This window comes from Typha angustifolia, chromosome 8 (assembly GCF_048772165.1).
Source record: "Typha angustifolia cultivar Huaian chromosome 8, ASM4877216v1, whole genome shotgun sequence".
Lineage (NCBI taxonomy): Eukaryota > Viridiplantae > Streptophyta > Magnoliopsida > Poales > Typhaceae > Typha > Typha angustifolia.
Genome location: NC_133246.1, coordinates 10,349,441 through 10,421,529, shown reverse-complemented (window position 1 = coordinate 10,421,529; position 72,089 = coordinate 10,349,441). Strand labels below are relative to the sequence as shown.

General features: G+C 39.9%; 3 protein-coding genes across 5 annotated transcripts; 2 read left to right on the top strand and 1 right to left on the bottom strand.

The window, feature by feature from the left end:
- Nucleotides 1–18,008: 18,008 nt before the first annotated feature.
- Nucleotides 18,009–20,873, top strand: LOC140766144 (peptide methionine sulfoxide reductase B1, chloroplastic). The gene is made up of 5 exons (XM_073105592.1): nucleotides 18,009–18,274; nucleotides 19,905–20,016; nucleotides 20,151–20,216; nucleotides 20,340–20,537; nucleotides 20,627–20,873. The coding sequence occupies exons 1-5, from the start codon at nucleotides 18,064–18,066 to the stop codon at nucleotides 20,649–20,651; spliced, it is 612 nt and encodes a 203-aa protein (XP_072961693.1). The 5' UTR covers nucleotides 18,009–18,063; the 3' UTR covers nucleotides 20,652–20,873.
- A 25,479-nt stretch (nucleotides 20,874–46,352) lies between these two features.
- Nucleotides 46,353–47,451, top strand: LOC140765239 (chlorophyll a-b binding protein 7, chloroplastic-like). The gene has a single exon (XM_073104215.1). It carries the CDS (start codon nucleotides 46,511–46,513, stop codon nucleotides 47,309–47,311), a length of 801 nt encoding a protein of 266 aa, XP_072960316.1. The 5' UTR covers nucleotides 46,353–46,510; the 3' UTR covers nucleotides 47,312–47,451.
- A 1,224-nt stretch (nucleotides 47,452–48,675) lies between these two features.
- On the bottom strand, nucleotides 48,676–56,885 carry LOC140764181 (pterin-4-alpha-carbinolamine dehydratase 2, mitochondrial). 3 transcript variants are annotated; one of them, XM_073102603.1, is made up of 6 exons: nucleotides 56,506–56,712; nucleotides 55,859–56,393; nucleotides 55,620–55,705; nucleotides 55,426–55,549; nucleotides 49,469–49,537; nucleotides 48,676–48,985 (listed from the first exon to the last, which is right to left on the bottom strand). In XM_073102603.1, exons 2-6 carry the CDS (start codon nucleotides 55,980–55,982, stop codon nucleotides 48,897–48,899), a joined length of 492 nt encoding a protein of 163 aa, XP_072958704.1. In that variant the 5' UTR covers nucleotides 55,983–56,393; nucleotides 56,506–56,712; the 3' UTR covers nucleotides 48,676–48,896. The 3 variants fall into 3 exon arrangements, with proteins under 3 accessions (XP_072958704.1, XP_072958705.1, XP_072958703.1); XM_073102604.1 differs by lacking the exons at nucleotides 55,859–56,393; nucleotides 56,506–56,712 and adding an exon at nucleotides 56,732–56,885; XM_073102602.1 differs by having other exon boundaries at nucleotides 55,859–56,712.
- Nucleotides 56,886–72,089: the final 15,204 nt, after the last annotated feature.

The following is a 72,089-nucleotide window of genomic DNA, read 5'->3' as shown; positions in this document are numbered from 1 at the left end:
CCCTTCATTAGTTCAAGTTGAATAGTTAGGGTTCTAGCTCAACTTGATCCGACCATGGGCCTAAACCCCCTAGCAGCTCCTTGTTAGGGTTTGTCAGACAAATAACCTCAATTGCGAGGTGTTCGAGCGGAACCACCGCCACTAGCCTCTAACCGAAGGGGTGTGGCAGTATAAGTTCTTATTGGTAAAGGGGTTAGGCAAGTGGTAGGGTGACTATCGGTGTACAATTCCGTCGAGGGGTTAGCGGCGCGCGGCTCCATTTTGTAAGGCATCCTTAATAATTCTAGCCAATATTTCTATGGTTTCCCTCGTCGATCGCATCTCTTGCAACATGTCCATGTTAATCTGGTTGCTCAGGGCTAGCTATTTCGAGAGTGATCTGAACATGGCTTGTATGCTAGGGCCTTCCATGTTCGAATCTTGTTGGCTAGCTTTATAGGTGGAGGTTTTCGCTGTTGGTTCCTCCTTCGCAATTGGGATCTCCTCCACGGCTCATCGCGAGGCCATTGATCTGGTTATCATCATTGGAAGTTTGCATCCGAGGAACCTGGCTCTAATACTACTTTGATATGTTTTAGTTATAATCCTTGATGAAGGCCTCTTGCAGTATTAATTCGGAGTGGCTTGTTGGCAGGTAGGGCTTCTACGGATAGTTGGAGCTTGATCAGGTATCAACTCCTAGGCATCAAGTGGAAATGAAAGGTTCATAGTGATGAGGTTGCACTGATAGGGATTGTGTTGGTAGAATTTTGGGGAATGTGGAGATAGTTGAAGGCATCGACAGAGGGAAGAGAAGAAGGGAGACTAGAATGGATGGCTAGTCAACAAAGGTGTTATGATCTGACCATGAGGACGGAGTCAGTTAGGTCGAGTTGAGTCAATTCTAGTTAGGTGATTTTGATTATTGTTTTTAATTTGAAGTAAAGTTGATGTAAGCCCAAGGTCATAGGCTCTATGCCTAGAAGTGAAAGGAGGCAGAGCAACATATGGTCCTCGGGAAGTGATACCTCTGCCATCTGTGAGGAACTCTTATTGAATTTTGCTTTTCTATGACTCTTGCTATAAATATGAGAAGCCATGGGTCATTTTGATGGGTGGAATGAATATTGAGTTTAGCTATTTTTTATTTGGGCATTTACCATTTTATCATAGATGTTAGATTGTCTTTATCTTCATAGGAATAAAACTTAACTCTAGATCCCTTCCAAGCTTTCAAACCCTAGCTACCATCTTCCTCCACAACCTATCCTACGGTATGGCTGTCCACCACCACCTTTGGCTGTCTGCCACTCTCCAACGATTGCCACAACGTAGGATATCTACCAATATATCTAGTTTTGATTTTCCTCCACTATTTCGATTGTATCTTTTCACCTCAACCTTGGATTCACATGAAAATAAAGCCAATAGATCTCTAACTTGTGAGGCTACCACATTAAAATATCAATGTTTTCCTATGAACGACTCTATCCAGATCTGATTCATATTTGTGGTATTAGATCCAAGTTCCTCGGACAATTATGAATATGCGATCCAAAGCTAACCAAGAGGAGATCACGACCATGGAGGACCAAGAACTCATCTCTATCCCTATGGTCTTCGATGCCACCACCACCTTCAAGCACCAACAATGGTGAAACTATGAAGACCATTCAAACCGTGGCAATCACCCCTCTTCCAACCATGGTGGAGCACCCCTTGCAGATCTAGCTTGTCACTATAGCAATATAGGAGCAGCCCCTATTGGCGGCTCTAATGCCATCTTTCCCGTTCGTAGTGGAAGCTAGGGCACAAAACTCTAGTTTTTTGGTCCAAGCCACCACTGCTAGCATTTTCTTTGGACCTCCCATTGTAACGCCTCCGCTCGACACACGGGCACGTGCACGCCCACACGGCACGGGTGGCGCATGCGACAAGTCAGGCGGAATTCGTCATGCACAGATATACTCCTGTGCTCACATTATCGAATAAAACCTACTAACATATCCATACTCACATAAACCATCTATAAATAAATCATACTATTAATCAAATAAACCTATCAACATATGAATATCCAAGTCCACAATAACCATACTAGACAGCTACATAACCTAGTAGGGCCCACATAGGCCACAACAAATCATCAAGATACAACTAAAATCACTAATACATGAGTACACTATAATTCGACCTATATTATACAAATCATCGTCTATACAATAGAGTATAAATATCAAATAATGGTACAACTCAATATCTAGATAAACTATTTTCTATACCATCTCATACCATCTCACGTCTATAACTCACCTCATCTTTCCTCTAAAATATCTTCTCAGGATATCTCAAGTCGCTACCACATACTATAATATGATACACCTTGTTACAATCTTTTCTTATTTCATTAGCTATTTATTTTTATTAAAATAAATTTTCTGTAGGTCGCGTTCGAATGTGGAAGGGGATGCGTTCGAACATATTTGCGAATGCCTACATCAATTCGCAAAAACAAAGAACATGAAATGTGTGTTTGAACGCAGTTGGGCGCGTTCGATTGCCCGTGTGTGAACGCTTGCATCAGTTCGCATCCACAGAGAACATCTTTTGTGCGTTCAAATGCAATTGGGAGTGTTCGAACGCGATCGGCGAGAGTCCACTAGAATTAAGGTTAATAATTATTATTTTCGCTTGTTGGCTAGCCTCTATAAATGTGTGGATGACAGCCAAAATTATTATGCTTAATGAATATTGGTTTTTATTTTACTCTATCCTCTCTTTAGTCTCTCTACCCTAATCTCCCTCCTCCCTCTTCACCAACCAGCACCTCTACCGTTGGCAAGTTGGTAGGGTTCTACGGTACCAAAAGATAGGCTCTAATACCAATGATAGGGCTACGGAGCAATTCCTTTAAGATCTGAATTTATTGTAGAAAACAGTCCGCGCAACTAGGGTAAAATATTCATCAAATATTCTTCCATAGTTAGAAAATTACTAAACTAAGTGGAATCGATCCGTAGCTCCTAGATCTACATTTTTCATATTTATTCCCTTCAAAGATTAGAACTACAATAGGGATGAAATTACGATTTAGTGCGGATGATGGTGGTGGTGACGGGTGGAGTGGATGCTAGGGTTATGGATGATAATGGAGATGAGGATGGATGGGTGATGTTGTTTAAGTGATTAAGACAAAGGGAAAGAAGTGGTTGAGATCCCAAAGATATAGGGAGGACTCGATACACGAGGGAGATTAGAAGTTAGGAGAGACCTTGCCAACGGTAGAGGTGGTAGGTTGGTGAAGAGGGAGGAGGGAGATTTGGGTAGAGAGAATAAAAAGAAGATAGAAGGCAAGAAATCAATAATCCAATAGCATTATGATTTTGGCTGCCATCCACACTTTTATAGAGGCTAGCCAACACGCCCTAATAATAATAATCACACCCTAATCCTAGTGTAATCACACCGATCTGAGATATCCTCCTATAAGTCCTCAAAACACCCTCATGACTAGCCGCTAGAGTTTGGTGGAAGCAGTCCAACAATTTTTGCTGCAATCCATCATTTGTGGGCACCCGAATACATTCGCGGTCTAATAGCAAACCACCTCGACACTCCAACTCTGGATGGCGCTACGAATCATCCAACACCTCCTGTAACAATCTCAAAACATCTACGCCAGATGTACATTAATACCTCAGCTCATCAAGAAAAGGAAAAGTGGGAGAAGAATAGGCTGCAAGCTCGGCGATGTCGGGTTGGCGTGATAATGCATCCGTCGCTCTATTTCTCATTTATTTCTTGTATTAAATTTTATAATCATACCATATCAATTTTGTGACTTATCTCTGCTATGCCGGAGTGTGTATACGCTATCCCATAAAGTATGGAAGGCTCCTTTGATCGGTTCGGATAATGAATTGCCTACCGATCAAATAAGGCCTTCACTTAGTCATCGCATGTAGAATTTCTAACATCTTTCTCTCGTAAGTAGTCCTCCTTGCATTAGTACAGCTTCTATGCCAACACCCGACGCATCACATTCCACAATGAACTATTTGGTGAAGTCCGGTAGCGCTAAAACGGGCGCCGTCATCACTGCTGTTTTCAATTTTTCAAAGGCTGTAGTGGCTTCATCCGTCCATCTAAAAGGGTTCTTCTTCAACAAAGAAGTGAGAGGAGCAGCGATCTTTCCATACCCATCGGTGAAGCGACGATAATATCTGTTTAGCCCAAGAATCCTCGCAATCCTATGATAGTAGTAGGTATCGGCCAAGCGGTCATGCATGCTACCTTTTGAGGATCCGCCGCTACACCTTTCGCTGAGATAATGTGGCCTAAATACTCCACTTGTGATACTCTCCATAGGCACTTGTACTTTTTTAATTTTAAGCTGGTTTTGCTTCAACAAATTCAGCACATCCTCCAAATGCTGCCAATGTTCCAATTTAGTCCTACTATACACCAAAATATCGTCAAAGAATACCAAGACATACCTTCACAGTAAAGGCCAAAAAATATCATTCATGAGGCCTTGAAAAGTAACTGGAGCATTGGTGAGCCCAAAGGGCATCACCCGGAACTCGTAATGCCCATCTAGAGTCTGAAATATAGTTTTGTACACATCCGTTGAGTGAACTCTAATTTGATGATACTCTGCCCTCAAGTCAAGCTTGCTGGATATAGTCGCCCCTGCAAGATCATCCAGCAGCTCCTTTATAACCGGAATGGGATACTAGCCTTTGACGGTAATAACATTTAGTGCTCGATAGTCGACATAAAAATATCATGTCTCGTCCTTTTTTCACACCAATAGCACGGGCGATGAGTATGATCTATGACTTGGTTGAATGAGGCCTTGCTCCAATATCTCGGCTACCATCTTTGAGATAACTTCCGTTTGCACATGTTGATACCAATATAGCCTCACATTCACCGGTGCAGCCTTAGGCACGATCTCTATGTGATGGTCCGTCGTTCTCCTTGGCGGAAACTCCTTTGGTTCCTCAAACAGTTTAGCAAATTTGTTTAATAAATTAAGCAACTCGATGGTAGTGTATAGACTCATTTGAGGCTCATCTCCTGCTAGTTCTAAATGAAGAAGATAGGCCAAATCACTCGCACATGACAGCCCCACCATCGGTTGCATCGCAAGAATCGGTGGAGATCGAACGCCATCTAGTGGCACATCTTTGTTTCCTTGCTTAAATTTCATCCACATACTCCGAAAATTAAAAGTGATAGGTCCCAAGCTTTGTAATCACTGAGTACCAAGGACAATGTCCGCTCCTTGCACTCGTATACCGACCCAGCGACACAAGCTCTTAGCCTTAAGCTTTGTGCCGTCTCTAATATCAACATCACACCCCATGGTTGATTCAGCATCCAAACCCAATCTCCTCACTAACCTCTCATCTAGAAAGTTGTGTGTACTCTTGGAATCGATGAGGATGTGCACACAATGCTTTCTAACGAGTCCGTCTACCCGTAACGTCATCGGCGTGAAAGTACTCGAATATGCATGCATCGATATTTCAACTTAGATATCTTCTTCTACATTGTCCTCAACGGCCTCCTCATGGACCTCCTCTGAACACTCTCCATCACCAACAACATCATCATCCTCCTCGAGATTGTCGATGAGCATCACACTCCCGATCGGTTTGGAACACCGATGATCACGGGTGAAACGTTTATCGTATTGAAAGCAAAGGCCCTTTGCTCTTTGCTCCTCCACCTGGGCAAGTGTGCGAGTTTGAACGGGGGTCTTGTGCCTCGTCTAATATCGAAAGAAGGTCTCAAAGGTTGTCGTGGTCTAGTACTAGCAACCACTGTCTTTGAACCCATAGAATTTTTAGCCGGCGTTCTAGACGCAAACCGCACATCTCGGTTGCTCCAACTTGTTTTTGCTGCCATCTTGAGAGCCTTATATTTTTGCTCCATCCTTACGGCCTTTTCAAAGGCCTCTTCAAGAGTGGTAGAACAAAGAGCACGAACATCCGCTTGTATCTCATCCCGCAGCCCTAAAATGAATGTGCTTATCAATGTCGGTTAGGGCCAAGGTGGCTCACAATAACTACTAACTCTTTCCAATTCAGCTTGGTACTCTAATACAATTGTCCTCTGAACCATTTTGCTTAATGTGGCAGCAAAATCTTCATATGCCATTGTCCCAAATCTGCATGTAGTCCTCCTACAAAAGTTAGCACAACTAGTAAATCATCCACCATGAATAACTGATCTATACCAATGCAATGTCGTTCCTTGGAGGTGAAAGCTTGCCATCTGGACCTTTGCGTCCTCTGTTGTCCCTTAACAATCAAAGTATTGTTCAACTTAAAACACCTAATCTATTGGATCACTGCCTTGGAATTTTGGAAAGTCCAAGCGTGCGGTTTTTCCCTGAATAGCATTATCGGGTTCGCGAAAGATCCTTGGTTCAAGTCTAAACCTTTGTGCATGTTGATCTCTTTCTCTAAATCTTCGAGCATGTCCATCACCATCTCTGAAGGGATCAACCTCATCCTCAAAGTGCTAATCCTCCTCTTCGACGAAGCGCACAGGTGCCGTGCCGCTCGCCTCTCGAGTTCCACCACCGCCAGTCTTGGGTTTTGTAATGGAGGTGGGAGATGATTTGTAGGCATAGGTAAAAGAGGATCATTGACACTAACATGTCACACCTGGACCTATGGGGTATCAATTCGGTGTGGTCCTATTGCTGGTCCTTCTTGAGGTACAGATCGTCATCAAGGAGATGACAAAGCCGATTGGTTCATGACATGTTCCTTTAAAGCATTATGACCATTCTGCATTGCGTTAACTCTATGCCATTGTTTGAAACATGCCCCTAAGTTCATCTGCCAAGCCCATATTCACACCCCATGGATGTCGGTTGCCTTGGTCCTACCGTGGTCGCTCCAAAGGAATCGGCCTCACGGCTAGGGTTATCGTGGGTTGAGTTTTACCTTATCGATGTGCTCTCCATTTGTCTCCTTATTGGCGTCATCTTCTTTGTTTAAACTATTAATGGAGGTCTGAGGTTCACTTGGCTCTGATACCAATGGTAGGGTTCTATGGTACCAAAAAATAGGCTCTAATACCAATGATAGGGCTACAGAACGATTCCTTCAAGATCTGAATTTATTGTAGGAAGGCAGTCCGCGCAGTCGAGGAAAAATATGCACCAAATATTCTCCCGTGGTCAGAAAATTACGAAACTAAATGGAATCGATCCGTATCTCTCACATAGTCGAACTACAACAGGGATGAAATTACGATTTAGTGCGTATGATGGTGGTGGTGACAGGTGGAGTGGATGTTAGGGTTATGGATGATAATGGAGATGAGGGTGGATGGGTGATGTTGTTTAATTGATTAAGACGAAGGGGAAGAAGTGGCCAAGATCCCAAAGAAAGAGGGAGAACTCGATAGACGAGGGATCTTAGAAGTTAGGAGAGACCATGCCAATGGTAGAGGTGGTAGGTTGGTGAAGGAGGAGGGAGATTAGGGTAGAGAGAATAGAGAGAAGATAGGAGGCAAGAAATCAATAATCTAATAGCATTATAATTTTGGCTGCATCCACAAGAGGCTAGCCAATAAGCCCTAATAACAATAATTAATCCTAATCCTAGTGGAATCTCGTTGATCACGTTCGAACGTGCCCGATCGCATTCGAACGCACAAAAGGCATTTTCTGTATGTGCGAATGTGATACAGGCATTCGAACACGCCCAGCCGTGTTCAAACACATATTTTGTGTTCTCTATTTTTGCGAACCTGTTGTAGGCGTTTACAAGGGCGTTTGAACGCGACGACCCATTCCGTGTTCGAACACGACCTACAGAAATTTTATTTTAATAAAAATAAACAACTAATGCAATAAAAACCCTGACTAAATGTATCACAAGGTCTCGTCTAACTTCTAATCTCTCTCGTTTATCTAATCCTCCCTCCTCCTTGGGATCTTGACCACTTCTTCCCCTTCGCCCTTATCCTTTAAACTATATCAATCCATAACCCTAACATCCACTCCACCGGTCACCACCACCATCATCCCCACTTTATCGTATTTTTGTCCCAGTTGCAGTTCAAATCTGCAAAGGACGTAAATAGAAAAAATATAGATCAGAAAGTTCTGACTATGAAAGAATATTTGGTGAATATTTTTTCTCAGTTGCGCGGACTGCTTCCTATAATCAATCCAGATCTTGAAGGGATCGTTTCGTAACCTTTCATTGGTATTAGAGCCCGGTGAACCTCGGACCTCCATTAATAGCGGAGACAAGGAAGACGGCATCAACAAGGAGATCAATGGAGAGCACACCAACAAGGGAAGACTCAATCCACAAAAACCTTAATCGAGAGGCCGATTCCCTTGGGGCGGCCACGGTAGGACCGAGTCAACCAACATCCATGGGTGTGAACATGGGCTTGGCAAATGAACTTAGAGGCATATTCCAAAGGTGGTCGTAGTCTAGTAGTCGCAGCCGCTGTTTTTGAAACCGCAGAATTTTCAGCCGGCGTTCTAGGTGCAAACCGCCCATCTCGGTTGCCCCAATTGGTTTTTGCTACCATCTTTAGAGTCCTATGCTTTTGTTTCATCCTCACGGTCTTCTCAAAGGCCTCCGCAAGTGTAATAGGACATAGAGCACAAACATCCGCTTGTATCTCCTCTCGCAGCCTTGAAATAAATGTACTCATCAATGTTCGTTCGGGTCACGGTGGCTCACAACGACTACTAACTCTTTCAAACTCAGCTTGGTACTCCAATACGGTAGTCCTTTGAACCAACTTGCTTAATGTGGCAGTAAAATCTTCATATGCCACTGTCCCAAATCTGCATGTAATCCTCCTATAAAAATCAGTCCATTCGATAAATCCACCATCGTGAATAACCGATCTAAACCAATGTAATTCCATTCCTTGGAGGTGAAAGCTTGCCATTTGGACTTTTGCAACTTCCATTGTACCTGTCTCTGATTCCAAATTAATAGGCCTTGATACCAAATTGATAGGATCTGGAACCAAAAGATCAGCTACGGAATAATTTCTTAAGATCTGAATTTATTGTAGGAAGCAGTGCGCGCAATTGTGGAAAAATATTGTTTAGATATGCTAACTTCCTAATCTACAACTTTTGTATTTACGCTCTTCACAGATTCGAACTGTAGTAGGGACGAAAATATAGAATAACATGGGTGATGGTGATGGTGATGGTGATGGTGACAGGTGGAGTGGATGTTAGGGTTATGGATGAGTATGCAGATAAGGTAGATTGTGGAAGTGATTAAGGGAAGTAGACGAAGGGAATGAAGTGGTTGAGATCCCAAAGAAGTGGGGTGACTCGATAGACGAGGAAGATTGGAAGTGAGGAGAAACCTTGCTAACTGTAGATGTGGAAGGATGATGAAGAGGGAGGAGGGAGGAGTCTAGAGAGAAGATAGGAGGCAAGAAATCAATAATCCAATTGCATTATGAAGTTGGTTGCCATCCACATATTTATAGAGGCTAGCCAACAAGTCCTAAAATAATATGAAATCCTAATTCTAGAGGATTCCCGTCGATGGCGTTCAAACGTGCTTAATCGCATTCAAACGCACTCAAAAAGCCCTTTCTCTGGATTTGCGAACGTGACACAAGCATTCACAAGGCATTCAAACACGAGTGTTCACAAGGCGTTCACAAACGCGGGCGTTCACAAGGGCGTTCAAATGTGACTCCACCTGCGTTCGAACGCGACCTACAGAAATTTTATTTTAATGAAAATAAATACCTAATGCAATAAGAAAAGATCCTAACTTAGTGTATCAAGCATGTGGATGAAATTTAAGCAAAGAAACAAAGAGGTGAGGCTTGATGGTGTTCGGTCCCCGCCGATTCTAGCGATGCAGACGATGGTGGGGCTACCTTGTGTGAGTGATTTGGCATATCTTCTTTAGTTAGGACCAGCAAGATATGAGTTTGATAGGATTTGGAACCAAAGATAGGCTATGCTAAGATTCTGTCAAAATTCGAATTTATTGCAGGAATTAGTCTGCGCAACTGTGGAAAAATATCCGTTAGATATTCCCTAGTAGTCATAAATTATGAAACTAATTGGGTTGGATCCGTAACTTCCTGATCTACAAATTTTGTATTTACTCCCTTCATAGATTCGAACTGTAGAAGGGACAAAAATACGGAATAACATGGGTGATGGTGGTGGTGATGGGTGAAGTGGATGTTAGGGTTATGAAAGGGTAAATAGATGAGGGTGGATTGTGAAAGTGATTAAGGGAAGTAGACGAAGGGAACGGAGTGGTCAAGATCCCAAAGAAGAGGGGTGACTCGACAGACGAGGGAGATTAGAAGCGAGGAGAAATCTTATCAATGGTAGATGTGGAAGGATGGTGAAGAGGGAGGAGGGAGAAGTCTAGAGAGAAGATAGGAGGCAAGAAATTAATAATCCAATAGCATAATGAAGTTGGCTGCCTTTCACATATTTATAGAGACTAGCCAACAAGTCCTAAAACAATATGAAACCCTAATTCTAGAGGATTTCTGTCGATCGCGTTTGAACGTACCTGATCGCGTTTGAACGCACTCAAAAAGCCCCATCTCTAGATGTGCGAACACGATACAGGTGTTCAAACTCGCCCGACCGTATTCAAACGCACAATATGCATTCTCTGTATTTGTGAACCTAATGTAGGCGTTCATAAGGGCGTTCGAACGCGACCCCACCTGTGTTCAAACACGACTTATAGGAATTTTATTTTAATGAAAATAAACACCTAATGCAATAAGAAAAGATCCTAACTAAGTGTATCTGCCGACCACGCTTCCCTCACCTTGCCCTCAAGGTGAAAAGTCAGTAAAACGCTCCAAGATATCAGTCTCCAACTCCCATATCGCCTCATAAGATGGCTCGCCAAGCCACTCAACTAGAATCTCCATCTCTAATCCGGTACTATATCATCGTCGGTATCTAGCAAGTACTCGAACTAGCTCTACGATCTCTATCTCTAATGGATCCGATAGAACTGATTCAACAATCTCATGATCTCCAATGCTCTCTCTCAACAATAAAACATGGAAGACAGGATGCACTCTCAACCCCTCCGGCAGCTCCAAACGATATGCAACCGGACCAATACGCTCCAACACCTGAAACGGGCCAAAGTAGCGATGTGCTAACTTTTGGTTTCCCATCGGACGTATGGTCACCTATCGATATGGCTGCACCCTCATAAACACCCAACTGCCGATGTCAAACTCCCGCTCCCTATGACTACGATCATAAACTTGCTTCATGCTATTTTGAGCAAGTCTAAGATGAGCACGCAACCTCCTCAATGTGGCGTTTCTATCTATCAGTGCTAAGTCCACCTCCGTCCGATCTGCAGATACCACTAGATCATAAGCGCATAACGTCGGAGCCGTGTGTCTATACACCACCTCAAATGGAGTCATGCCAATGCTGCTATGATAGGCGGTGTTATAAGACCACTTCGCCCACGGTAAGAACTCTAACCATCGTCTCGACATCTCTCCAACAAAGCACCTCAAATATTGCTCAATGCCTCGATTAACCACCTCGGTTTGGTCGTCCGTCTGTGGATGGTAGGCCAAACTGAAGTTTAATCGAGTACCCTGCAATCTGAAAAACTCAGTCCAAAAATTGCTCATAAATACACGATCACAATCCGAGACAATCGTGCATGGTATGCCATGTAACTGAGCAATATCTCTAACAAAAATTTCAGGCACCAACTTGGTTGAAAACGGATGTGACAATGCTGAAAAATGTGCATACTTGCACAATCTATCAACCACCACAAAGATAACAGAATAACCACATACCAGCGAAAGATCCTCTATGAAATCTATAGAAATGTGCTCCCAAACACGGTTTGGTATAAGTAAAGGCTGTAATAATCTAGCTGGTTTCAATATGGTTGCTTTAGCCCTTTCATAGACTTCACAAACACAGACAAAACTTCTCACATCCCGTCTCAATCTTGGCCACGTGTAACTCTGAGATATCCTTCCATAAGTCCTCAAGACACCCTCATGACCAGCCTCTGGAGTTTGGTGGAAGTGCTCCAACAATATCTGCCACAATCCTTCATTTGCGGGCACTCGAATGCATCCGCGGTCTAGCAGCAAATCGCCTCGATTCTCCAACTCGGGATGGCGCTCCGAATCATCCATCACCTCCTACAACAATCTCAAAATATCTGGGTTAGATGTACATGCATACCTCAGCTCGTCAAGGAAGGGAAAGGCAGGAGATGAATAGGTTGCAAGCTCGACGGTATCAGGTTGGCACGATAGTGCATCTGCCGCTCTATTTTCCGTTCCCTTCTTGTGTTGAATTTCATAATTATACCCCAGCAATTTTGTGACCCATCGCTGCTGTGTCGGAGTGTGTATGCGCTGTCTCCCATAAAGTATGGAAGGCTCTTTTGATCAGTTCGGATAATGAATCGCCTACCGTAAGACCTCCACTTTGTCACCGCATGCAGAATTGCCAACATCTCTCTCTCTCATAAGTCAATAATTGTTGAGATTTTTATGATAAAGCCTTGCTAAGATAGGCAATAGGACATCCTTCTTGCATTAGTACAGGTCCTATGCCAACACCCGACGCATCACATTCCACAATGAACTCTTTGGTGAAGTTCGGTAGCGCTAAAACGGATCCCGTCATCATTGCTGTTTTCAATTTTTAAACGACTGAAGTATCTTTATCTGTCTATCTAAAAGAGTCCTTATTTAATAAAGAAGTGAGAGGAGCAGCTATCTTGCCATATTCGGCGATAAAGCGTCGATAATATCCGATCAGCTCCAAAAATCCTCTCAATCCGATGGTAGTAGTAGGAATAGGCCAAGCGGTCATACATGCAACCTTTTGAGGATCCGCCGCTACACCATCTACTGAAATGATGTCGCCTAAATACTCCACCTTTGGTACTACCCATAGGCACTTGGACTTCTTGATTTTTTATTGGTTTTGCTCCAACAAATTCAGCACATCCTCCAAATACCGCCAATGCTCCAATTCAGTCCTACTATACACCAAAATATCGTCAAAAAATACCAAAACATACTTTCACAATAGAGGCCGAAATATATCATTCATGAGGTCTTGAAAGGTAACTGGAGCATTGGTGAGACCAAAAGGCATCACTCGGAACTCGTAATGCCCGCCCGGAGTTCAAAATGCCTGTCCGGAGTTTGAAATGCAGTTTTGTACACATCCATCGGGTGAACTCTAATTTGATGATAGCCGGCCCTCAAGTCAAGCTTACCAAATACAGTCGCCCCTACAAGCTTGTCCAGCAACTCCTCGATAACCGGAATGGGATACCGGTCCATGACGGTAATAGCGTTTAGTGCTCGATAGTCGACACAAAAACACCATATCTCATCCTTTTTGCACATGTGGATACCGATATCACGTTCGCCGCTCTCCTCGGTGGCAACTCCTGTGGCTCCTCAAATAGTCTAGAAAAGTTATCTAGTAAATTAGGCAATTCAATGGTAATACCTGAACTCGTTTGAGGCTCATCTTTTGCTGGTCCTAACTGAAGAAGATAAGCCAAATCATATTTATAAGGCAGCCCCACCATAGGATGCATCGCAGGAATCGACGAAGACCGAACACTATCAAGCCGCACATCTTTGTTTCCTTGTATATATTTCATCCACATGCCCCGGAAATTAAATGTGACGGGTCCCAAACTCTGTAACCATTGAGCACTAAGGACAATGTCCGCTCCTTGCAGCGCCAACGGATATAAGTCCACAATAATGTCGTGCCCTAAGCTTCATGCCGTTTCTAATAGCAACGTCAAACTCCGTAGTCAGTTTGGTATCCAAACCCAATCTCCTCACTAACCTTTTGTCTAGAAAGTTGTGTGTACTCCCCGAATCGATGAGGATGTGCACATAATACTTTCTAACGAGTCCGTCCACTCGTAACGTCCTCGGCACGGAAGTACCCGAATATGCATGCATCGATATTTCAGCTTGGATATCTTCCTCCATGCCCTCCTCAATAGTCTCCTCATGGGTCTCCTCTGGACACTCTCCATCATCATCAACCTCATCATCCTCCTTAGGACCATCGATAAGCATCACACTCCCGATCGGTTTAGAACACCGATGATCGGGGTGAAACGCTTATCGCATCGAAAGCAAAGGCCCTTCGCCCTTCGCTCCTCCACCTGAGCAGGTGTGAGAGTTCGAACGGGGCGGGGGGGGGGGGGGTCTTGTACCTTCTCTAACATTAGAAGAAGGTCTCAAAGGTGGTCGTGGTCTAATACTTGCAGCTACTATTTTTGAAACCGTAGAATTTCCAGCCGACGTTCTAGGTGCATACTGCCTATCTCGATTGCCTCAATTGTTTTTCGCTGCCATCCTTAAAGCCCTATGTTTTTGTTCCATCCTCACGGCCTTCTCAAAGGCCTCCTCAAGAGTAGTAGGACATAGAGCATGAACATCCGCTTGTATTTCCTCTCGCAGCCCTAAAATAAATGTACTCATCAATATACGTTCGAGCCATAGTGGCTCACAACGACTATTAACTCTTTCAAACTCAGCTTGGTACTCTAATATGGTAGTCCTCTGAACCATCTTGCTTAATATGGCAGCAAAATCTTCATATGTCGCTGTCCTAAATTTGTGTGTAATCCTCCTACAAAAATCAGCCCATCCGGTAAATCTACCACCATGAATAACCGATCTATACCAATGCAATGCAGTTCCTTGGATGTGAAAGCTTGCCATTTAGACTTTTTCATCTCCTGCTATACCTTGATAATCAAAATATTGTTCAACTTGAAACACCCAATCCGTTGGATCACCACCTTGAAATTTTGGAAAGTCCAAACATGCGGTTCTCCCCCGAATAGTGTTGTCGGGTTCGCAAAAGATCCTTGGTTCAGGTCTAAACTTTTGTGCATGTTGATCACCTTCTCTAAATCCTCGAGCATGTCCATGACCATCTCCATATGGATCAACATCATCCTCATCGACGAAGCGCACCGGTGCCGCATGCCTCTTAGGTTCCACCACCGTCGGTCTTGAATTTTGTAATGGAGGTAGTGGATGATGTGAAGGCATAGGTAGGAGGGGATCATTGACACTCATATGACGCACCTGGACCTTTGGGGTATCAGTTCGATGAGGTCCCACCACTGGTCCTTCTTGAAACTTCGTTCATCATCGAGGAAATGACAAACCCAATCAATTTACGACATATTCCTTGAATTCATTGTGATCCTTTTGCATGTTGTCAACTCTATACAATAATGTTTGGAACATGCCCCTATATTTGCACCCATGGACGTTCGTTGACTCGGTCCTACCGTGATCGCTCCAAAGGAATTGATCTCATGGTTAGGGTCATTGTGGATTGAGTCTTCTCTTGTCAGTGTACTCTCCATAGGTGTCTTTGTTGATGTCATATTCCTTGTTTCAACCATTAATGGAGGTCTAAGGTTCGCCTGCTCTGATATTAATTTGATAGGATCTGGAACCAAAGATAGACTACGCTAAGATTCCTTCAAGATCTGAATTTATTGTAGGAATCAGTCTACGCAATTATGAAAAAATATTCGTCAGATATTCTCTGGTAGTTATAAAATTATAAAACCAATTGGGTTGGATCTGTAACTTCCTGATCTACAACTTTTGTCTTTACTCCCTTTGCAGATTCGAACTGTACTAGGGACTAAAACATGGAATAACGTGGGTAATGGTGGTGGTGAAGGGTGAAGTAGATGTTAGGGTTATGGATGAGTATGGAGATGAGGGTGGATTGTGAAAGTGATTAAGGAAAGTAGACGAAGGGAACGAAGTGGTCGAGATCCCAAAGAAGAGGGGTGACTCGATAGACGAGGAAGATTAGAAGTGAGGAGAAACCTTGCCAACGGTAGATGTGGAAGGATGGTGAAGAGAGAGGAGGGAGAAGTCTAGAGAGAAGATAGGAGGCAAGAAATCAATAATCCATTAGCATAATGAAGTTGGCTGCCTTCCACATATTTATAGAGGCTAGCCAACAAGTCCTAAAACAATATGAAACCCTAATTCTAGAGGATTTCCGTCGATCACGTTCGAATGTGCCCAATCGCATTTGAATGCACTCAAAAAGCCCCATGTCTGGATGTGAGAATGCGATACATGCATTCAAACACGGGCGTTCGAACTCGCCCGACCGCGTTCGAACGTATAATATACATTTTGTGTATTTGCGAACCTGATACAAGCGTTCACAAGGGCGTTCGAACGCGACCCCACCTACGTTCGAACGCGACCTACAGAAATTTTATTTTAATAAAAATAAACACCTAATACAATAAGAAAAGATCATAACTAAGTGTATCAGAGCCTCTAATGAGTCCAGGTATTACAATTGATTTGTCTAATCTATTAGATAAATTTGTTGGACTATTTGAGGAACCAAAGGAGTTGTCGCTAAAGCGAACGGCGGACCATTGCATAGAGGTTGTGCCTAGGGCGAATGTCAAACCATATCGGTATCCACATGTGCGAAAGGAAGTTATTTCCTGATACGATTCGGGCTTCACTAATATCGTCTCAAGCATGGATACACTTTAGGAGTATCTTTGTTTCTTACTTTAATATTTAATTTCTAAGAAAATAAGTTTTCTGTAAGTCGCATTCGAACGCAGTTGTCAACGCGGTTGTGAACGTGGTTGTGAGAGTGTGCATTGTGCGTTCGAACATCGCGTTCGAACGCACTGTGAACGCCTACATTGCGTTCGCAAATCCAGAGAAGTGGAAAACATGTATATTCAATTATAGATCAGAACGTCATCGATCTTATTTAATTGATTTCGTAATTTTTAGATCACAGATGAATATTATCCCAAAACTACACAGATATGAATTCAGCTAACTAAGCAATTTCTAACTTATAAGGACTCTTAGTAAACTATAAAAATAGATGAGATAAATAGATTCAACCCACTGTGCTTAATGGTCCTAAGATGTGATACGATCTAACCTAGTTTTTATCACTCGGGTTTGGACATTCCAATGTCGTGGGCCAAATGTTCAAACGTCATTAGCTAAGCGTTTGAACGCCTCGACGAAGGCTGCCTTTGGAATCGAAAGTTCAAACATCTCAATGAGAGCTGCTCTCATATTTGATCATTTGAAAGTCATAGCTAGTTTTCAGATTCTGTTAGCGAGGCATTCAATTACTTGAGCCCGAAACCCAAAGTCCTCCAAAAATTAAAATGACTAAATCTGGATAAGTGATTCCATCTAGCAAACCCAATGTCTCTTGTGAGGTGATCAAATTAGGCATGAATCATATTATAACCTTCTATAAAAATGAGTCAAAATGAGTACATAATTGGCATTTACGAAACAAACTCTCCAAGAAATTTTAGGTTTTCTGGTCTTATGTATGACAATATTTTTGATTTGTTCATTTGATATAAGAAAAATGGTATCATTCGTCAGCGCCAAAATGTTGTTCTCCTCTGCTTTTAAGTGCAACAAACGGAATTTGCCAACCTGTTTTAGATAGCTTGACAAGAAAAAAGTGACAAGATTTATAGATATTTATCGTACAATAAAATAAAAGGAAAATTTGTAATTAACAATCTATCTCTTTTGCGTTACATCCTACACTATTAATGTTAATAAATTACACTATGCGTTTTTACTAAGTATTTGCAAAAGTTATCTATTTAACTATAATTATTTAGATACATATTTTGGTGTGTATACCTAGATTGGCCCAAAACTTTTTGAACCCTCCAATAATCTATTGTTCAGCTAATAATCTCGCTCAGATGAATGATTTCTTTTTTGGGTTTTCGATCAATGAAATATAATAATTCCTACGGGGTATTCTCTTTAAAAAAGAAAAAGAAAAGAGAGGAGCATTTGGTAAGCGTACATTCGAGATGAATTATGTACATGACTTAAAAGCGGCCACGCGGAGCGATTCGCGACCATCAGACGTTCCTTCGAAAGGGCAACACTTTTGTCCTTCTTTATCTCGACGGAGTCCCCCCACACGCGTCTTTAGCTCTCCAAGAACAATTAAACCAAGACATCGTTATGGCCACGCGAACAAGTCTATTTTCCTCCCCAGCAGCGTATTCCAACCTTTGTTATTCCACTGCCGCCTCTCTGCGTTCCAATTCCACATCCCTTTCCTTCGTCTACCGATCTCTTCCTAATAGGCATCTCCGAGAACGTTGCTTCAACCGGCTCCCTCTCCGCGCGATGGGCTCATCTGCCTCTTCCCACAGACCGAACAAAGTTCCAGGTTCCCCTTTGCCTTTTCTGAATTTCCCAACTGGGTGGTTGTGAAATTTCTATAAGATTGAAGGTGCTATGATTTTTCTTCTTCTTCTTCTTTCGATTAACTAAGATGACCTCAGGAGTATTGCGATAGGGTCATGGCCTTTTGCGTTCAGGTGCTATTTATTGTGTCTATAAAACACACTTTATTTGTAAATTTTATTGCGTAGCTTTATAGGTTGCCGTGAAAATCTTTGCATCGTTCTGTGTGTTTGTGATGTAGTTCTTATTTTAATTTACGTCAAGGCCAAGTTTTGTTATAGGTCGCCTGCCAGCACTCATACGCTTATTGGGTCCTGTTTTATGCATATAGTAGTCAGAACAAATTTAAGTACAACAATAAAGAAAAATACTATCTCCAAGAATATGTTAGAAAGAACGCCTAATAGGTTGTTCTGTTAACAAATTTTAACTGCTTTTATTAATGTGCATTTATCAAGTTAATGGGTCTGTTTTGTTGTTGAAACTTCTAAGCTTTAATAGTTTTATTTTATGTCTGGAAAAAAAACATGATTGATTTTTTTCTGCATATGCACCCACAACATGACCTCAGGTTAATGAAATAACGACGCTTGATAGGGCTTAATGTTTGAGTGTTTGACAATGGTTGGGAGGGAAAATGTGGTCGATTTTACCTGCTTTTCTGAAGAAATGTTCTCTGGCTTGCACCATAACCTCTTGGATGCGAAGGGCAAGGTTTACTGTTACATTAAGTAACTGCCTCTTAATCCAACATCAGATTTAAGCAATTCAAATATGATAAACTGTACCAAATATTATAGTACCATAACCCAAAAGTACCTAATGTTCAACGTCTTTGTCCCAAAAGTTCTTTGCTTGAATGATGGAGCGATCTAAATTAAAATTAGCAATTAAATATAGAATAGAAACTTACAATGTTTCAGAAAGGTTTGTTTTAATTTATTTTACTTCTAATGTTGTTACAGTAATATTTTAGTTATTAAATGTTGAGTTGCATAGAATTAGTGATAACGAAACTAATACAAAAAAAAAGTTGTTGAAAGGCTGACATTAAAATTGTTTGGTCCTGGGTTAAGAACTATAATATTTGACATATATCGAAGGATTATAATTATTGCCGAAATTTTAAGCAAATAAGTAGTATTTCATTAATCATAAATAGATATATGACTTCACTAATTTTAATAGTATTTTTAACATACTAAATACTTTAAATATAGATCATAATTATTTTGCCCTCTCTAAATAGAATCCTGACTCTGCCACTGCATTTAGGTTTATTTCAACATTCCTCGAGTTTCTTGTATAAGTGTAACATTATAAATCTATCTTCATTGGTAAATTTCTGCATGTGCTTACACAACTACATAAGTACATCTACATGTATGGCCTTAACATATGCTGTAATAGTTCCATCTTTGTTGCCCAAGCCTCACTTGATTGGCCATGACAGGCTCCACATATCTCAAAAAGATAGTTTTTATGTTTTGGAATGAATGTTGTGGTTTTAAAACATTGTAACCAAATAAATAATAGCCAGCTTTTTAGTCCTGAGTACTCTCTTCTTTGTGCCTCCATAGTTAAACCAATTTTTCAAGATATATTGTGTGCAGAGACAGGAAAGGTTGATTATTCTTCCATGAGCGAAGAAGAGTGGAAGGAGCTCCTTACAAAAGAACAGTATTATATCACTAGGCAGAAGGGTACTGAAAGGGCTTTCACTGGGTAGGAATTCTGAATTGTTAGTTTTGTCCATTGTTTCTTAAACCTCCTTTTTAGGTGACACAGCATATAAAGTGTTCCCATAGTACACTGAACCATCTTCTAACATACTATTCTCTGTCATGGATCCTACTCAGGGAATACTGGAATACGAAAACCTCAGGCACTTACCACTGTATCTGTTGTGACACTCCCTTGTTTGAGTAAGTGTTGTATTGCTACATCTTGACACACAGCACCGTTCTTTTACTTCCACTCTGTGAATCCGTTGCTACTTGATTTTATGAATATTCTGTAAGAATTCTTCTCCTTTTTTCTCCTTCCAGATCAACTACAAAATTTGACAGCGGAACTGGTTGGCCTTCCTACTATCAATCAATAGGTAATAATGTAAAATCCAAGCTAGATATGTCCATCATTTTCATGCCTCGGACAGAGGTTCTTTGTGCTATTTGTGATGCTCACCTTGGCCATGTCTTCGATGATGGGCCACCACCTACTGGAAAGCGATATTGCATTAATAGGTACAGCTTGCTTTCCATCTTGTGATGTTACGTGGAGTCTTATATTGATCGAGTTATTGTAATCACATGATCCTTTATTTTCCCTGCAGTGCATCTCTAAAGCTAAAGTCATAGTAGCCGACAAGTTGGATATGTATGTATTTTCTTTTCCACTGACAACCTGCAGCTATCTTGGGTCTGTTCCAAAATTGTTTTGCTAGTTGTCTTTCAACTTTTGTAGAATATTAAAAAGAAAATTGTGGATTCAGCCTGCCAATAGTAGAAGAGTTTGATGTACATTTTTACATGTTAAATATTGTATATGCCTTCTATCTTGATGTAGCAATGTGACCTTGATTTGTGTGCTTTGTTCTTGCCATCTCTATGATAGACCATACACTGAAGGACCAGTTTAACTTTTACCTAACCCTGCAAAAGGTCTTTTACAGAGATGAGTTTAGCCTTTGCATTACTAAAATAGTTCAACAAATGAATAATTATTGTTCATAGATCAGAAATAGTTCTAAACAGTATTCACAGCATTCCTGTACTGGATTATTATTATCTTACAATATAATGGATAGGTTATTTGTAATTAATACAAAATTAATTGAAGGTATTCTCAAATGACACGTAACTAACTAGGTTATTTTAGATCCTAAAAGAATAAAGAATCTGCATTCATGATTCTACTTTTTTATATTAAAATATCCAATTGTCATAATTGTCTAAAAGCTAATGAATTTTGTTTGTCAAATAAAATGACATACCAATGTCAACTTTGACTCTCCATGTAGACTCTGTAGGCATCATTGCTGAAGGCTCTTGTGGCCCAGTTGATGGTTTCATGTTCTCCATGGACTTCGGCCATGGAATGGGTGTCCACTTGCTATCACCACACTAGCCAACCTTCTCGCTTCATGCAATCTTCCTAGTCCCTTTGTAAGTTTGTTAGCATATTTGGCCTCGACCGCTAGCGGCATTGATCGTCAACAACCACCTCCATCTTTTACCCTATTGTGTCCGCTTATGGTAGGGCGGTTTATGAATGTTTACGGGCAAGTACCAAGTACCAGGTTAACTTGGGGAGGTGCCCCAATTGAATTATTTGGTCCTACTCATTATTAGTGGGTCCACTTTTCAGTCTCATTGCTATCTTTTTGACTAGTATAAAATTCTGAGGTAAAGAGAAATGAAGGAGGGTAGGTTGGCTTGCATGGGCCTTAAGCGGGTTGCAGCTTAGGCTAGGCTAGGGTTAGGTGGTGGCCAAACCCAAATTGTTTATGGATGGGCTGTTGGCGGCCGATAGACTGGTGTTTGTGGGATTTGGATTGGAAAGGACCTAGCTCATTATTTTGAGCCATGGACAGGACCAAGTGGGTTTGTTTGATAGTATTTCATCTGTAATCACTTTGTATAGATGTGACCATATTAGTTTGTGCCATTAAATATTAATCATAATTTTTTTTATTTATAATAATTAAAAGTCAACATTATGGTTAAGGAAGGAAGAACTAGTTTTCAGCCTAGGGCACCAATGTCTAACTAGAGAGACTAGATCTAGACAATTAGGGCTTTCGAGTGTCACATGCCTTTTTTGTGGAAATCTAGGCCTACCACTTGACTAGATAATGGATCTAGATCTTATTGAGAGATGGTTACTGAGAGAGATCAAGGATTGAGCTAGGAACTAGGTCAAGTGGGTGATAACCCTTAATTCAATGGGTTGATGCGAGTCTATCGATACACCTTAGGCTTTGGGCTAGTTCATTCATTTAGAAGTAGAATTTGAGCTTAAAATTTGTTACGAAAGTGGGCTTGAGTCATAAGTAGATTTGTGCTAGGTTTGGACAGGATTTGGGTAATGGAAAAAAGCTTAATGGTCGAAGGCCCTAGATGGTAGCCCATAGTGGCTTGCATAGGTTGGCCTTGAGTGTGCTAGGGTTTCAATACCCCTCAAGTGTGAGGAGAGACACCTATAGGGTGAAAGTTTGTCATAGAGGGGGATTGATAGTGGTGGCAAGGTGGATACCAAATGGAGATGGAGGTGAACTCGGTAGGGTTGATGATGGTGGCGGCGTTCACGAGTGATAGGCTGGTGATGTTGACAGGAAAGAGAAAAGTCATAGGGAAGATAGGGATGGCTAAAAATATCAAGAAGGGAGAAGCTAGAGATGAAAAAGAAGAGAAACAAGATAAATTCAATAACACATGAGAGGGATTATGCAAATATTTCCTCAATACTAACACATGGAAAACATTGTGGATTTGAGACAACTTTGAAGTCAGATCCACACGATATGCAATTGATGCTATCCACTCTAGTATCTCATAAGGACCAACGTACCGAGGGCTCAATTTGCCCTTTCTCCCGTATTGGGCTACTACTTTCCAGAGTGAGATCTTGAGGAAAACTCTATCCCGAACCTAAAATTCTAGGTCTTGATGTCGACGATCAACATAGCTTTTTTGTCGACTCTGGATAGCCAGCAAATGCTCATAAACTTTTTGGACCTGATCAATAGTCTCTTGGATAAACTCTAAGCTCTCTATCTTCTGCTCTTCCACTTCATCCCAATTGATAGGTGTCCGGCATCTCCAACCATATAAAGCCTCATAAAGGGGCATTCCAATGTTGGAGTGATGAATGTTATTATAAGCAAATTTAATCAAACTGAAGCACGCAGCATGTCCTCCAATGTCTAAATTGTCCGCTCTAACTGACTCTTGGTATGAGGATGATAAATAGTGCTGAACTGTAATTTGATACCTAGAGATCTAAGGGTCCCTATAGGCCTTTGGTGCTCAATCTTTGCCTACTGACAAGTCAGGCATCGGGATACAAACTCAGCAATGCTCCTCTTCAATACTGGCCACCAAAAAGACCTCCAAATATTACGATACATCTTTGTCTCCCCAAGGTGAATGCTGTAAGAGGTTTGATGGGCTTTCTCCAAAATTTTCTTTTAGAGTTCGCCCACATCGAGTACACAAAATCTATCTCCAAACCTCAAGGTTCCTATATCATCAATACAAAAACCCTCTTTACCCGAACTTTGGACTTGCTGTAATATCGGCAGGAAGTGCAGATCCTCCGCCTGTGCAATTCTGATCCTCTCAGCTAGAGTCAGCTCACAACCAAATGAGCAAAAAGCTTTGAGCTCACACTACTAATAATAGGAATATCAATCCTCTCTAGATCTTTTAAGATGCCCTCCTACTGGGTGATCAAACAAGCCAAATTGCCCATAGACTTCTAACTCAAGGCGTCAGCTACCACATTTGCCTTTCCTAGATGATAGCTAATAATGCAGTTATAGTAATTTACCAGCTCAAGCCATTTGCATTGCCTCAAGTTTAGCTCTTTTTAGGTGAAAAGGTATTTCAAGCTTTTGTGATCAGTAAAAATCTCGTTCGAACGCGACCCCTTCCGCGTTCGAACGTGACCTATAGGAATTTTATTTTAATGAAAATAAACAACTATACAATAAGAAAAGACTCTAATAAGGTATATCAGCCCACCACGCTACCCTCACCTTGCCCTCAAGGTGTAAAGTCGGGGAAATGCTCCAAGATGTCCGTCTCCAACTCTCATGTCGCCTTATCGGATGGCTTGCTAAGCCACTCGACTAGAATCTCCATCTCTAATTTGGTACCATGTCGTTGTCGGCCCCTAGCAAGTACTTGAACTGGCTATACGATCTCTGTTTCCTCCAATGGCTCTAGTAGAGTTGATCCAACGACCTCATGATTACCAATGTGCTCTCTCAATAATGAAACATGGAAGACAGGATGCACTCTCGATCCCTTAGGCAGCTCCAAACGATATACAATCGAACCGATACGCTCTAACATCTGAAACGGGCCAAAATAGCGATGAGCTAACTTTTGGTTACGAATCGGACGCAAGGTCACCTGTCGATACGGCTGTACCCTCAACAACACCCAACTACCGATATTAGACTCTTGCTCTTTATGACTACGATCATAAACTTGCTACATGCAGTTTTAAGCAAGTTTAAGATGGGCATGCAACCTCCTCAATATGGCGTCTCTATCTATCAAAGCTAAGTCTACCTTGTCCAATCTACAGATGCCACTGGATCATAAGCGTGTAATGTCGGAGTCGTACGTCCATACACCACCTCAAATGAAGTCATGCCAATGCTGCAGTGGTAGGCGGTGTTGTAAGAGCACTCCGCCCACGGTAAGAACTCCACTCATTGTCTTAGCATCTCTCCAATAAAGCACCTCAAGTACTGCTCAATACCTCGATTTGGCCATCCGTTTGTGGATGGTAGGCCGAACTGAAGTTCAATCGAGTCACTTGCAATCTGAAAAACTTCGTTCAAAAGTCGCTCATAAATATGCGATCATGATCCGAGACAATCGTGCGTGGCATGCCATGTAACCGAACAACATCTCTTACAAAATTTTCAACCACTAACTTGGTTGAAATTGGGTGTGATAATGCCGAAAAGTGCCCATACTTATTTAATCTGTCAACCACCACAAAAATAATAAAATAACTACATACTAGCGGAAGACCCTCTATAAAATTCATAGAAATGTCTTCCCAAACATGGTCCGATATAGGTAAAGGCTATAGTAATCCTATCGGATTCAATATGGTTGTCTTAGCCCTTTGACAGACTTTGCAAGCATGAACACAATCCTAGCTACGTGCAACTCTGAGATATCCTATTATAAGTCTTCATGACTATCCTCTGGAGTTTGGTGGAAGTGCACCGATAATTTTTACCGCAACCCATCATTTGTGGGCACCCGAATGCATCCGCGGTCCAGCAGTAAACCGCCTCGATTCTCCAACTTTGGATGGCGCTTTGGATCATCCATCACCTCCTGTAACAATCTCAAAACATCTGAGTTAGATGTACATGCATACCTCAGCTAAGAATAGGCTGCAAGCTCGGCGGTATCGGGTTGGTGTGATAACGCATCCGTTGCTCTATTTTCTGTTCCTTTCTTGTATTGAATTTCATAATCATAACCCAGCAATTTTGTGATCCATTTCTGCTGTGCTGGACTGTGAATATGTTGTCCCATAAAGTATGGAAGGCTTCTTTGATCGGTTTAGATAATGAATCGTCTACCAATCAAATAAGGCCTCTACTTTGTCATCGCATGCAGAATTGCCAACATCTCTCTCTTGTAAGTCGATAATTGTTGAGATTTGTGTGATAAAGCTTTGCTAAGAAAGGCAATGGGACGTCCTCCTTGCATTAGTATAGCTCCTATGCCAACTCCCGACGAATCACATTCCACATTGAACCTTTGGTGAAGTCCAGTAGCGCTAAAACGGGCGATGTCGTCATTACTATTTTCAGTTTTTCAAATGCTATAGTGGCTTCATCCGTCTATCTAAAAGAGTCATTTTTCAACAAAGAAGTGAGAGGAGCAGCGATCTTGTCATACCCAGCGATGAAGCGGCAATAATATTCGGTCAACCCTAAAAATTCTCGCAATCCTGTGATGGTGGTAGGAATAGGCCAAGCGGTCATGCATGCTACCTTTTGAGGATCCGCCGCTACACTTTCCGCTGAGATGATGTGGCCTAAATACTCCACTTGTGGTACTCCCCATAGGCACTTGGATTTCTTGATCTTCAACTGGTTTTGCTTCAACAAATTCAGCATATCCTCCAAATGCCGCCAATGCTCCAATTCAGTCCTATTATATACCAATATATTGTCAAAGAATACCAAAACATACCTTCGCAATAGAAGCCGAAATATATCATTCATGAGGCCTTGAAAAGTAGCTAGAGCATTGGTGAGACCAAAAGGCACCACTTGGAACTTGTAATGCCCATCTAGAATTCGAAATGCAATCTTGTGTACATCTGCCGAGTGAACTCTAATTTGGTGATACCCGACTCTCAAGTCAAGCTTACTGAATATAGTCGCCCCTACAACCTCGTCCAGCAACTCCTCTATAATCGGAATGGGATACCAGTCATTGACGGTAATAGTGTTTAGTGCCCAATAGTCGACACAAAAATACTATGTCCCGTCCTTCTGTCGCACAAAAAGCACAGGTGATGAGTATGAGCTATGACTTGGTTGAATGAGGCATTGTTCCAACATCTCAGCTACCATCTTGGAATAACTTCCGTTTGCACATGTGGATATCGATATGGCCTCACATTCGCCGGTGCAGCCCTGGTCACAATCTCTATGCGGTGGTCCGCCATTCTTCATGGTGGCAACTATTTTGGTTTCTCAAACAGTCCCACAAGTTTGTCTAATAAAATAGATAACTTTATGGTAGTATCTAGACTCATTTGGGGCTCGTCTCCTGCTAGTCCTAACTGAAGAAGATAAGCCAAATCACTCGCACTGATATACTTAGTTAAGATATTTTCTTATTATATTAGTTGTTTATTTTTATTAAAATAAAATTTCTGTAGGTTGCGTTCGAACGTAGGAGGAGTCGCGTTCGAATGCCCTTGCGAACGCTTTCATCAAGTTTGCAAATACAAAGAACGCATATTGTGCATTCGAACGCGGTCGGGCGAGTTTGAATGCCCGCGTTCAAACACCTACATCGCATTCACACATACAGAGATGGATCTTTTGGTGCGTTCGAATGCGATCGGGCATGTTCGAACGCGATCGGTGGGAATCCTCTAGAATTAGGGCTACATATTGTTTTAGGACTTGTTGACTAGCCTCTATAAATATGTGGATGGCAGCCAACTTTATTATGCTATTGGATAATTAATTTTTTGCCTCCTATCTTTTCTAAACTCTCTCCCTCCTCCCTCTTCACCATCCTTTTACTTCTACTATTGGCAAAGTTTCTTCTAACTTCTAATCTCCCTCGACTATCGAGTCATCCCTCTTCTTTGGGATTTTGACCACTTCGTTCCCTTCGTCTATATCCTTTAATCACATCCACCATCCACCTTCACCTCCATACCCATCCATAACCCTAACATCCACTCCACCCGTCACCACTACTATCACCCACGTTATTCTGTGTTTTTGTCCCTACTATAGTTCAAATATATGAAGGGCGTAAATAGAAAAGCTATAGATCAAGAAGTTACGGATCGAACCCAATTGATTTCGTAATTTTTTGACTACCGAAGAATATCTAACGAATATTTTTTTACAGTTGCGCGGACTGATTCTTGTAATACATTCAGATCTTGAAGGAATCGTTGCGTAGCCTATCTTTGGTACAAGAACTCATCAAAGTAGTATCAGAGCTTATCACGTACATGACAGCCCCACCATCGGCTGCATTGCAGGAATCGGCTGAGATCGAATGCCATCAAGCCGCACATCTTTGTTTCTTTGCTTCAATTTTATTCACATGCTCCGGAAATCAAAAGTGATGGGTCCCAAGCTTTGTAACCACTGAATGCTAAAGACATTGTCTGCTCCTCGCAGCACCAACTGATATAAGTCCACAATGATGTCATGTCCTTGCACTCGTATACCGACCTGGTGACATAAGTTCTCAACCTTAAGTTTTGTACCTTTCCAATAGTAATGTCAAACCCCATAGTCGGTTCAGCATCTAAACCCAATCTTCTTACTAACCTCTCATCTAGAAAGTTGTGTGTTCTCTCGGAATCGATGAGGATGTGCACACAATGCTTTCTAACGAGTTCGACTACCCGTAACGTCCTCAGCACGGAAGTACTCGAATATGCATGCATCGATATTTCAGCTTGGATATCTTCCTTTGCACCCTCCCCAACGGCCTTTCCATGGACCTCCTCTAAACACTCCATCACTAACAACCTCATCATCCTCCTCGAGATCATTGATGAGCATCACACTCCCGATCGGTTTGGAACAATGATGACTAGGGGTGAAACGTTCATCGCATTGAAAGCGAAGGCCCTTCGCTCTTTGCTCCTCCACCTGGGCAGGTGTGAGAGTTCGAACGGGGGGTCTTGTGCCTCCTCTAACATTGAAAGAAGGTCCTAAAGGTTGTTGTGGTTTAGTACTAGCAGCCATTGTCTTTGAACTCATAGAATTTTCAGCCGGCGTTCTAGGCGCAAACCGCTCATCTCGGTTGCTCCAACTTATGTTTGCTGCCATCTTGAGAGCCTTATATTTTTGCTCCATTCTCATGGCCTTCTCAAAGGCCTCTTCAAGAGTGGTAGGACAAAGAACATGAACATCCGCCTGTATCTCATCCCGCAGCCCTGAAATGAATGTGCTCATCAATGTCGGTTCAAATTCAACTTGGTACTCTAATTCGGTCGTCCGCTGAACCATCTTGCTTAATGTGGCAGCAAAATTTTCATATACCGTTGTCCTAAATCTGCATGTAATCCTCCTACAAAAGTTAGCCCAACTAGTAAATCTTTCACTATGAATAATCGATCTATACCAATGCAATACCGTTCCTTAGAGGTAAAAGCTTGCCATCTGGACCTTTGCATTCTCTACTATCTCTTAACAATCAAAGTATTGTTCAACTTGAAACACCCAATCCGTTGGATCACCGCTTTGGAATTTTAGAAAGTCCAAGCGTGCGGTTCTCCCCCGAATAGCATTGTCGGGTTCGCGAAAGATCCTTGGTTCAGGTCTGAACCTTTGTGCATATTGATCTCCTTCTCTAAATCCTCGAGCACGTCCATCACTATCTCCGAAGAGATCAACCTCATCCTCAAAGTGTCAATCCTCCTCTTCGACGAAGCGCACAGGTGCCGCTCGCCTCTTAGGTTCCATCACTGCTAGTCTTGGGTTTTGTAATGGAGGTGGGGGATGATGTGTAGGCATAGGTAAAAGAGGATCATTGACACTAACATATTGCACCTAGACCTGTGGAGTATCAGTTCGGTGTGGTCCCACCGCTGGTCCTTCTTGAGGCACCGATCATCGTCAAAGAGATGACGAAGTCAATCGGTTCATGACATATTTCTTTAAAATATTATGATCGTTCTATATTATGTCAACTCTATGCAACAATATTTGAAACATGCCCCTAAGTTCATTTGCCAAGCCCAAATTCACACCCATGGACGTCGGTTGACTCGGTCCTACTGTGGTCGCTCCAAAGGAATTGGCCTCACGGTTAGGGTTATTGTGGGTTGAGTCTTACCTTATCGGTGTGCTCTTCATTTGTCTCTTTGTTGGCGTCATCTTCTTTGTTTTATCCATTAATGGAGGTTTGAGGTTCGCCTAGCTCTGATACCAATGGTAGGGTTCTATGGTACCAAAAGATAGGTTCTGATACCAATGATAGCGCTATGGAACGATTCTCTCAAGATCTGGATTTATTGTAGTAAACAGTCCACGCAATCGAGGGAAAATATTCACCAAATATTCTCCCATAGTCAGAAAATTATGAAACTAAGTGGAATCGATCTGTAACTCCTTGATCTACGTTTTGTGTATTTACGTCCTTCATAGATTCGAACTACAACGGGAAAAAAATTATAATTTAGTGCGGATGATGGTGATAATGACAGGTGGAGTGGATGTTAGGGTTATGGATGATAATGGAGATGAGGGTGGATGGGTGATATTGTTTAAGTAATTAAGATGAAGGGAAAGAAGTGGTTGAGATTTCAAAGAAGAGGGAGGACTCGACAGACGAGGGAGATTAGAAGTTAGGAGAGACCTTGCCAATGGTAGAGGTGGTAGGTTAGTGAAGAGGGAGGAAGGAGATTAGGGTAGAGAGAATAGAGAGAAGATAGGAGGCAAGAAATTAATAATCCAATAACATTTTGATTTTGGCTGCCATCTGTACTGTTATAGAGGCTAGCCAACAAGCCCTAATAACAATAACTAACCCTAATCCTAGTGCAATCACGCTGATCGCTTCGAATGCGCCCGATCGCGTTCGAATGCAGAAAAGACATTTTCTGTATGTGGGAACACGATACAAATGTTCGAATGTGCCCCACTACGTTTGAACACGTATTTCACGTTCTTTATATTTGCAAACTTGATGCAGGCATTTGCAAGGGCGTTCGAACGTGACCCCTTCCACGTTCAAACGCGACCTACAACAATTTTATTTTAATGAAAATAAACAACTAATGCAATAAGAAAAGACTCTAACAAGGTGGATCAAAAAATCAAACAAAAAAATGGTAATCTTAGTTGGAATAGATAACTAAAGAAAAATATGCCAGAAAAAATATTTCTGTAAAGTTATCTTCTATAATCTCTTAGTCTCTCTCTCTCTAGCTTCTTCCTATCATCTAGTAAATCTTGTTCTCTATCACTATCCTCTCATCTTACTGGCTTTCACGTTCATCCCGATGATACTCTTTCTCACCATACGCAAACCTTCGTTTTTGATTTCTTCCCCTTTGTCTCTTTTTGTCTTAATTGTATCTAACTTCCCATACAGCTTTTGTCTTTCCCTGCTGCCACAGTTGTTGGCCAATCATAGCCTTAAACTATCTATCGTATCCTCATCCGCATCTACAAGCCACCGCCACCGTCTTTTTTGGTGCCACCTCATCACTACCTGCCTATCACCTCCATCCCATACCTAGGTGTCCATGCCACCATCCAGGGAATCCCTACAAGGCATCTTGAGATCACCCTCGCATTAGTCTATCACTTTCGACCCATGGTTGTTGTTTGATTGATATATTATGATCTACCTAACTGATTCTCGAGATATTAAACTTGTTGAAAAGCTCTTTTTTAGAGCGATAATATATCCAAATTCTAGATCCGTACAATGGTTAGATCATCCAAAATCACTCTCACAGAGTCCATCCTAAAATCTGTCCAAAGACCATTATTGAAAGGAGCGATCCAATTTGATCTATGTATACTACGAATCTAATGAGGAGCTCAATACCAAAGTTGTAGATCAAGAAGTGTAAAGCTATTCTAGCCATTTTGTAATATTTTAGCATTTGTAGAATATTTAGCGAACATTCTTCTTGGACTGCCTATAATTTGGACTGACCCCAAATCGGTTCATATCGCTGGACCTTCTAGTTCATGCTGTGCTAGTGGGTTCATGATTCTAGCTCATGTCATGCTTAAGCTGCATACAAGTCATCATCGAGCTTGTACTCAAGTACCAAGTCATGCTCATGAGTTCAGCACTGAATTGCACGAGGTAGTTGAGCTAGTTCACAAAAAAATTAGCCTATCTCAGGGATTCGTCCACTTTATCTCCTCCATTGTATTTTCATAACTCTAATCCTAAGGCTGAAAAAGTGTTCCAGCCTAGGGGCACTAGCATAGGACATTGTACCCTTGGTGGCACCTGGGCAAGATTATTAGCCAGTGGTAATCATCGTCCGATCGATCCTCGCAATAGTGTAACAATAGTGGAGGAATAAAATAGAGCTTAGGCTCGATCTACTAGAGCGCCAGCCCTAGTGCATCACTAGTGGGTCCATCGGCTCTGGTGGCTATGGATGGTGCCCAGGGCCCTACTACAGCTAAGCCGTGGTGGCGGAGAGGCTTGAGGAAGCCACCTCAATGTGGTTTGGCTCGAGCAGAATCACAACAAGTGTGGCTGTCAGGTTCGACTACGCAACAATCGTCGATGGATGTGGTAGCAACCCTTGGATGACAATCGGGCTCGGAAGGCTAGTTGTGGCCATTGGTCGCCGCAGAAGTGTCGGACCTAAGGCCACTAGTCGCAGGTTAGTTGTAGCATATAAGGCCATCAACGGCAGTCTTCCAGCTAGTGCTGGTGTGATTGGTGGCCTATTGGGTGTAGGTGGTCTAAGGAAGGGACTGGTGGGGGTAGTTTGGACCGAGAGGGCTTGGATTGCCGTCTGTGGGAAACTACGATTTCGACGTAGCTTTTCACCACGGATGGGGAAGACTACATTGGGCCATCACTGGGGCCTTCTTTGGCATTGCTATTGTAGAAGAATGGTTCTACAGCTTTGGTCGTAGTTTAGGCCGTTTCTTCACCTCCTTCATGAGTTGAGGATAATGGTCGTGATGGTCGTACTTCTTCGGTGACTGGCAGTGGTAGGCGATGCTGCTAGGTCAAGAGAGCCTCTATCAAGGCTTGGATCACCTTTTCAAGACTCTCGGTGTTCTCTTTGGTGGATCTTGTGGATTCCTCCATGGATTTGTATATCACCATCTCTCACATAGGTAGTTCGTTGATGGCGATGGCTGGTGGTGGTGGCAATGGAGAAACTTCGACAGAAATGGAGGTGAGTTCATGGTCTTCCATGGTGGTGATCTCCCTTGCATTTGCCTTAGAGTGTACGTTTACAATCAGCCGATAAACAATGGCTATGATACCACTATTACAGATCATATCTAGAATGATCCTTTCATAGGAAAATTATAAGTCTCTTAATGATGGTAGCCTTGGAAGTCAAGGGTCTAATGGTTTTAGAATGAATTGATTCCAAGGTCGAGAAAAAGGATATGGCTGAAAAAGTGAAGGACGGTTGAAACTAGAGAGAATTAGAAATATCAACAATGTGGTGGTCGTCGAAGGCTGGCAGACAGTTGTGGGATGGTGGGGTAGAGACGTAGCAGTTTAGATCTAACTCGACCTACAAGGCATACATACATCGATTATCTAATTTAATTTAAATTTAAAATTAATAAGTAAAATCAACTAAGTAGACTCGACTCGACTCGACTCAACTCAACTCAACTCAACTCAACTCAACTCAACCAAACCGATGACTCTCATTGTCAGATCATAACACAAAAACTTCTTAGTGCACCAAGAGAAAAAAAAACCATGAATATAACCTCTTGGATCATTTTATTCACATTTAAATGTAGATATAAGATTCACTTATAACCATTATCACCATGCTGCGGACAATCTCACGGATTAAAGTCCTCTTGCTCAAGCTTCCCGTGTCAATGAACTACTTGGTGAAATAAATCACTACTCATTGATTATTTGCAACTCATCATAGATCAAACTCTTGAAACTCTCATGATGGTGTAGACGTGTTCACAATCCCCTAAGCTTCTCCGTTGCTTTAAAACATAGTTGCCGAACTCCAAGAAAAGAACATATGAAAGCCTTTATAAATTAGATAGAAAATAGCTTCTCAAGGATAGTAGAACTCTAAATCACTTAAAATTTGATCTCCCATAAGTTTGCTGGCTTAATCTAACCTCTAGCATCCTTTTATAAATGTATTAGAATATCCTTGATTTGTTCTACGAGAATCTTAAAAAGTGATATGACTAGGATTGGACCTAGTTATCTCGAGCCGAGTCTCTTTAGTTTTCTTTAAAGAATAAAAAAATTTCTGACTGTCGCATTCAAACGCCCTATTTGAACTCTTGCATACATTCACAAATACAAAGAACGCATTTAGTGCGTTCGATGTCGCGTTCGAACACCCACGTTCGGATGCCTGCATATGTTCGCAATACAGAGAATGTATTTAGCGTGCTCGATCGCGTTCAAACACGATTGGCAAAACTACACTATTTCTAGGGCTTTCTTTTGACTGTTTTGCTTATTAGGTTAGCTTCTAAATATGTGGAAGGCAACCTTATGATCATTATTGAATGAATTGAGTTTCTTCGCCAAATCTTCTTCTCTCCTTCTCTCTCGTTCTCTTCTACCACGGCTACGCCGTCTCTAACCTTCTTGACTAGCTTACCACCCTAGACTCTTAGGGAAGGCCCACTTCTTCCTCTTCTTCTATTCTCCCTTACATCCAAATAGTTCCCATTAAAACCAAGATCACAATAAAAAGAAATACCAAATTTGAAATAGATTTTGAACTTTTCTTAAGCTTATTAGTCTGTTGGGTGCGCACCTGACTTATCAGGTGCGCACCTGACTTATCAGGTGCGCATTTGAGTTAGAGCGTGCATCGAACTTAAGCTCCAAAATGGTTTTTGTACAAACTATGCTACAGTGTTCACCCAAACTAGCTCAATGTGCAACCACTTAATACTGTAGCAATGCCTGATTTTACTATAGCAAAGACTACAATTGAGTTTTTTTTTTTTTTTTAACTCTAATTGATTCAATTTTCAATTCTCTTCGCATGTACACTTCATTCACAAGTAGGGTGACTTGATCATATATTATTTGTATATATTACATCATTTTTATATTTTTCTTTGTGTCCACGAACTTGCTATTACATAAAATCACACAAACACACTATATACCTGTCCCCTCTCTCTATTCACTGATGAGATGTCACCGATGAAATATTCCTTATCCACTCATTGCAACGTGTGCAAGATGTGGGAATGGTTCTAGGTTGCGCAAGCTCAGCTCAAGTGGGCTAGGTTGGGTGGGCTAGGTTGGGTTCTGTTGGCCTAGCCAAGCCAAGCTACGCCCAAGCTTAGGCTAATGGGTTATGTTACCAAAAGATTGGCTACGGAACAATTCCTTCAAGATTTGGATTTATTACAAGAATCAATCTGCGCAACTATGGAAAAATATTCACCAAATATTCTCCTATAGTCAAAAAATTACAAAACCAAGTGGATTAGATCCGTAGCCGATCTTTTGATACCGTAACACATCATAGGCCCAAGCTCGGTCCCTTGTAGACCTTCTCCTATTCTATTTTTTTTTATTTCAAATATTGCGATAATGGTTTTTGACTTATTATGTTATCACATACTACTACACTTAGTTAGGATCTTTTCCTATTACATTAGTTATTTATTTTCATTAAAATAAAATTCTTGTAGGTCGCGTTCGAACGCTCTTGCGAACGCCTGCATTAGGTTTGCAAATACAGAGAATGCATATTGTGCGTTTGAACGCGGTCAGGCGAGTTCGAACGCTTGCATCGCGTTCGCACATACAAAGATAGAGCTTTTGGTGCGTTCGAATGTGATCGGGCGCGTTTGAACGCAATCAGTGGGAATCCTCTAGAATTAGGATTACATATTGTTTTACGATTTGTTGGCTAGCCTCTATATATGTGGATGGTAGCCAACTTTATTATGCTATTGGATTATTGATTTCTTGCCTCTTATCTTCTTTCTAAACTCTCTCCCTCCTCCCTCTTCACTATCCTTCCACCTCTACTGTTGGCAAAGTTTTTCCTAATTTCTAATCTCCTTTAACTGTCAAGCCACCCTTATTTTTTAAGATCTCAATTACTTTGTTCCTTTCTTCTATATCCCTTAATCACATCCACTATCCACCTTCACCTCCATACCCATCCATAACCCTAACATCCATTCTGCCCATCATCACCACCATCACCCACGTTACTCCGTGTTTTTGTCCCTGCTACAATTCGAATCTGTAAAGGGCATAAATACAAAAGTTGTAGATCAGGAAGTTAAGGATCTAACCTAATTAGTTTCGTAATGTTCTAACTACCAAAGAATATCTGACGAATACTTTCTCATAATTGCACGGACTGATTCCTGTAATACATTCAGATCTTGAAGGAATCGTTGTGTAGCCTATCTTTGGTACAAGAACCCATCAAATTGGTATCAGAGCAGGCAAACCTTAGACCTCTATTAATAGTTGAAACAAGGAAGATGACATCAATAAGGAGACCTATGAAGAGCACACCAACAGGGAAGACTCAATCCACGATAACCCTAACTATGAGGCTGATTCCTTTGGAGCGTCAATGGTAGGACCGAGTCAACCAACATCCATAGATGCAAATATGGATGAACATAAGGGCATGTTCCAAACATTGCTGCATAGAGTTGACACAATTCAAAAGGATCACAATGAAATTTAAGGAATATGTTGTGAGCTGATTGGATTTATCATCTCCTCAACGACGATTGGAGTTTCAAGAAGGACCAGCAGTGGGACCTCATCGAACCGATACCCCACAGGTTCAAGTGCGTTATGTGAGTGTCAATGATCCCCTCTTACCTATGCCTACACATCATACCCCATCTCCATTACAAAACCCAAGATAAGCGGTGGTGGAACACGAGAGGCGTGCAGCACTGGTGCACTTCATCGATGAGGAGGATTGGTACTTTGAGGATGAGGTTGATCCCTTTAGAGGGTCTTCCGCTGGTGCGTGATTATTCTGTTATCTTTGTGGTTGTTGACAAATAGAGCAAGTATGCACACTTTTCAGCATTATCACATCCGTTTTCAATCAAGTCGGTGGGTGAAATTTTTGTTAGAGATGTTGCTCGGTTACATGGCATGCCACGCACGATTGTCTTGGATCGTGATTGTGTATTTATGAGCGACTTTTAGATTGAGTTTTTCAGATTGCAAGGTACTCAATTAAATTTTAATTCAGCCTACCATTCACAGACGGACAGCCAAACCGAGGTGGTTAATCGAGACATTGAGCAGTATTTGAGGTGCTTTGTTGGAGAGATACCGAGATGATGGTTGATGTTTTTACCGTAGGCGGAGTGGTCTTATAACACCGCTTACCATAGCAGCATTGGCATGACTCCATTTGAGGTGGTGTCTGGAAGCACGGCTCCGACGTTACGCGCTTATGATCCAGTGGCATCAGCAGATAGGACGGATGTGGACTTAGCATTGATGGATAGAGACACCATATTGAGGAGGTTGCGTGCTCATCTTAAACTTGCTCAAAACTGCATGAAGCAAGTTTATGATCGTAGCCATAGGGAGCAGGAGTTCAACATCGACAGTTGGTGATTGTGAGGGTGCAACCATTTCAATAGGTGACCTTGCGTTCGATGCGAAACTAAAAGTTAGCACATCGCTACTTTGGTCCATTTTGGGTGTTGGAGCATATTGGTCCGGTTGCATGTCATTTGGAGCTGCTGGAGGGGTTGAGAGGCACCCTGTCTTTCATGTTTCATTATTGAGAGAGCGCATTGGAGATCATGAGATTGTTCGATTGGTTCTACCAAAGCCATTAGAGGAGATAGAGATTGTAGAGCCAGTTCGAGTACTTGCTAGACACCGATGATGACATGGTACCAGATTAGAGATGGAAATTCTAGTTGAGTGGTTTGGCAAGCCATCTGATAAGGTGACATGGGAGTTGAAGACTCATATCTTGGAGTGTTTTTCCGACTTTTTACCTTGAGGGCAAGGTAGGGGAAGCGTGGTGGGCTGATACACTTAGTTATGATTTTTTTTATTGCATTAGGTGTTTATTTTTATTCAAATAAAATTTATGTAGGTCGCGTTCGAACACAAGTGAGGTCGCGTTAGAACGCTCTTGTGAACGCCTGCATCAGGTTCGTAAATATAAAGAACGCATATTGTGCATTCGAACACGGTCGAGCGAGTTTGAACGCCTGTATCGCGTTCGCACATCTAGAGATGGGGCTTTTTGAGTGCGTTTGAATGCGATTGGGCATGTTCGAACGCGATTGACGAGAATCCTCTAGAATTAGGGTTTTATATTATTTTAGAACTTGTTGGCTAGCCTCTATAAATATATGGAAGGCAGCCAACTTCATTATGTTATTGGATTTTTTATTTTTTAGCTCTTATCTTCTCTCTAGACTTCTCGCTCCTCCCTCTTCACCATTCTTCCATATCTATCATTGGAAAGGTTTCTCCTCGCTTCTAATCTCCCTCGTCTATCGAGTCACCACTCTTTTTTGGGATCTCGACCACTTCGTTCCCTTTGTCTACTTTCCTTAATCACTTCCACAATCCACCCTCATCTCTATACCCATCCATAAACCTAATATCCACTTCACCCGTCACCACCACCATCACCCACGTTATTCTGTGTTTTTGTCCCTGCTACAGTTTGAATCTACGAAGTGCATAAATATGAAAGTTGTATATCAGGAAGTTATAGATCCAATCCAATTAGTTTCGTAATTTTCTGACTATCGGAGAATATCTGATGAATATTTTTTCATAATTGCGCGGATTACTTTCTTTAATAAATTCAGATCTTAAGAAATTATTCCGTAACCGATCTTTTGGAACAAGAACCTATCAAATTGGTATTAGAGCCTATCAATTTAGTATCAAAGCCCATCAGAAGTAAGTTTATGATCGTAGCCATAGGGAGCAGGAGTTTGACATCGGCAATTGGGTGTTCGTGAGGGTGCAATCGTATCAATAGCTGACTTTACGTCCGATGCGAAACCAAAAGTTAGCACATCGCTACTTTGGTCCATTTTGGATGTTAGAGCATATTGGTTTAGTTGCATATCGTTTGGAGCTACCGAAGAGGTCGAGAGTGCATCCTGTCTTCCATGTTTCAGTGCTAAGTGAGTGGATTGGAGATCACAAGGTCGTTGGATCGGTTCTACCGGAGCCATTGGAGGAGATAGAGATCGTAGAGCCAGTTCATGTACTTGCTAGGTGTCGACAATGACATGGTACTAGATTAGAGATGGAGATTCTAGTCGAGTGGTTTGGCAAGCCACTAATAAGGCGACATAGGAGTTGAAGACTGATATTTTGGAGCATTTCCTCGACTTTTCATCTTGAGGGCAAGGTGGGAGAAGTGTGGTGGGCTAATACACTTAGTTAGGATTTTTTCTTATTGTATTAATTATTTATTTTTATTAAAATAAAATTCATGTAGGTTGCGTTCGGATGTAGGAGAGGTCACGTTCGAACGCCCTTGCGAACACCTACATCAGGTTCGCAAATGCAAATAACACATATTGTGCGGTCGGGCGAGTTCGAACGCTTGTGTTCGAACGTCTACATCACGTTCGCACATACAGAGATGGAGCGTTTGGTGCGTTCGAATACGATTGAGTGCATTTCAACGCGATCGGTAGGAATCCTCTAGAATTAGGGTTACGTATTGTTTTAGGACTTGTTGGCTAGCTTCTATAAATATGTGGATGGCAGCCAACTTCATTATGCTATTAGATTATTAATTTCTTGCTTCCTATCTTCTCTCTAGAATCTCTCCCTCCTCCCTCTTCACCATCCTTCCACCTTTACCGTTGGCAAGGTTTCTCCTAACTTCTAATCTCCTTCGACTATCGAGCTACCCCTCTTCTTTGGGATCTCGACCACTTTGTACCCTTCGTCTATATCCCTTAATCACATCCACCATCCACCTTCACCTCCATACTCATCCATAACCCTAACATCCATTCCACCCATCACCACCACCATCACCCATGTTATTTCGTATTTATTTTTGTCCTAGTTTCAATTCAAATCTGCGAAGGGCGTAAATACAAAAGTTGTAGATCAGAAAATTATGGATCTAACCCAATTGGTCTCATAATTTTCTGACTACTGAAGAATATCTGAAGAATATTTTCCCATTGTTGTGCGAACTGATTCCTGTAATATATTCAGATCTTGAAGGAATCATTGCATAGTTTATTTTTGGTCCGAGGCCCATCAAATTGGTAACAGAGCTCATCACATACCTCCATAGAACCAACACAAACCGTAGAGCTAACCCAGTTTATATCGAGGCCTTCATACCATGAGAGAATTTTGTGTAATCAAGCAAGTGGACAATCTTCTCTTGCTATTCTTGACAGTTATAAGTGCTAGATTATACACTAGAATTATTCACGTATGACATGGTAGCTTTAGCATTTTTAGTTACACATTGATTTAGCATGATGGTTGATATGACTCCCTTTACCATGATTTCTATGTATCAATTTTAGCATCCTCATGTATAATAGCACATGTATTTACAATATGCTTATTGTGCTATATAATATCATGTCACCAGCATATGTTCATAACCATGAAGTGTGTGGCCCTTATATCTCGATAGTACTTCACACTTCCTAAAGAAGAATAAGGGGTGGGGAAATTATATTATATTATATTAGTTATCATAGAATACGGATGGTTAGATCTCAAGATATTGACCAAACAGTAGTCGAAGGTCAATTAGATCCTAGCTTGATAGCCCTCCAATAGCTAGATGGATGCTAAGTTTAGTTCTTGGCGTGAAGGAGGAAAAGTTGTTATAGAAGAGGGTGGTTAGAAGCTAGAAGAGGCTGACCAAAAACTTGGGTGGTGGAAGAAGGGAGGTGGGAGAGGGCGCCAATAGCTAGAGACAAGTAGAGGAGGAGATAAAGGCCAAAGTCAATTCCACTATCATCATCATCATACTCCAATTAGGATTTCCTCCACATATATATAGAGGCTCACCCTAAGGACTCATCAACTAAATTAAATAACTCTAACAAATCCTAACAAATCAACAACTAAGTTAAAACCCTAACAAACCAACTAAACCAGTCTTTCTTATCTTCTCAGATTAACTCTTTTATTAAGCTTTCGTTTTGTCACAGATAGATTTCTAATCTAGAGAAGTCATGAATATAAAAGTTGTAGATATGGAGGTTGGCGACCTTATTCAACTGGTTTGATATTATTTTGATATCTGTAGGATATTCTAATAATATTTTTTAAAACTACGCAGAGCTTAATTTAGCTAATTATAAAAAATTCTAACCTACTAAGGCTCTAACTAAACCAAATAACATTGAGCCTAATCTCCCTTTGATGTGATCTGATCTGACCCAATTCACATTAGGCTTATAATTTCCACATTATAAGATATCCCATAGCGATAATGAAGATAGAATTGGAGATATGAGCCGAGGGCTTAGGTCCTTAGTCTACGAAGGTGAGGGTGTCCTTTCAATTAGCAAGAGTTAAACTCTTTATGGTATTTAAATTAGATTTTAAGGTAGGATAATATAGGCCTAGCGGTATGTGATGATGTAGGGTGAGAGTGTACTTTAGCAATGGTTTGGAATTTCGCATTATAGGATGATCTTGCAGTGATAATGATGATAGAATTGGAGATATGAGCCGACAACTTAGATTCTTAATCTATAGAGGTGGGTGATCAATTAGTCATTTACTGAGTGATGGGCAAACATTTCACTGTTAGGGTCTACCCTCCTTAGGAGTATTTATGTCGGGCGATTATGGATGATGGCCAATGGGCCTTATGTTAGGTATGATAGATAATCGTGTTAGAGGTAGACAGAGTTAGCATGCGTTAGGTCTTGCTAACAAATACATTTGTTTTCGTGACTTATTGCTATAAATAATATTTAGTTATTTAGTATTCATGCATTTTCTTGTTTGATGTTTCTTTATCCATTTTATCTTACCAGTGATAGTGTTACTTGCTAAGCGTCAGTCTTATCCATATTTAATGTATCTTGTAGATTGACTGTGGTCATGATAGAATCTTTGTAGTTGCTACCTAGTAACTTGTGGTTTAATACTTTATAAGAGTTGTGCTTTTATCTCCTTATTGTACCTTACTTTTTAGCATGTACTCTTATATTTGGGGAATTTATCTGCTTATTGTATTATCGATAGACTTATTATGGCATGCAGGTCTTCTAGATGGACCTATTACTGGCCATCCCGGTCTACACATGAACCTTATATAGGGCATGTGGCAGGTTGAGAATGCTTCAAATTTGTTGGGTTTTATGCTCACCACTTTTTAGTAAAATTGTTTCCTATTAATAGATGATCTCAAGTTCGTGGGGGAGCCGATAAAGATTATTTATATTTTAGTTATTTACTTATTATTGTAATTTAACTTAGATGAATTATAGCCCTTGCATGGGCATTATTAGTGGTCGGTCATATGGATATGATTTTAGAGTTTATTGTGACCTATGGTAGTTTGGGCTTCTTGTTTGTGCCGAGTATATGAAATTTTTGGCTTTTATCTTGTTTAATGTGTACAAACATTGGCCAAGAGTTTACGTGGGTTCCACCCCACATAACGTCACATGTACTTAATGATGGGTGTCTTAGATAGCATATCACAAGTAATTATAGTACTAAAGACAATCATACATATCTTACCTTCCTTGCTAGATTTTAATGATGCAATTCCCCACACACAAACTAATCTACGTACAGAAATTCTTGCAAATAAAGGAGCATAACTAGATCACTTGCATATATCAAAATATTACTAATTAAATAAACCCAAAAATATATATTTCCACAATATCAGAGAGTGAAAAAATACCAATTAAAGTGCCAATTCAAATAATGAAAGGCATACATAACTCTCTAATGAACAAATAATTACCACTACAACATGACAATCCAACAATACATGGACATACAAATAATTGTTATACCTACGAGTGACTAATAAATGACCACCTAATAAATTTATTATAAAGACAATGAAAATAGAGAAATGTCATATGTCAATCTAATCCATAAGCTGAATGTTTAAATTGAAGTGCAAATCAATGCTACTATTTGCAAATTTTTGACATGTATCATCACTAAGGGTTGACTTCTTCTTACCTTGCTTATTTGATCCACTTTAATATTGCCTCTTACTTCCAGAAGAAGTCCCTCGACTAGTAGTAAAGTTTAATATGAACATGCCATCAGTATACTGCAAGGTGTCATTATTTTCCAATTTAACTTCATTCACTATTGGTGTATCAGAAGAATCACTGCTGTTAATAATTGTTTGCACAAACAGTTAGTTGGAGGCAAAAGCAAAAGTGCCTATAGCAGTACTGTTACCCACAAGAAAATCAATATCTTCAAATTATACAAAACCTTTCTTCCGACATCATCTATAACATTTCCTCAACTAGTCAATGGTTCAAAAATACATATTGAAAACATATATTTATCCATCCAATGTATAGAATTAACATATAAATACTAAAAAAAATTTATAGCTCTATCATCTCATCCTATGCTTCATCATTAGGTGCCACCAACTTATGCAATATATCATCCCAACCCCATCCACTTTTCTCTTTTAGGGTCTTGTATTGTCTGAAGATGCTACATAACATTTTCCATCTACTTTTTATTTGTTCTCTACTTATCACATCACCCATCTTTCCTACCCAACCAATGTGTACTCTATTCCAACCATCTTTTGTCCATTGCTAGCTACTTTTTATTTGTACTTTGAGTCATGTTGTTGACGAAGGAGATCCAATAAAATAGCATTTTGTTCATCAGTCCAATTATCATGCCTTGTACCTGATAATGCACCATTTTTCTTCTTCAGCATCTTAGCCATAATTACCACATTGTCAATAAATATTTGTATCTAACAATATCACAATGCTATACATAACCACTACTTAGAATTGAGTAGCCAACTAATTGACTGAATCACAAATAAAATTCAGATGTTAAAGTATGACAGAAATATATATAATCAAAATAGATCTACTCAGTACGATGGTAGCACATAAAATATTAGATAGAAAAAAAAACTACAGCTGATCATCAGATCTATAAAATAGGGATTTTATGTTGGAAAAAAGAATACTTTTGGATCATAGGAAGTATTGGAGGGACTTCTCCTTCTAGTTGTAGATAAAGTTATTGTTGTTGGAACTAGATCTAACCATATCGATCTGTTTCTTCCCCTACGCTGATCATATGGGATTATAGGTACATCAGACAGTTGTGGCCTTAGTAACTGCCTTACGATGCCATTCACTTTAGCCGTTCCTTGGTCCGAGAGGTCTTCATGACGAGAAATCTCTCTTGGTTGAACTAATGGAGCTACTATTATGATGACCGATGAGGCCTTACGGACGCAACTTGGAAGTGGTTGTCCGTTTTGATGATCACTATCGCTTGTCATTTTCTCAGCACCAGTACATGAGCAGTGCAAATAGGGAAACTAGGCAGAGATCGAGGGTGGGGAGATTGTAGAAGAGAACGAGAGAGGGGAGATGCTCAAAGAGATTAAGAGGAAAATTGGTGGATGAGATCAAGAATCCAATTCTATCTCAACTGCACCGTATGAGAGAAGATAGAGAGAGAGAAGAGAGAAGAAAGAGGAGAGTTGATAAGATGTGGGATTTGACTACAGTCAATCAAACAGTAAAATAGTAATTATCTAAGAGTAGGTCTAAAATATAATTTTGATGAATAGTCATAATATTCTGAAATAATATTATTATGATCTTTAGCTGATATTTTGAAATAAGAGAGATATTATGGAATAAGCAATTTTGCTATTTCTAAAGTGAACGGGAGCTTAATGTTAGGATATCACATGTATAACTATTGGCTAACCAAAGATGGGTAAATTATAATTAAAATCCATTCAGAGAGTCTTTCCCTTTTTTTTTAAGCTTGAATTGCTAGAGCCTAGTAATAAGTTAGATGGGTACCATGATTAGTAAATGAAAATGCACTTAGTAATACTGCTTTTACTAGTTTAATTATTAAAACGTAAGCATGTTTTTAGTTTGTTTAATAGGTTTTGTCTACACTTAAATTTCAATTTATACTCATAGAGAAGTGATGTAACCTATAGGTCTTAGAACTTAAAAAATCTAAATTGTCAGATGATAAATTCATCGAAAACACATTTTGGTTTGCCAAAACTTATAGCTAGTAGGGGTATAAACGAGCCGAGCCTGAGTGAGCCGGCTCTAGCTCAGGCTCGGCTCGAAATTAGTTTCGAGCCTCACAATGTTGCTCAGGCTCGGCTCAGCTCAACCCGAGCCGAGCTCGAGCTGAGCCTAACCGAGCTCGAGTCGAGCCCGAGCAAAGCTCGAGCTCGATTAGAGGATAAGGCGGTGGTGACGTGGGCGATTGCGATGTGGGCGGTGGCAACGTGGGCGGCGGCTTGCCGAAGGAGTCGGAGACGAATGGAGGAGGCCGACGACGGAGGAGGAGGAGGAGGAGGCCGACGACGGAGGAAGGTGTGGCGCCGTGGTGGTGGTTTGCCGTCGTTGCCGATGGAGACCGACGGGGAGGGAAGAATGAAGGTGATCAGGTGGATGAGGGTGAGAGTGAAGGTGAGGGTGGGGGAATTGATGATGGGGAAGGTGATGTGATGGGAAATGTGAAGTAATTAATGAGGGTGGGGTAGGTGAGGATGATGAATGTTGAGGTAGGTTACGGGTGAGAATGAGTTAGTGAAGGACACGTGGCAATATTTCCTTATGCCACGTGTCCTTAGTCATAGGGACTCAGGCTATCGAGCCTATCGAGCCGAGCTTGAGCGAGCCGGCTCCAGCTCAGGCTCGGCTCGATATTAATTTCGAGCCTATTATAATGGCTCGGGCTCGGCTCAGCTCTGATCGAGCCGAGCCGGACTCGAGCTTCACCCGAGCCGAGCCCGAGCCGAGCCCGAGCTGCTCGTCAAGCCTGACAGCCCTAATAGCTAGCAATGGACAAAAAAAGTACTCCACAATTTTGATAAAAGAATAATTTCCATAAGCAAGGTAGAACTCTCAAGTATATAATATGTGATTTTGGTTGCGTTTGTTGTCTCAATCTGACCTCTGGCATCGTTTTACAAGTGATTATCATGTCTTCGTTTCATTTTAGGAGAATTAGATTAGAAAAATTCAAACTTGAAACAACCATCAATTTTAAAATCGCTGTCTGCCCTCAAAATTTACCTAATTATCCTCTATGGAGTATTGATCAAAGGTATGGACCAATTTATATAAAAGTACTATATGTAAACTTTGCCTATATCCTTACCTAAGTGAGTGAATAGGTACTGTCTAGACGAGATCTAATTATTTGATGATACATGTATATAATGCAATGCCAAACATTATATGTATTGATCAATATATTTAAAGTGCATACAATGTATAGGCATGTATTCAACCATTTGATGTATATGGCTACATGCCTATGTGAATGACCATTCTAGAGAGTCTTAGAAGTAGTAGATAGAGGATGTGGTGCTGTCTATTTTGTCATTTTCAAACCACGCTAGGGTGATATTAAATACAACATTGGATACCTGTCTATCTCGTCTGATAAGCTATTAATAGATCTTCTATTGGCCAAGAAAGGCACTCGTTATCCAGTTCCAGATTCTTAATCCTTGGACATCAAAAGTGACTTGGGTGAGAGGAATGGAGGTCAAATTAACTAAGAGAAATGATCCAGGACCATCCCAGCCACTCAAGAATTAACTAATAGTAGTAGTGGCTTACAAAGTGCCAACTATTGATTGCAGTACACTGCCTCAGGAGTCAGGACCAATACTAAACCAATGAAACGGAACATAGAGATTTTCATGGATAGAGACCATATCCTCCTACGCTCTTCTTCCACTTCTCTAGAACTATAAAAACCCAAACCGACGTTATTGCACTCACAGCCATCAGTGTGCCTTCTTTCTGCTAAGGACAACAAACCCGACAATCTCTACATCTCAACCGATGGCTGCCACCACGGCCCTCTCCTCCCCATCCCTGGCCGGCACTGCCGTTAAAGTCGCCCCCTCATCCTCCAACCTCCTCGGCGAGGGCCGTGTCATCATGCGCAAGACCGCCGCAAAGCCAAAGCCCGTCTCTTCCGGTAGCCCCTGGTACGGCCCCGACCGCGCCAAGTACCTCGGCCCCTTCTCCGGCGAGGCCCCATCATACCTCACTGGCGAGTTCCCCGGTGACTATGGGTGGGATACCGCTGGCCTCTCCGCCGACCCAGAAACCTTCGCCAAGAACCGCGAGCTCGAGGTCATCCACAGTCGGTGGGCCATGCTCGGTGCCTTGGGTTGCGTCTTCCCTGAGCTGCTCGCACGCAACGGAGTTAAGTTCGGCGAGGCAGTGTGGTTCAAGGCCGGTTCCCAGATCTTCAGCGAGGGTGGGCTCGACTACTTGGGCAACCCAAGCCTCGTGCACGCGCAGAGCATCTTGGCCATCTGGGCCTGCCAGGTCATCCTCATGGGCGCCGTCGAGGGGTACCGTGTTGCCGGTGGCCCTCTCGGTGAGGTCACCGACCCACTTTACCCCGGGGGTAGCTTCGACCCCCTGGGTCTCGCCGAGGACCCCGAGGCTTTCGCTGAGCTCAAGGTGAAGGAAATCAAGAACGGTCGTCTGGCCATGTTCTCTATGTTCGCATTCTTCGTGCAGGCTATCGTTACCGGTAAGGGTCCACTGGAGAACTTGGCCGACCACCTCTCTGACCCTGTCAACAACAACGCTTGGGCTTATGCCACAAACTTCGTTCCCGGCAAGTGATCTGTGATCAGAAAATGAGTCTCCTGATGGTGTAATTCACGAGAGTGCACATATACCATATATGATCAGATTGACAGATTGTTGGTGTGTTGTAAATTAGTCTTTTATCAATGCTGAACTTAATTGCTTCCTAGCTGTCATATTCCTTCTCTTATTGCAGCATGCTTCGCACTATATAAGAAATCATTTTGGTTTGCCCTCTGTATTAAACCAAACTATTAAGTATTTTTTATTTCTCCCCCTTCACAGCTGTACAGACTTTCTTGCTATATATATATATATATATATATATATATATGTATGTATATACAGACTTTCTTGCTATATATATATATATATATATATATATGTATAATTACAAGAGATAAGTTCTAATAACAAATTGATAATAATAAGCTGATTTATTTTAACTGAATAATCACTTAGAGATGTGTTTATTATAACTGGTTATTGTAGCGGTGCACAGCAACTCTTCTCTTAGAGTGTGTTGTATAGCAAACCTCGCGGAGTTAGAGGCTTAATAAGCACATATGCAATTTGATCATTTGCGAACAAAACTTGAACCTGCACCCTTTTAGATTGGACCATGCCACAAAGGCTTAGTAAGCACTAATGCAATTTGATCATTAGAGAACAAAAATTGAACCTACACCCTTTTAGATTGGACAATGTCACAAATGAAATGATAGTCAATTTTTATATGTTTCTTTCGTGCATGAAAGGCCGGATTTGATGTTAAGTATGTCGGGCCATTATTGTCACAATACAATGTAGGTGGTGGACGATGAGAGATACAGTGCAGTGACCGCAAGGGCACAATATTCTGCTTTAGTATTAAATTGAGATATTGCTTCGATATTTCTTCCTAGAAGACTAACATATCAAATTTTAACCACTTGTGAATTGCCGATTATTCAGACAACCCGTATGATCAGCATCGGAGAACTAAGGCGAAGCTAGTACACCGACAAAAGGCAGATAAGTCAAAACTAGTACACCAATAAAGAGAGAGGAAATCAAGGGATGTAGGTAAATGACAACAGATGTTAGTTTCCGATAAAGGTGAACGAGGAGAAAGGTTCATAAAATCAACCTAAAAAATTGTAAACAATTTTTGTTTCTATCACTGTAGTCAAATATTTTTTATTGAATGTAAAAACAAGAAAAAGGAAAAGTACAGAGGTAGGAGATTGAAAAGATCTCACCTAATAATGAAAATATATATAAGCACTATCTTAGCAAATAAGTAAACGACGTGCAGAGTAATGGATTTTTAAGCTATAAGCATCATATAAGAAAAAGAAAATAAACATTTTCTTTCTGTTCTTAGCATAGGTTGCTTTAGAGAACTATAAGCATCATATAAAAAAAACAAACCTCCGGCATGAAAAACTCGTCCCTTTATACTGAATACAACATATAAAATCCAGTTTCGCTAAAAGATAAAGCCTATTTAGCTGTCAGTGGCTCCTTTCCATTGTGGTAAAACCTTACAAAAGAAAAAGGAAGAAAAAAAAAAGGCCAGGTTTACATCTACATAGACATAAGGTCCTGAGTTTCATAACACCATAAAACGTTTCAACACTTAGGTACCAGTTTTCTTTCTTATGAGATGCTGCAAATTGAGATTATTGATCTTTGCAGCAAGTATGAAGTCATTTTCTGTTAGCCCTCCTGTAAGAAACAATGCAAATGACTAAGCTGACCAACCCCAAAAGATAAACCTTCTTAATTAAAGATTTAGTATCTAGTACACTTCTTCACTATTAATGAATGAAAATATTGTCATTCTACCTATTTTATTAAGCAAACTGTACATTACCAATAGGACTGCAGTTTAACAAACCTCTATTGGTTAGGTTACTTAGAAATCATTTTTTATTAGACAGACGACTTCTCAATTTAGGTTAGAAAAAGATCGATAACACTTAAAGAGACCAAGGATACACATATGATGCAGAAAAAGGAAAGGCATAAATGACACAACTTAGTTGCTGTAAATGGACCTTTCTTTGTCAGACATGAAATAAACTTTCTATTAAGCAGGAATTTTCTGATTATAAATGGCATATCAAATGTAGATGGTAAAGTTTATTCTTTCGGGAAGTGAAAACGTGAAACACAAAGAAAATCAAATAATTGGAAGAGAATTCTTACCAACAGAATGTGTCCGTATCTCAATTTTCACATTGTTCCACCCAATCAGATGAAGGTCAGGATGATGACCTGTAAAGAAGTAAAAGATTAAGGAGCATCATAATCAAAATTAAACTATCATAAAGAAGCTAATATAAAAGATGTGATACATTTGCATTCATATTTCAAGATATGTACAATTTACATCAGGCAGTTTTATTCCTATCTAAGTAACATATCACAACTTTGAATAAAGGAATAGTCTTCCTAATGTAGAATATATATATATATATAGCAAGTTAAAAATAACTCCAAATGGGACCAAATAGCTGCAGTTAACTTTCTCCATCCATTGTCATTCCTCCATTCTCTGTCGTATTTAGAACTTCCTCCCCTGACACCCTTAAGACTTGCTTTTGCAATTACCATGGAGCAGGGAGTTGGAAGATTGCTGATCAAAATGACGTGAAATGGTCATAGTGGAACTTAGACCCAATAAACTACGTTCAGGTTGATACCTATTTGGGTCAACTGAATTAAACCTTATGCGGAGGTCTGCTTCAAGTTGGCAACGACAATGATGAAGCAAGTCTCAATGGCAGCTGGTATTGTGTACCATTCAAGTTCCTCTTTCTTTCTCACTCTCATTTGCCGCTCTTTTTAAACATATCCTATTATTAAATGTGTTGAGGGCTCTCAGCACACCACCTAATGCAGAACAATGCTATATGTGCTACTTAGCGTAGTTTTGGGATATGTGTTATGATCTGACCACGAGGGTCGAGTTGAGTCTAGTTAGTCTAATTTACTTATTATCCTTAATTTTAAATTAACGTGAATAATCTGTATGTAGATCCAATCCACTAAGACTCAGCTCCTATAAATAAGAGTAGTCATTGCTTGATTATTATAAGGAAAATGATTATTGAGTTTAATTACTTTAATATTGTGCATTTACAATTTTATTGTAGCCGTTAGATTGTCTTTATTTCCTTAGGAGTAGATCTTAACCATAAAATCTTAGCAAACTTCAAAACTCTAGTCGTCATCTTCTTCGACGAGCTACCCTACCTTACGGCCGTCCACCACCACCCTTGGCTATTTGCCATCTTTGATGACCGCAGCAACGTCGGATATTTTCTGATCTGTCTTGCTTCAACCTTCCTTCGCTGTTTTATTTTTAACGTTTCACTTCGACTCCGGATTCATGTGAAATTAAAGCCATTAAATCCGTAACTCGTAAGGCTACCATATCTAAAAATCTTATAAATTTTTTAAATCTAGATTAGTCTAGATATGGTTTGTAATAATGATATCAGGAGCTAGCATTCCTTGAACGATGGTAAACATACGACCTAAAGCTATTCCAAGGATGATCATTGTCATGGACCAAGGTCTCGTCACCATCCTTGTAGAGGTTTCTCTGTGATTTTAGCATATTCAAAATCAATTGTGTTATAGCATAGGTAGATAATCAAATATTACACGGGTGTTATAGGCCTTGCACTCTATTGAGCACTATCCCAAAAAGGTTGCGGCCAATCATACTTGTCTACTATAGTATTAATAGGGGGTGTGACAGATATGGTACCAGAGCATCGTATCTTAGTCTTGTTTATTTAGGTTTCAATAGAATTGAAATACAAGTAGGCATTATTAGATATTTCCTTTAAGGTCATGTGAGAGTGTATATAATTTTGTAATTACTAGAGTTTTGTTTTTAAAAAAAATTTATTTCCAATAGGTACAATGCTGTTAACTAGTAGAAGATCCCGATCTAATAGGCAGAGTACAGAACAAAAGGACACTTCTGATAGAATTGAAGGTGTCTTCAGAGCTATGGAGATAAAGAAGATATTTAGTGTCCTTAGATTTTTGGAGAATGATATGGTAGCATATGCTTCATTTATTTTGAAAGGAGAGTAGATCTTGTTTTAATTGTGGGAAACAAGGGCATCTTGCCAGGAATTGTTTTCAGCTAAAAAACAAATAGACAAGGGCCACAACAACAAAGGCGGCAACAAATTATGCAAAATAGTAGGCCTTCAGCTAGATCTACTATGGTGTGGCTAGGATCACAAGGTCATGCTCGAGTATTTGCTCAAGCCTCTCATACAGTGGTTATAGGTATACTTCAAATAACTTCTATATATGCTAGAGTGTTATTTTATTTGAGATCTAGGCATTCCTTTGTTGCTCCAATGTTTGTGCACAAATTATCTATGCTGCCTGAACCATTGGAAGTGGAGTTGTGTGTGTCCACTCCCATGGGTAAGGCTATAATTGCTACTTTTGTTTGCATGTCATGCATAGTTCAAATCGGTGAAAAGAGATTACAAGTTGACCTGGTTGTCTTGAACATTCAAGATTTTGATGTAATTTTGGGCATGGATTGGTTAGGACCACATCATGCATTAGCTGATTGTTTTGGGAAAAAGGTGACTTATGCAATACCATGGGAATCTAAATTTCATTTTCAAGGTTTAGGATTAGATTCCCCATGTTATATTATCTCCTCCATGCAAGCAATTCGTCTTCCTAGAAAGGGTTGTTTGGGGGTATTTGGAATGTGTTTTTGATGACCAAAAACAAGAAATGAATGTACGAGACATTCCTATTTTCAAAAAGTCTCTTGATGCGTTAGTGAAATATCTACAGGGTCTTCCTCCTAATAGAGAAGTTGAATTCACCATTGATTTGATACCTGGCACAGCTCCTATTATTTAAACTACCCTACAGAATGGCACCTGCTGAATTGGAGGAGTTGAAAACACAGTTAGAAGAATTGTTGGATAAAAGATTTATTAGACCTAATGTGTCACCATGGGCGCTCTTGCCCTATCCGTGAAGAAGAAAGATAGAACCATGAGGTTGCGTATAGATTACAGGGAGCTGAATAAAGTTACTATCAAGAACAAGTATTCATTACCACGCATAGATGACTTGTTTGATCAATTTGCATAGTTGTGTATATCTAAGACAGCCTTTAAAATAAGATATGGCCGCTATGAAATTTTGGTGATGCCCTTTGGGTTAAGAAATGCACCAGCAATTTTTATGGATTTGATGAACCAAGTACTCAAGCCTTTACTTGAATCAATGTGTTGTGGTTTTCATTGATGATATTTCGTTATATTCTAAAAGTAAAGAATATGAGCAGCATTTGAGTGCCATATTGCAAATCCTTAGAGAGAAGAAAGAGTATGAAAAACTTAAGTATGATTTCTAGCTAAATAGAATTACTTTCTTAGGGCATGTCTTCTTTGATGAAAGACCCACTACAGTAATAAACGTCGACTTTTATCTCCTCATGCAGTCCTGCCAAAAATGTGCTCTTCAATGCTTCTAACTGCCACCTTGGAAAGCAACGATTATTAAAGCACTTAAAATCTTCTTGATATGCTGTCACGGTAGTCTTTTGCGTTAATTTGAAGAGTGTAGCACCATAATCTTTATATCCAACAGTTCCAACAATTAAAGAAACTCTAAAACAGTGCATCCTCATCGTAGCACGTTCGAACAGGCCCAAGGTCATACGAACGCGCAAAACCCGTTCTCTGTATTTGCAAACGCGTGTAGATATTCGAACGACACGTTCGAACAGGCCCAAGGCCGTTCGATCAAATAAAACCCATTCTCTGTACGTGCAAACGCATGCAGGCGTTTGAATATGAGTTGCTGGCGTTCGAACACATCCCTACAAAAAACTTTATTCTTAAAACAAAGTTTCTTCCTTCCATACAACTTGGTCCAGCCCTAGTTGTATTAGAAGCAAACTCTCTTTTGAAATATTTAAGAGCTAAGATTTCTCACTTGTAACAGTATGGATTTTCATGTTCTCTTAATCTCTATATGTTGTTTTTTTTTTGTGATTAGGTTAGGTATAGAGAAAAGGAATTTGAACTAGAATTTGGGAGTTTTATATTAAAGCTTTCTACGTGGATTTAGAGCACTAATTTGATAATAGTGTTTCATAGATGAAATATAGAGAAAGAATACTCCAACTAAAATTATTTTTAGGGCTATCTTCTAAACTATTTTATGCAGATTCTAAGTTCTTATATCATTGTTAGCGGACTATTTTAGATACAAGATGCTCTCTAATGAGAGTTGTTTAAGGTAGTATTATTAATTGTACTCTAGCAAGTTAGCAATGATAATTGCTTTATTTCTAATTCGGCTGAAAAATGTTCTTTTATTTTGTTCCCATCTACTCTCATTTATGGTTTCTCTAGAACAAGAAAAGTGAAAGAAAAGCTTAGAATTAAGAGCTATTACATTAGAGGTTTATTTCAGATTTTTCAATTCCTTGTTTATGGTTAGAGGATGTATTTTCATACATGTGGTGGTGTTGTCTAGAGGGGTTAATTTTATTTATTGTGAGTCTCTCTTTTTAAGTGGATTGTTAAAATGTGAGTTATATAGATGGCACAAGTGAGTAATACCTTAATTGAATTTCAGCTAGAACTAGTTGATTGCAAATGCGACTCCTCACCTTTATAAGGATTTCAGAGGTATTCTCAAGGCAACCAACAATCCAAGAGGCCTAGGATTTCTCAACTGAAAGACAAGGAGTTTTTCCTTTAGTACTAGTGCTTCCCTACTTCCACATAAAGCACTCCAAAGGAGCTATTTCGACCACCATTGGCACTTCAACATTAGCATATCAATACAGTGAGATGTGGATGATCCAAGTTGAATGGCGTCAACCAAAGGCAATCTATTCGCACAAGTAGTAGTTCATCATGGGTATTTAGAGAGGAGGAGATGGATATCTTGGGCTCATGTCTGCCTTCATTGTCATGTGTCTCTCGTTGCCCCTTCACCTTTCTCAACATGTTAAAAGGTTTTCATCCCTCTGGATCTCAGAGTTTTAAAAGGTTTGACCTGGTATTTATTAACTTTTTATACAAGCAGAATATGGAAACAAAGAGAAAGTTACAAGGAACTAGGACAGAGGTGAAAAATACTAATCAACCATCAATCTAAGCAAAGGTTCTAATATGTAGTTTCATTCATTAAAAAGAGATTTCATGTAGTTAACCATAGATAAGGCAGATAAATTGAAGGAAACTCAAGAATGCATGTTGTAAAAGTTAAGTTGATTCACATCCCAAGGAAAGAAAACAGTAGGCTCATAGGAGAAAATTCTAAAATTCATGAGCTAGGTATGCTGTAAATATGTATTAATACTCTCTATCTATCTACTACATATATATATATATACTCTCAAAATGTTGGAAACAAAGGGCTAGAAAATCAAATAAGTAGGTCCCATTGCTTGAGGCTCTCCTGCCAAATTGCCAATGTATCAGCATTGACAAACAAGGTAAAAGGAGAATTTTAAAATTTGACCTAATTTCTTGTTTTGTTTTTCTATTTTTTTTTTTATACTAGCAGAATGTTCACGAAACAATGAAAAAGGCAGGGGCAACTAGTATGGAGGTCAAACAATCAAAAAGCACAATGGAGATAAAATTGAAGGAAACCGAACCTTTAAACAATAAAGAAATCACAAGTAATGCAGATAAATAGAAGGAAACACAACCTTTAAAAAAATAGCGAAAGCACAAGGGAGATAAATAGGAGATCAAACAATCTGGAGTCCATGACCCTAAATATTCTGATGTACTTGAATAACAAACTTTCTGACCAGCCAGATTCTTAAATTTTTAAAAATTATAATTATGTCAACAGCCAAATGTTAAAAAAAAAAAACAGTTATCCTACCAGCATGATACCCGCAGAGCAACAACATTGTGGTACTATCCTTGAAGAATATCTTCTAATTACTCACAGAAATACAAGAAAAAATTGTAACCCTTATATGATAGCAAATAATTACTGTTTAACAAAGATAAATATCTCGAGGTTATAAACTTATAATCATTCAATTGGTGCATTGAAATAGAAATCCATATCATAAAAGAACTGAGAAATGTGACTAAATGAAATGGTGAATGATGAACTGAAAATACCATCGGCCTCTGCAACATCAGCTACTAGTTGAAAAAATTCCACCCCTTTCATAAAGCTTTTCATTTTCCAAGACTTGTAGATCTTCAAAGTACCATTATCACTTGACAAGTTCCATCCTTCTACCTAGATTTATATAAAATCAGAACTTGAAGGGACTAAAGTCATCATGAAGCTGTAAAATTTACCAGAACACCTTTGCAAGCAGTTCATTAACTGATTGTTCAGACATTGGCTGAGTAACTTTTGAGTCACAAGGGACACACTTTTTTGTTCCCAAATCTGAGATCACATAAAACTAATCAAGGATAGGCATATGAAATCATAACCCCAGCCCCCGGGGCATGAGAAAAAGACAAAAATCAACAAATCAACAAAAGAACTTGCAAACAAGGAATTTTACAATGTATTTCTTGAGACTCTTTGCTGCCTTACCATGATCATCAATATAAGGAAACTGATAGAATAGAGATGAGAAGTTAGGCTTATATGGAGCCCTGATTCTTTTGCTCTCAAAGTCCTTCTCCTTCTTATTTCCATATGTTTTTGAAGTACTCATAAGTTAGATTTACTGATTTTACTGTTCAGGTCTGCAGCAACAGTGTAGCACTGGATAAGATGAACGAAATAAATGTTATTCTAATGGGGGTCCTTAACACGAATAACTTGCGATGGCTCTTTCCCTTTAGCATAGCATTTAGACTGTTGATGTCATATAGTTACTACTTGTAAAGTACTAGTAATAACTAGTATTATATACAACTACTTGTAAAATACTACTAAACTGTTGATTTATTCAACTACTATATTATATTTCTCACTCCATAATCACAGATCTTATCAGGTAAATTTGAGAAGTTTGACACCTAAATTTCATCCTGACAAACCGCAGCCGAAGTCATCGAAATTGTTCGGCATATATAGATCCATCTTCAAACAATATACAGTCAATCGTTCTCCAAAGTTGTCACTGTTTTGTCAAAAGAAGAAAAGTTATCAGTGAAGGAAGGAGCACTTTCACCAGTACCAATCTTTTTATGACCTTTATTCTCTTTTCAGATCTTATTGTCTTCGATCCATACCCTAATCTCTAGACAGGGATCCCTTGCCGACCAAATCATGTAGTGGTTTGGAACGTTAATACATCTCAGAATTACACCTGAAGCTGGAAGCGTCTCGTGTAATTAGATTGGATGGATGAACTATGAAAGGAATTACACTAGGCATAGACCCGGAAGGAAGTTAGCTTGGTATTCCAGCAAATTACACTTGATGCAGGCGAAGGAAAGGGGAATCAGATTAACTCACCATCCATGACTACCGTAAATCCAAAGGGAGATGTAATCAGGTTAAGAGAAGGTCAAGGAGAGAGATCCGCCGGTAGACTGCGTTTGGGCCTTTTCCTTCAGATGCTGGTAGTTTAGAGGGCCAGGTTGCCAGATGACGGTGACTCGTGGCATGAGTCTGTGCTAGGAAAAAGAAATGGTTTAGTATCTTGTTTTCTAATTAAAAAAAGCTTTTTCAATTAACTAATTCAGTTTTAAGTGGTGTTTATATCTGAAATAACTTCTAAACTAGTTTAGCTATACTCTCCATTTTAAACTCCTATTTATTAGAGCATCTGCAACGAGCTCCAAATTTGAGCTCCAACCGTCGCTAGCTCCAAACTTGGAGCTAGCTTGGAGCCGGGCTCCATTTTTTTTAATTTTTTTTAAAATTTCAACTTTGCCCAATAAATATTTAATCCAATAATTTTAATTCTATTTGTATCCTTTATTAAATAGTCTAGTTAGTTAAACTAAGTATATAATTAGTTTTACTAATTAGGCTTTACAAAAATAGTATTGTTAAAAAAGTATCATTGAGACCTTTAAAATAAGTTTAATATTAAATTATTTTTTATTTAATTTCAATTTTAATTTTGTTATCGTTTATAAAATAAATATTTTTATTATTATTTAAAATTAATGTCCCATAAAATATAATGACTCAAAATTATTTTTAATATAAATACTAAATATTAAAATACATTAGATATAAAATATATCAAATATGAAATACATCAAATAAAAATTATATTAAAAATTATATTCCTTCATTCTCGTGCCTCTGCTAAATGTTCAATCAGTGCATTTTAAAGCAATATTCATTTTCAAGTCAGAGGTTTGTCGGAAGATCAATATAGGAAAGGTAAATAAATTTAAGAAAAAGGAGATGGCTATAAAACCGGTGGCTATGGACATAACTTACCAAACTATTAAATATTTATTATTTATATTATTAAATGTTAATGTTTGCTTATTTTGTGTAATGTAATTTTGATATTTTTAGTCACGACGTGTAATGCTTATTTTGATGTTTATTTCGGTAATATAGTTTTGATGTATTTAATTAAAAAATTAATAATTTAAAATTACTTTTGAAACTATTGGTATTAGTGTTATTTTAAAGATCTCAATGAGAGTTTTCCAATCATATATTTTTTATTAAAAAATAATAACATTAAGAGGACCTATTAACTGATTTAAAATAAATAATATAAATATATATTATATTATTTTTTAATAAATATAGAACCCAATGTATTGGAGTGCATTGGGATCTTGGCTCTATATTGGCCTCGAAATATAGAGCATCCGTTGGAGATGCTCTAAGAAAGCTTAGAGAGCAATTTGGGTTGCAAGTTTATTTCATTGTAAATCAAATACTTTATGTAATATGAAAATAAAATGTATCTAAAAGATATTTTGACAAATACCCAAAATATCTTTTATTTTTATGTTAACATTATAGAACTCAATTTCATTGTTTTTAGACATAAATAGTTTTATTTTATTTTTAAGTGAGAAAAGAAGGTTTTGTTTACTCAATGTATTTCCTTCACACATATTAGTATCCCCATCTTTCTGGAGAACTAGCTTTCCGACATCCTCTATCTCTCTAGAGAGATCCTTTCCTCCCTGCCCTCGAGGGTGCTTAGTTTGTTAGGTTTATTTATACTTATGTAATTAATAAATTATATTTTAAAATATAATTTATATTCATGTAATATGTCTAGATTTTATATATAAACATATGTACAAGGTATGAGATATTTGATGAAGAATATTAAAGTAAAAGATTAATTTTAAAATCAAATATTCGAAATGATTTTAAAATCATTATTGAAGTGCTTAAAAGATATCATGATGGTTGAAGGAGTATGAAATTCTACTTAAAGGCACAGGAACATACACTTTGCATTCAACCGTTTAGTCTACAAAATAAATAGAGCATTCGAACACACTCTAGACCTGTTTGAATGCACTCTCGATATCATCTTTTAGAGGTATTAGGGATCACTTCTCTACTTTAGATAGAATGTGCTGAATTATTCTTATCTTCACGCATCTACAAAATACGATCTCCCCTTTTAGGCCAAGGTTCAATCTATTCCGATTTTCAGATCTGGACAGGATCTGACATGGAACTTTAGAAATAGATTTCGAAAGATGCCACTGTCGGATCGACATGAGATTTTGATATGCTGTAGCCCGGGAAAAGAGCTTTCTAATAAATCAAGTTTTAGGCGAATCGAAAGTAGGTATCTCGAGATATCATTTAATTAGTAGACAAACATCAGGGGGTCTGTCTTAGGATCCATGGATGGAGGCACGAGATCCTAGATGATGGTGGATAGTGATGGACCGGCGTTAATGGGGTGGCACCGGTGAATAAGTGGTGGTGAAAGGGTTATGGCTGATGGAAGGGTTAGGGCAAGTGATAGATAAATTAGAAGAAGGGGGAGGAGTAGGCCGCCTCTAAGGGACTAGGGTGATTAGTCGGTCGAGGGAGGTTAGAAGCAGCGTTACCGGGGAACAAGAACGAGAGAGAAGAAGACGAAGGAGACAAGGCAAAAATTAAATTCATCAATAATGATTCCATGGTTGCCATCCACACCTTTAGAGGCTAACCAAACAATTCAAAAATGATAATTATTAACCTTAAACAGTACATTTTTGCCGACCGCGTTCGAACGTGCTCGATCGCGTTCGAACGCACATATTTCGCACTTCTCTAGATGTGGGAACGTGATGCAAGCATTCGCAAGCGCATTCGCAAGCGCATTCAAACGCAGCGTTCGAACGCACATTTCGCACTCTCTGGATGTGCGAACCTGATGTAGGCATTCACAAGCGCGTTCGAACGCACTCCAACCACGTTCAAATGCGACATATAGAAAACTTATTTTTTAAGAATTAAACACTAAAACAAAAAAATAAAGACACCCCTAAAGTGTACCCATGCTCGAGACAACATCGGTAAAGTCCGAATCGTATCAATCCACCACGCTTCCGTAACCTTGTCCTCAAGGTTTGAAATTGGGAAAGCGATCCATCTTCCTCCATTGGTTCGAGCAAGGCCGAACCCACCACATGGTTAGGCCCTATTTGGGCCTTCAAAGCCGATACATAGAAAATCGGATGGATCCTGGTCCCTTCATGTAGGTCCAACCAGTAAGCTACTGGACCGATTCGCTGTAGCACTCGGTACGGACCATAGTACTTGTGACCCAACTTCTGGTTCAAAATTAGCCTCAATGTGGATTGCCAGTACGGTTGAGCTCGAATGATTACCAATTGATCCACCTCAAACTCTCGTTCACGCACGTCTTTGTCATGAGTTTGCTTCATGCGGTTTTGGGTTGTTGTTAGGTGCATCTTGAGCCGTCTCAAGGTTTCATCTCGATCAGCAAGTTCCAAGTCGAGCTTGGTTCTATCCGCCGTCATGAGTCTATCGTAAACATGCAAGATAGGGGGAGTGTGCCCATAAACCGCCTCAAAGAGGGGTCATGCCGATGCTAGAGTGATGAGCGGTATTATATGACCACTCAACCCATGGAAGAAATTTGACCCAATCCTTTGGTCGGTCCGCTAGAAAGCATCACAAGTATTGCTCTAGTCTGCAATTCACCACCTCAGTTAGGCCATCCGTCTCGGGGTGATAAGTTGAACTAAGGTTGACTTGAGTCCCTTGCAATTTGAAGAACTCAGACCAAAACTCGTTGATGAAGATGTGATCCCGGTCTGACACGATCGACCTACGCATCCCATACAAGCGCGCCACTTCCTGAACAAAAATTTCAGCAACCTTTTTTGCTGAAAATGAGTGCATCAATGCTATAAAATGAGCATATTTGCTTAGTCTATCCATCACAACGAAGACCACCGATTGTCCTCGAACCTCCGGCAGCCCCTCAATGAAGTCCATGGAGATCTCCTCCCAAATATGCTCCGATATAGGTAGTGGTTGCAACAGCTCACTGGGCTTGAGTGTCTCCGATTTGACTCGTTGGCAAATTTGGCATTCACGCACATATTTCTTCACATCCGTCTTCATCGCTATCCATGTACAGTTTATGTCAGCTGCTTGTAGGTACATAATACCCCTTCATAACCTACCATAGGAGTATCATAGAAGTGTGCTATCAATAGTTTCCGTAGCTCTTCATTCCCGGGTACCTTGATCCGCCCGCGCTCGAGTACTAACCCATCACGCTCCTCGTGCTCGAGGTGGCTTATGGGTTCTCTCTCAGCTCCTCCATGAGTCAGACCAGATCACTATCCTCTACGCTGGCTCTGCAAATTTGAGAAGAAAGGAAAGGTGGGTGCCGAGAAAGAAGCGAGCTCCCTTGCATCCCCTACGTTTGAAAGTTCAAACAACGGTTGACTTCCATCCAACAACACTCTCTGGTCATTCCTTCAAAATGTTAATGTGAGGCTGATATGCTCTGATACCACTTGATAGGCTCTGATACCAATTTGATAGGTTTTGGAATCAAAAGATCAGCTACGGAACAATTCCTTAAGATCTGAATTTATTGCAGGAAGTAGTCTGCGTAACCGTGGGAAAATATTTGTCAGATATTCTCTGGTAGTCCGAAAATTATCAAACCAATTGGGTTGGATCTATAACTTCCTAATATATAACTTTTGTATTTACGCCCTTCACATATTGGAACTGTAGCAGGGATGAAAACATGGAATAACATGAGTGATGGTGGTGGTGATGGGTGGAGTGGATGTTAGGGTTATGGATGGGTATGGAGATGATGGTGAATTGTGGAAGTGATTAAGGAAAGTAGACGAAGGGAACAAAGTGGTCGAGATCCTAAAGAAGAGGGGTGACCTGACGGACGAGGGAGATTAGAAGCGAGGAGAAACCTTGCAAACGATAGAGGTGGAAGGATGGTGAAGAGGGAGGAGGGAGAAGTCTAGAGAGAAGATAGGAGGCAAAAAATCAAGAATCCAATAGCATTATGAAGTTGGTTGCCATCCACATATTTATAGAGGCTAGCCAACAAGTCCTAAAACAATATGAAATCCTAATTCTAGAGGATTTCCATCGATCGCGTTCGAACGCACTAAAAAAGCCCCTTCTTTGGATTTGCGAACGTGACACAAGCGCTCATAAGGTGTTCGAATGCAGGCGTTCACAAGGGCATTCGAACGTGACTCCACCTGCGTTCGAACGCGACTCCACCTGCGCTCAAACGCGACCTATAGGAATTTTATTTTAATAAAAATAAACACCTAATGCAATAAGAAAAGATCCTAACTAAGTGTATCACTAACTTCATGGACCACTATCCAGATTTGACACCTTGAGGGCAAGGTGAAAGGAACCGTGGTGGAGTAATACGACTCAGTCAGATTAGATCCACTCATGACATTGGGTTCATTAAGATGAGCCTATTTATCTAGTCTGATTTTTGCTTAAGAAAATAAACTTTTTTGCCGAGAGGGTGTTCGAATGCTAAGGACCACATTCAAACAGGCCATACGAACGCCTGCACGCATTCACAAAAGCAAAGAACGTGATTTGCACGTTTGAATGACCATGGGCCCATTCGCACGTGACTGTTCGAATGCCTGCACGCGTTCACAATGACAGATAATGGTATTTGCTTATTCGAACGCGATCGGAAGCGTTTGAACGCACCGTGGCAAGAATTGTTAGTTTATTATCATTTTAATTTGGTTTATTTGGGTCACAAAAGTGAGCCGCTATAAATATGTGGAGAAAATCCTAATTGAAGTTTATCTAATAATTGGAATGACATTGTTGCTTTTACCTCCCTCCTTGCTCTAACTATTAGTGCCCTCTTCCACATCTTTTCTTCCACCACCCAAGTCATTGGTCGGCTTCCTCTAACTCCTATCCCCTTCTTCTATAATAACTTCTCCCTTTTCACACCAAAAGAGCTCTCCTAGCACCTATTTAGCTATTGAAGGGCTAACATGCTAGGATTCATGCGACCTTTGGTCACTGTTTGGCCAATATCTCAAGAGCTAGCCATCCAAACCCAGCGATCTTGAATTCGTTAGAAATTTCTCTTCAAGCACGACAACATATCCAAAATTCAGTAAGATCAAACTGGTTCAAAACCGTTATGCATCGGATCAAGCCGGTTCGTAACATCTTTTGTCATAATGGAATTTTGGATTTCATAAAATTTGATTGATTGTGTTGCTTTGATGGAATTTATTTGCCCATATTGTTTTTTGTTATATCTAAGTTGCTGAAATCAAAATTTATTTGCAACTTGAAACTGCTGAATTTAATGGCTGAAGTTTGTAAATTGCTGAATTCCCAAGCACTGTTTTTTTAATTGCTGAATTTGGAAGAAAAAAAATAAAATCTGAAAAATCTGAAATTTCTGAAATGAATTTATCAATTGTTGAAATCTAAATTTTAAATTGCTGGAATTTCAGAAATCAGTTCTGAATTCTGAATATCTAAAATCTATTGAAAATGAGCAATTATTCAAGGGGTCTAGATGTAATTTTCCCTAAAAATTATTCTATAATGTAAATGCTAGGTAATCTTGTTACTCATCTCTCTCAAAGAGAAAAAAAATAGAGAAGAAGAAAATCTTTATGTTTTAATACGTCCCACTGTGGTCAAACTATAGTGATAAATGCGAAGTATTTGTGATAGAGTTCATAGTATCTAAGCCTTGCAAAATTTAATATCGAGCAAAGGCTAAGATGCAAGGATATGGTTTACATTAAACGATTCAATTTTTTCGGATCTAAATTTGAGTATTTTAAGAGCTAGAAACATTTGATGTGTAAAGGAGAAACTATGTAACAAACAAATCAAGATAGGTTCGAGAGAAAGTCCTTTCAAAACCCTAAAATCTGAAGGCCTGGCCCATGCATATCTCATGAGCGATGCTGGAGCGAGACGAAAATCTGTGGATAAAGAATCCGGTGGACGTGATTAAAGTGACACTTTGAAGATTGATCTGGTTATTCTCACTCCAAGCGGAGAAAACAATGGAGGCTTTCTTGCGGGTGTATGTCTAACGCGAGAGAGTGGATCTAAGTTGGAAAAGAATGAGTCTAGCAAACCATTATGTTAGGTTTTATTTCTACTTATGTAATTGACAAATTGAATTTCAAAACATAATTTATATTCTTAAATATGTCTAGATTTTATGATGAGTACATGCACAAATTATGAAATATTTGATGAAAAATACTGAAGTGAAGGATTGATTCTAAAGGCAAAGTATTATTGAAGTGCTCAAACGGTGTCATAAGGTTGAAATAATATGAAAATTTTACCAAGGGCACAGGAACTATCACTTTGCATTAAACTATCTAGTCTACCATTTGAACAAAGCGTTCGAAGTACTTTTAGAAATACAGAAACAGATTTTTGAGCATTCAAATGCACCTTGTAGCCATTCAAAGCATGTTGGAAAATATAGAGAAAATTTTAGCTGTCCGAACACAGCTGGAATTCAAATCAGGCCGTTTGAACAGGCACAATTGGCGTTCAAACACACAACAAAAATTTTACAAAATCTAAGATTCCATGAGATAAGTTTTGACTTGGATTAGGCTTTATTTCTAAGAGATATTTATCTTATCTCTAAGAAAAATCCATAAAAGATCTTTAAAGATATATTTATCTTATCTCTAGGATATATTTATTTTATCTCTAAGTATTAAATTGGAGATCATCTTTTAGAGAAACTGTCGATCAATATTTTAATATCATCTTTTGGAGACCATTGGAGATCACTTTACTACTTTAAATGGATCGTGATGAATCATTCACAACTCAATGCACCTACATCAAATCTAGATGAGCTATGTCTCGAAGGTGACTAAGATAGAAGGATCAACCTTGAGGGTCACTGGGGTTTGGAAACATATAACGAGAAGCAGTGTGTCGTGAGGTCTAATGAGCAAGGTTGATATAGATTGAGTCATAGAAATTGATCGGTGATTTGTAAATTTCTTGTCAATTGCTATAAGTTTTAGAGATTAGTTTGGATTTGAGTTCAGATTCGTGGTTTTTCACCTAGTTTGGGATTTTTTCACATAATTTTTTTTGTGTTTGCGATCGTCTTTTCCACGTTTTATTTTCCACATATTATCATCGATAGCATGTGATAGATCCAATCTCCTAGGGCATTTATTACATTTTTTCATTTGGTATCATAGCATACTTAAATATTCATATAAATTTCATTTTTTTTCACATTATACCATGACGTTTTGATAGGACAATCTTCAAAATCAAACCCTAGGGTTTAAGAAGCACCCAACGATTATGGTGTAGCAAAGAAGATGATCTGGGTGCTTCTGGTGGGTTAAACAAAGCCACTGTGTAGCATCGTGCTGTAACAGCATCTTGTGTTACAAGTGTCACAAGTTTGGACATTGTGTTGCGAAGTGCTCTCTCTTGGTTAGACGATGGAGAATGATTCTTTGGTGGGTTCTTCTTGGGTATTTCTAATAGCATCAAAGTAGATGAGGCAGAATGAGAATGAATTGAAAAAATGTATGATTGCAACGATCCGCTAAAGGGGAATCTCAGCTAACAATCTTGAATTTGCAATGAGTAACATGTGGGCTTGAGAGCATGATTAAAGAGCAAGAGTCATATCTATGCAGGAATATCTCGTAGATTTTCCTTCAGTGCAAATGCATGGAGGAGATCATGAGAGAAGGTGGAATAGATCTTAAAGTTGTGGTGGTGAGTTGCAAGCCATAGAAGAAGGATTGGAGGACGATATGTCAAAATGAACCTATTTGGATTTGATTATTAGGTATTCCTCTTCATTGCTTGAATTACATTCATTTATAAAAATTGTGGAATCCCTCGGGACTTTAGTAGTAGTTCATGAGCGAACTATGAGAAAAGAAAATCTACAATGGGCAAGATTGCGAGTGATGGTTAAAGACATAGGGGATATCCCGGTTAAATTAGCAATCATAATTGAGGATCTGGTATTTGGAGTTCAGTGTGAAATTGAAGATAGTGACAGAAAGGTTGAAAATGTTAAGGCTTATGCTTGGGTTTAAAAGGACCAGGAAAGGGATCTGGTCAAAGCAGTAATCATGGTTTACGGAGTTGGGAGAAACCAATTCGAAAGATGGCTCCAATAAAAAGTTCCAAGGAAAGAATGGTAGAATGAGGATGATGGGATTTAGAGTCAAAAGATCGGCTACGGAACAATTCTTTAAGATCTGAATTTATTATAGAAAACAGTCCGCACAATCATAAGAAAATATTCATCAGATATTTTTTGATAGTCATAAAATTACAAAACTAATTGGGTTGGATCCGTAACTTCCTAATCTACAACTTTCATATTTACGTCCTTCACAGATTCGAACTGTAGTAGGAACGAAAACATGGAATAACATGGGTGATGGTGGGGGTGATGGGTGGAGTGGATGTTAGGGTTATGGATGGGTATGGAGATGAGGGTGGATTGTGGAAGTGATTAAGGAAAGTAGACGAAGGGAATGAAGTGGTTGAGATTCCAAAGAAGAGGAGTGGCTCAATAGTCGAGATAGATTAGAAGCCAGGAGAAACCTTGCCAACTGTAGAGGTGGAAGGATGGTGAAGAGGGAGGAGGGAGAAGTCTAGAGAAAAGATAGGAGGTAAAAAATCAAGAATCCAATAGCATAATGAAGTTGGTTGCATCCACATATTTATAGAGGCTAGCCAACAAATCCTAAAACAATATGAAATCCTAATTCTAGAGGATTCCCATCGATTGCGTCTGAACGTGTCCGATCACGTTCGAACGCACTCAAAAAGCCCCTTCTCTAGATTTGCGAACGCGACACAAGCATTCACAAGGCGTTCGAACGCGGGCGTTCACAAGCGTTCACAAGGGCGTTCGGACGCGATTCCACCTGCGTTCGAACGCGACCTATAGAAATTTTATTTTAATGAAAATAAATACCTAATGCAATAAGAAAAGATCCTAACTAAGTGTATCAGAGGAGCCCCATGAAAGATGTTTTTGGGAAAGCCTTTGAGGAGATAATTAATGGAAAACCAAAAATATGATCTATTAAAGGAACAAGAAAAAAAAAAGAGGTGCAGAAGGAAATCAATGTGGATTTGAAGGGGAAGAAAAACATGGAGGAGGACTAGTCTATTGACTCTTTAGAAATCGAACCTCGTATAAAGACACAAGATGATGGGAAGTTGGTGATAGTGGAGAAAATATGGATTGGTAGGAAAATTTTGATTGAGAAGGAAACATGGACCAAAATGGAGAGAGGTGAAGCTACTGAAGAAGAAACTAAAGCAATAGAAGTTCAGCATATGTTAGAAGAAGAGGATAATCCAGCAATAAAATGTGAAGAACTCTTGATTACAACTAAAATATAAGAGTCCCACAAGAGCCATAGACCGCTAGTACGGTTAGCAACAAATACAATAAAATGCCAAGTAAGAGCAAACGAAGAGATGATAGTGGTGGATTTGAGAGAATTGCACCTAGTCTAAGATAGAAAGGCAAGAGAAGACCTGGTACAGTGGAGGATTTTCTAAAGGTTGCGATTTGTAGGGGTACCCTTTCCCCCTCTCCAGCCACCCCCCACCCAATCCCTACAATTCTATGCTAGAAGTTTCATATTTGCTCATGCGACTGGCCTCGCCTAGTTGCACTCACAGAATGATTGCGCTTTACAATCTTCTTCACTTCCCTGATAGGAGAAGATCTTGGAAGCTGAGGTGCACCTCGGACTAAAAGAAGCGACGCTTGAAGAATGGAAAATGACAGTGTATTCAGATGGCAATATTTTAATTATGGAACCATTACAATCAATTGGAGCTCTAGAGATTAAAAGATATACAAGGAAGAAGTGTAGAAAATCACCTCATGTGCCAATCAGAAGAAGTATAAGAAATATCATTAAACAAAGAGGGCAAGAGAAAACAAGTCAACAACAAAATGGAAGTGGGCAAATCCAAAGCTTTGGAAATTGCTGGAAAGAAGAGATCCCTAACTAGGTAAAGATCCTTTTTTTTACTTTTTCTGTTTTTTTCAAAATTTTTAGATGATGAATTATATTCAATTGTTCATACTTATGGTATTAATGTGGGTAATACCCAAGAAGAAAAGGAAGAAAAATTTGAAGATCCTAAGAGCCCTTGAGAGGGAAAGGGCAGAAAGTATTTAGACTCCGTGTAATTTAGACCGGAACTTCAGATAAGTGTAGTATAAAGGATATTTTCTGAAATTTCATGGGTATGGGATTATCTGAGAAGAGGCAAAGAGTTAAAGAATCTTGATTTCAAGTAGGTCAAGATTTTGTTTGCATACAAGAAACCAAGTTTGAGGTTTGTAAAGATATGATGGTTTTGGCCATGGGAGGAGGTAGGATCAATTGTTGGTCTTATTTACCCTCTAATAGTGCCCCAGAGGAATTCTCATTGATATTAATGATGAGAAACTTGTTATGTTAGATTGGAAGAAGAACTCATGCTATCACTAATGTGTTATGGCCCTCAAGAGTGGAAGGATAAAGAATTGCTTTGGAAGGAACTAAAGATATTTAAATTTGGGGAGGTAATTATTGGTTGTTGGGAGGTGATTTCAATATTATTAGATTTGAAAAAGATAGAAAAGAAAGAAATCTGTCCATTAACAATGGTTAGCTTTACTTCGAATTTATTCTAATCATGTGCCTCTTCTTGTGGATACTAGGATTGTGAAATCCAAGTCTCATTTCTCATTTGTTTAGGATGGAACACTTTTAGTTTTGCAAAGATGATTTTGATAAGCTGGTGAAAAAATGGTAGTCTCGCGAGACTGTGGGGTCCTCTACAATAGATGTTTGGATTGAAAAAAATCAAATAGTTATGACAAAGCATGAGAGGGTGGGATCAAAATATTAAAAAGGAAGACCAAGCTCAAAAAAATAATCTGATTCAAATTGTGAATCGGTTGGATCTGTTGAAAGATAAAATTTGCTATTTGATAAGGTGATGGTGAGAGAAAATGCTAGGTTATATTATATCAGTTATACAGAGAGGAGATGAGATAACAACAAAGGTCTAGACAGTTACGGTTGATTGCTAAAGATTTAAATGCTGTCTTTTTTCATAAGGTGGCTAATGGAAGAAAAAGATGGAATTTGTTACGAACCAGATCTAGATCGTTGGATGATCCTAAGATTATAAGGATAGTAATCTCCGAAGTTAGAGTTCTAATGGATCTGGAATGAAGCCAATCAAGGATCCGGATTAAAAGTATGATTAAAATAGTGGAGCAAGGCCAAATAGGGTAGAACGGTAAATAGCCAACGTTGCAGTAGTTGTTAGAGGGTGGCGGACGGCCAAGGGTGGTGGTGGATGGCCATAAGATAAGGTGGCTGCTAGGGAAGGTGGCTAGGGTTTAGAAGGTTAGGATGCTTCTACGACTATAATCTATTGCTAGAATGATGAAGGCAATCTAACGGCTAAGGTAAAAGATAAAGACAATAAGAAATATTTGGCTAAACTCATATTCATTCCATAATTATTATCAACATATGTCCACTCCTATTTATAAGAGTAAAAATCCCTAGCGGATCGAATCTACATGCGGATTATCTAATTATTTGAAATTCAAAACAAAAAGATAAAGCTAAGTAACTAATTTGACTCAACTCGACTTGACTCGATTTAACCCATGTGGTTGAATCATAACAATCCACCACGCTTTTGATATTTTGTCCTCAAGTTGACTAGTCTCTCACGTTCTTGTACAACTTGTCATGCCAATTAGTAGATTCGGATTTATCTTCTTCGAGTCCATCTAAGAACATGACGTGAGCTGGTTGGCGCTTGCATTTATGATTAGGGGTAATCGGTCATCATAATAAAAATACAAGTATTTTCTTCGGCACTCTTCCAAGTCATTGGGTGCAAAGCAACGCAAGATTATCTGTTAGTTAGGCTGAGCCGTTAGTGCAAGCCGAGTCAGGGTAGATGCCGTCTCTAGTGGGCCATGGGTTTGGACTATCTTTTTTCTCTCCTCCTTGTAGATCTGGTTCAGCTGATCCAACTTGGACTCTATCAGAACAGCTAAGGAGAAAGCTTCGTTAGAAGCAGTGTACCTCAAAGCCTTGATCTCAGCCTAAATGTCAAGCTTGAGCCTAATAATAAAGGTACTCTTCAAAGCCGAGTTAGACTAGTTAGTGACTCAATTGCATATCCGCTCGAACTCCTCCTAGTAAGCTCAAACTATTGTTGACCGAATTAGCTTAGTCAACATGGCAAGAAAGTCCTCGTTCTGCGTTGGACCGAACCGAGCATAAATCGCATCTGCAAAGTTCTACCAAGACTCGAATGGTCGAGCCCTCTTAGACGACTGGTACCACCTAATCACAATGCCCACCAACTGGAATGAGGCTAGCTAGACCTTTTGGTGGTCGGGCGTGCCATGGTACGTGAAAAACTGCTCCGTTAGATAGGTCCAATCTAGCGGATCTCCTCTAGAGAATTTTGGAAAATCAAGTTTGACGATCTAAGCTTGGATCCCAAAATATGGTTTGTTATCGCTGGCAAAGTGATCTCGTTGTCGAGGCTGGTCATGTGGGTCATAGGCCCATGGGTTCGATTGATGACACACCCGAGTTACACTCGAGTTCAGCTTAGTTTGATGACTTGGGCCCACCGGGTCATTCTACCATTCATCCTTAGGCTCGTACTTGTGCTCGAGATCATATCCATTGGTTCCAAATTGGTTCACACATGGTGGTCAAATCAATTCACGAAAATTTGGCTTGCCGTAAAAATCATGCACTTCATCACCTTTATTCAAATAACCTAACCCTAACCCTAGGGCTGAATTTGGAATTCAGCCTAGGGGTGCCACTGTAGGTTACATGGGGGGCGGCGGCAACTGGGTTCAGTTGTGGGTCGCCGGTAGTCAACCCCTAGCTGGTCCTCGTGACGGTAGAATGGTGGCAAACGGCGTGGAACCTAATTGTCGAGCTCGAGCTCGAGTAGGTGCAACGGCGGCCATGGCATGTCGCCGGCGGGTCCACTGGCCCCCGACGTCTACAAAAGGAGCTTGTGACCCCACTGCATGGAGCAGCGGTGGTAAGAAGTCACGGTGGAGCCGCTCCGACGTAGGGGTAGCTTTCCACGGTTGTGGATGTTGGGTTTAGCCACCCGATGGTCGCTGATAGTTGCAGCAGCCACCACTAGCTGGTATTCAGCACGGGAAAGGCCACCTTGGACGTCGGTGGTCATGGGGGCGCCAGACCCATGGTCGCCAACTGCAGGTTTGCTGCAGCGAGAACTCCTGTTATCGATGGTCTTTCGACAATTGTTGGCGTGAACAAAGGCCACGTCCCGAGTGCGATTGGTCTGGTAAAGCAAGTGGACGTGGCGGTTGGGGCCGATGGGGGCTAGATCTCCGCCGGTGGGTAGCTTGGCTTTTCGTCCCTAGCTTCTATCGCATATGAGGTAGACAACGTCGGAACTGTGTCATGGTCGGCTGCTTTGGTATCACGTCGACGACGTCAGAACAAAGTGGAGGATTTTAGACCTATAAACTTGTTAAATTGTAGTTATAAGATATTCTAACTAGTAGACTTTGTCAAGTGATTAATGATTTAATTACTAACTACCGAAGTACTTTTTTTATTGAAGGCAAATGCATTCTGGATAGCATGTTGAGTGCTCATGAGATTGTTTTTGGAATTAAAACGCACAAAACATAAGGTATTATCTGAAATTAGACTTTGAGAAAGCCTATAACAAAGTTAGGTGGGATTTTCTAGTTGATATTCTCAAATGGCATTCAAAAAAGTAGATTGGTTAGGTGATGCAATCTGTTAACACTGGGTCTTTTGCAGTAACTCTAAATTGTGAATTGGGGAAGTATTTTAAATGTAAGAAGAGTCTAAAATTGGGAGATCCTTTATCCCCTTACCTCTTTGTGCTGGTCGTAGATGGTTTAAACAGAATATGGAATAATGCTAGACAAGCACGATTTGATCACTGGGTTGGGAGCTGATGTGTGTGAGAAGGGTGTAATCAACCTTCAATATACAGATGACATTTTATTATTTGTGAAGGCTGATCATGAAGAAATTATGGTTTTGAAGTTCTTCTTTATGGCTTTGAAGTTGTTTCTGGTCTGAATTTGAGAAGAGCTCATTAGTTTATCTGGAAAAAAAAAATAAAGAAAAAGGGAATGAACTGGCTGCCGTGCTGAACTGCAAAGTAGAGAAATTACCTATGGAATATCTAGGTCTTCCTCTTCATGATAATAAGCTGAGGAAGAAGGATTGAATACCTGTGAAAGACTCGCAGGATGTTAAGGCAAATTGTTGTCTTTGGGTGGTCAGATCACTTTATAAATTCA

Bases quoted from the DNA above. Each gene is read 5' to 3' on its own strand.
- LOC140766144 (XM_073105592.1), top strand. From the start codon at position 18,064: ATGGCCACGCGAACAAGTCTATTTTCCTCCCCAGCAGCGTATTCCAAC. The intron at 18,275-19,904 runs GTTCCCCTTTGC...TATTGTGTGCAG, and splicing joins CAGACCGAACAAAGTTCCAG to AGACAGGAAAGGTTGATTAT. The intron at 20,217-20,339 runs GTAAGTGTTGTA...TTCTCCTTCCAG, and splicing joins TGTGACACTCCCTTGTTTGA to ATCAACTACAAAATTTGACA.
- LOC140765239 (XM_073104215.1), top strand. From the start codon at position 46,511: ATGGCTGCCACCACGGCCCTCTCCTCCCCATCCCTGGCCGGCACTGCC.
- LOC140764181 (XM_073102602.1), bottom strand. From the start codon at position 55,982: ATGAGTACTTCAAAAACATATGGAAATAAGAAGGAGAAGGACTTTGAG. The intron at 55,550-55,619 runs GTGTTCTGGTAA...ATATAAATCTAG, and splicing joins TTAATGAACTGCTTGCAAAG to GTAGAAGGATGGAACTTGTC. The intron at 49,538-55,425 runs GTATTTTCAGTT...ACTTCTTTACAG, and splicing joins TGATGTTGCAGAGGCCGATG to GTCATCATCCTGACCTTCAT.